This window comes from Armigeres subalbatus, chromosome 3, assembly GCF_024139115.2.
Source record: "Armigeres subalbatus isolate Guangzhou_Male chromosome 3, GZ_Asu_2, whole genome shotgun sequence".
NCBI classification, from domain to species: domain Eukaryota; kingdom Metazoa; phylum Arthropoda; class Insecta; order Diptera; family Culicidae; genus Armigeres; species Armigeres subalbatus.
The window spans coordinates 206,667,569-206,732,567 of NC_085141.1; the positions used below are offsets into that span (position 1 = coordinate 206,667,569).

At 41.2% G+C, this 64,999-nt stretch overlaps 5 protein-coding genes, 1 long non-coding RNA gene and 1 other non-coding gene across 7 annotated transcripts; 4 read left to right on the forward strand and 3 right to left on the reverse strand.

Moving 5' to 3' along the window:
* Positions 1-292: 292 nt before the first annotated feature.
* LOC134227563 (grpE protein homolog, mitochondrial) lies at positions 293-11,317 on the forward strand. The gene is made up of 5 exons (XM_062709150.1): positions 293-502; positions 618-798; positions 856-1,017; positions 1,079-1,234; positions 11,005-11,317. Exons 1-5 carry the CDS (start codon positions 429-431, stop codon positions 11,110-11,112), a joined length of 681 nt encoding a protein of 226 aa, XP_062565134.1. The 5' UTR covers positions 293-428; the 3' UTR covers positions 11,113-11,317.
* A 47-nt stretch (positions 11,318-11,364) lies between these two features.
* LOC134227562 (putative pre-mRNA-splicing factor ATP-dependent RNA helicase PRP1) lies at positions 11,365-15,131 on the reverse strand. The gene is made up of 8 exons (XM_062709149.1): positions 14,930-15,131; positions 14,400-14,840; positions 13,506-14,326; positions 12,882-13,145; positions 12,307-12,429; positions 12,040-12,230; positions 11,795-11,957; positions 11,365-11,731 (listed from the first exon to the last, which is right to left on the reverse strand). Exons 1-8 carry the CDS (start codon positions 14,977-14,979, stop codon positions 11,604-11,606), a joined length of 2,181 nt encoding a protein of 726 aa, XP_062565133.1. The 5' UTR covers positions 14,980-15,131; the 3' UTR covers positions 11,365-11,603.
* A 16,996-nt stretch (positions 15,132-32,127) lies between these two features.
* LOC134227575 (probable ATP-dependent RNA helicase DDX56) lies at positions 32,128-34,399 on the forward strand. Its single transcript, XM_062709161.1, has 6 exons — positions 32,128-32,322; positions 32,413-33,161; positions 33,372-33,471; positions 33,528-33,868; positions 33,927-34,068; positions 34,127-34,399. Exons 1-6 carry the CDS (start codon positions 32,254-32,256, stop codon positions 34,373-34,375), a joined length of 1,650 nt encoding a protein of 549 aa, XP_062565145.1. The 5' UTR covers positions 32,128-32,253; the 3' UTR covers positions 34,376-34,399.
* On the reverse strand, positions 34,386-35,111 carry LOC134227576 (large ribosomal subunit protein uL14m). Its single transcript, XM_062709162.1, has 2 exons — positions 34,955-35,111; positions 34,386-34,894 (listed from the first exon to the last, which is right to left on the reverse strand). The coding sequence occupies exon 2, from the start codon at positions 34,891-34,893 to the stop codon at positions 34,426-34,428; it is 468 nt and encodes a 155-aa protein (XP_062565146.1). The 5' UTR covers position 34,894; positions 34,955-35,111; the 3' UTR covers positions 34,386-34,425.
* A 4,869-nt stretch (positions 35,112-39,980) lies between these two features.
* Positions 39,981-40,833, forward strand: LOC134224533 (uncharacterized). Its single transcript, XR_009982971.1, has 3 exons — positions 39,981-40,391; positions 40,454-40,559; positions 40,634-40,833. It is a non-coding gene; the product is annotated as an uncharacterized LOC134224533 (long non-coding RNA).
* A 3,023-nt stretch (positions 40,834-43,856) lies between these two features.
* LOC134222256 (uncharacterized protein K02A2.6-like) lies at positions 43,857-44,861 on the reverse strand. Its single transcript, XM_062701398.1, has one exon. The coding sequence runs from the start codon at positions 44,859-44,861 to the stop codon at positions 43,857-43,859; it is 1,005 nt and encodes a 334-aa protein (XP_062557382.1).
* A 7,954-nt stretch (positions 44,862-52,815) lies between these two features.
* Trnad-auc (transfer RNA aspartic acid (anticodon AUC)) lies at positions 52,816-52,891 on the forward strand. The gene has a single exon. It is a non-coding gene; the product is annotated as a tRNA-Asp (tRNA).
* The last annotated feature ends 12,108 nt before the right edge of the window (positions 52,892-64,999 follow it).

Here is a 64,999-nt window from a genome sequence, read left to right on the forward strand (position 1 = left end):
TTAAATTTTTTTACGTGTAGAAAAAGGAATTTGAAGAGCGGGAAATGTTTGACAGCCAAGTAACTGCAAAATAATTTTGTTTATGGGAGTGATTTCAAAATATGTTTCTGCTCGCTTGAGCGCAGAAAAGCGGCTCTATCCGCAGCACCCAGGTCCATTATAAATGTCGAGGTTCCTTGCTAACCGACAAAATCCGTCACGTTGGCCTTTTCCCCATACGCTCGCATGACAGGTGTGCATGGGCCATTAATAAACTTGGTCATTGTCAAATGACAGTTTTATTTTATCATCGTCGATCAGTTTCTGTTCTGTCTTGTGCAGCTCGTGCTGGTGGTGCAGTTCGGCTGTTCGCGTTACATCTCACGACTTCTCGAGGTCTCTGCAAAAATAGTTAGTGATTGTTAATTATATCCAAATTAAAAGTTACCATGGCTTCGCTCAATTTAACATTATTGTCCAAAATTTCAAAACTAACGCCTGTCATGATGAGCAACTTGATGCGGTAAGTTGATTGCCATTGGATGAGCCTCAGTTGCTCCCAATAAGATGATGTAATTAACCTTAAAATGACTAAAATGTTGAGCCCTCAAATTGTTTATTGCTCGTTTATTTAATAGACCCGCGGTACATATCCGAGATATTCCCATCGCTGGACAGTGCGCATACCGTCGATATTCCAACGAAGAAGCCCCTAAGAAAGACGATGAACTATCCGAAAATGAGAAGAAACTTACCAGCGACATCGAAGGGCTCAAAAAGGAAACGGAATCGTTGACTGAAAAAGTCAAAGAATTTGATGTAAATTGATCAGTGTTAATTAAAAAATAAGTAAAAAATAATTGAAATTGCTTTTAGGATAAATATAAACGTGCTCTGGCCGATGGAGAGAATCTTCGGCGGCGATTGACAAAGCAGATCGAAGACGCAAAATTGTTTGGTATTCAAGGATTTTGCAAAGATCTTCTGGAAGTAGCTGATATTCTGGGCCACGCTACAGAAGCCGTTCCCAAAGAAGAGGTATTTTTTTTATTAATATTAGTTCTGTGGCTGTTTATTAATCTCATGCATTCTTTTGTAGATATCGGAAAAGAATCCTCATCTAAAGAACCTTTACGAAGGCCTTACGATGACCAAAGCACAATTGAATCAGGTTTTCAAGCGCCACGGCTTGGAAACAGTCAATCCGCTGAATGAGAAATTCAACCCAAATCTACATGAAGCACTATTTCAACAGGTAGGACAATAATAAGAATGCAATAAGCAAACTGCAATAAAGTACTATGTCTCACAATGATCGGATAAAGACGAAATTTGGCCAAAATTAGTTTTAACATTTATGCCTTTTTAGTATTTACTAAGGCTATTATACGTTCGCTACAAAAACGAACATTTTATAGGAAGCCCGGAGAACCATTGTATGCTATACCAGTAGGCTTAGCTCGATAAACTGAGTTGATATCTGTCTATGCGTGTTTGTTTATGTATGTGCGAAATAAAAAAAAACTAATTATTAGGCACTTATTCTCAACCGATTTGCTTGCAACAAAATACTTTGAAAATGGAAACCTGTTCCGTTGTTTCGTATTGAAAATTGGCCAGATCGTATTATGGGCACCGGTAGTAGGTGGATTAATCTTTTTTAGATTGTCTTATCTGGATCCCATATAGAGGAATTGAAATATTTCGAAGTAACATTTAGCCTATTTTAGGGGATGCTGGGGCTCTGCCTACCAGGAAGTGAAATTCAAGGATTTTTTTTAATTTATGAATTTTTTGGACATTTGAAGAAAACGATGTTTCGAAGTATATTCGTTCACCCATAAATCCCGTCTGGTACTGCTCCACGAACTTTCTTGCAATTGATGTTAGTCGGCGGCATAAAATTTGGTAGAGTACCTTGTAGGCGGCGTTCAGCAATGTGATTGCGCGGTAGTTGCTAAAATCCAGCTAGTCGCCCTTTTTGTAGATGGGACACACGACACGGGACACACTATCCACTCTTCTTCTTCTTATTGGCATTACATCCCCACACTGGGACAGAGCCGCCTCGCAGCTTAGTGTTCATTAAGCACTTCCACAGTTATTAACTGCGAGGTTTCTAAGCCAGGTTACCATTTTTACATTCGTATATCATGAGGCTAGCACGATGCTACTTTTTTTATGCCCAGGGAAGTCGAGACAATTTCCAATCCGAAAATTGCCTAGACCCGCACCGGGAATCGAACCCTCAGCATGGTATTGCTTTGTAGCCGCGCGTCTTACCGCACGGCTAAGGAGAGCCCAGGGCCTCACCACCGTGTTTAAACTGAGTTGGTCAACTCTAGGGGCTTTGTTGTTTTTCAGCCGGCCGATCTCCTACTGGATTTCCTGGAGATTCTGCGCCGGAAGTCGTATATCCTGCACGTGCTCCCAGGTTCATTAAAGCCTCTTACGGTGTCATTCAGAATGGCTACCTTGCGGCTCACCAATACAATCTTACAATTACCCACCTTCTCACTCCGATTAGCACCAAGCAGTTTATTTCCGTTACACCTGATTACACAGCTCAACAAGATTTTGTCTTTAACACCAAATAATGTGTCCCTAGTAGATTTTTGCTCGCTGAATCCGAATCTAACTTCAGTTTTGCTCTAACACGTCGAGATTTTGAGATATACCTCAATAAATGTCGTAAAATCAATGATTTTGAGCATTTTGGAACAGCCATCGTTAACCCTATAAAAAGAATTACTAGTCAATCCAACATGGATCACAAACATCTAATCTTTCGAAATGTGATGCATTTTAAACAAGTTAAACATAATAATTGTGATTTATCTACAATTTTAGTAAGTGAAAGGTCTTTAAAAATATGTTTTATGCAAGCCATCTTCGAAGACTTGTATACAAGCCTGGATATTTTCTGTGAACGGTTTTGAGAGGAAAGTAACAAGAATTCAATATAATAGTTCGTCCAAGCAAACAAATTAATATTTTTTCCTTGAAGTAAGTTCTATTGAATGTAAATATGATATTGTATTTCCTCTAGCGCGATACATTTTCAATAATTGCTCAAGTGATATGGTGTATTTACTGTCAAGTCAATTTAATCTCCTTGATTATGTTCATTCGAATAAAGCAAGTACGAGAACTGTACGCAGTTCTATATATTTTGATTATTCCTGCTATTTATGATCATTCCAATATTCCTATGATAGAAATTTGGGCGGAAAACTATCAATTAGCAAAATCAATCAACGAATCGATAAGTTGCATTCGATCGTTCTTGTGTATGATTGCATACAAGCTGAAGCGACGTTGACGACAACGCAACAGAAGGCAGAAAACGTCAACAACCTACTCGTGCGTGGGGGACTTTTTATTTGATTCGCGTTGAAAATGCTGCGTGGATGTTGCAATAATCCCAATGCAATTTATTTTATCTATGGTCAGTTTATAACAGTGAAACGGGAAAAAGTCCACTAGTTTTATCAAGCTTTGTTATGTGCTAAGACGCAAAGTTATGCGCCAGAAAAAAAACTTTGTCTCCGCTCCACTTGTGTGCTGTTCAACATGTTACAGTTACCCGAGCATATGGTCTGCCATTTCTGCACTCTGATATTTCTCTAATTTAACAAAATGGTTCGATGTACCATTTTCTTCATAACTTTCAAACGCAACTGTCGATCGTTATGAAATTCAATAGTGATCAACAAGGTGTGGTGTTTACATTTGGATTTATCGGAGAAGGTCTTTTCTTTTCAATGGGGTATCCAAACATGGCGAGCTCGGGAGCTATCGCCAGTAAGGACCGCAAGTAAAAGCATTGACGGTTCGATAATCAATCCTGCTTGTATTTCGATTGCTCTGGGTTTTATAGCTATGACAATATTTGGCTTATACTATTTTACATATGGGTGAGAATGAGACAACTGGAGTGCATGGCCGAAAACAATTTGTGCATCCTCGCAAGGTCGGCAATTTGAGTGCCTTGGTGGTCCTAACCGATATGCGCAATGTAAAGCCATTCGCATATGGGTGGAAAAGGAAATAAAGAATGACTCAATTGCTGTGACCGCGGTGCGTACGGCTTAAGCTGCATATGGTTGCAATTCCGTTCTATGTAACTTGAGCTATAGCGTTTGTTGTTGTTTGGAGTTAATGACTTTCAGTGATTTGTTTATGACTGGAGTTTTTTGGTTAATATTGATAGGGATGCACATGACATTGTCATTGTCCCCTATCGAATAAAACTTGTTGCGAGAAAATCGGTTAAATATTACTATATGAAAAGTTGTCCAATGTTTTTCTTAGCTTTTGTGCACACACATACACACATACATACACACGGACAGACAGACATGTGCTCAGTTCGTCGAGCTGAGTCGATTGATATATAACACTATGGGTCTCCGATGCTTCTATAAATAGTTTGTTTTGGGAGTGAAATGATAGCCTTTCGGTACAACTTTGTTGTACGAGAAAGGCAAAAATGATATTTTATTAAAAGTCGAATGAAACATATATTTACAAACTGACTAGTATCTCTATACTTCATTCAACATTCTCATATCCCTCCTCTATTGTTGATCGCTCTTGTCCGCTCGTTTTGTTGTGGGTTTTCTCGAGTACGCGTGAAGCCGACCAGAGGTAAGAGTAGCCCTGAGCTAGCCGCACGTACAGGCGATAGCCGATAAAACGGCGTTCCAGCCAACTTCATCTTTACACATCCTCCGAACTAGGTTGTCCGGGGTAGTGTCCAGACCACATGTGGCAAGCATGTGGTCACGCATTGCGCGAAAACGTTGGCACACGAACAACACGTGCTCCGCCGTTTCCTCTAAATCTGCGCACACCAAACACTCGGGCGAGGCCGAGCAAGCCAGCTGCGTTACCTGCACTGTGATTTTGCAGCACGCTTAAACGCCGGGCACTTCGAACCCCCTATTGGGTGCTTGCTGTTCACAGCTTTGCTGGAACAAATCAAACAATTGGGAGGGTTCGTGCAGCATTGTGCCTTATGTCCCTCCAATCCGCAGCGTCTTCTGTCAGGGCCTTTGCAGTCCCATTGCTTGTGCCCCGGTTCCAGGCACTTGAAGCAAACTTCAGGTTGCTCGTATATGCCCACAAGGCACACCGACCATCCCACCTTGACCTTGGAGGCGTCCGCTGCAGATAGCCGAACCAATGCTACCTGCGTCCCTGCCGGACCTTTCCGTAACCGAACGGCTCGGGTGGGCGTCTCCACTTCACACTGTCGCCGCAGTGCTGTGACGAGCTCTTCGACTTCGGTGATCTCGTCCAGGTCATTAACCTTTAAATTCACCTCCGTCGTGAGTGCCCTCACCTTGACCGTCTCGCCTAGAACTTCCTCCGCCAACTTCTTGTAGGCGGCGCTCTTTTGCGAGACGCCCCGCTTCAGCTCGAGGATCATCTCGCCCATCCGGGTACGTCTTATTCCCCCGGTTTTGGAGGTACCTGGCCGGGGTTCAGCATCCCAGCCCCATAACCCTTGTTCGGAGTAGTAACCCTCCGCGTTTTGGAGCGGCCGCCAGGGAGCTCATCCCGTAAAGACTGTCTTTCCCGTTTTTGTGTCTGCTCCGTTGAAGCAGTCACCCCCGACGTGCCCGCGAATACTTGAGCCTCAGTCTGGGTAGACTTTGGCACCACCGTCTTCACTGGCACGCCCTCGGTCGATTCGACCTTGCCCAAGTCCGCGAATCCTTGGGCCTCAGTCTGGGTAGACCTCGACCCCACGGATTTCACGGGTTTAGACTTGGCCGTCCCGACCGCCCTCTCCAGCTTGGCGTCCAACATCGACTTTCGAAGTTTCAGCAAGCTCCTCTTGAGGTCTTATGCTTCGATGACGCAAAGTCGATGATGGCGTCCAGCTATTTCGTCGCCACCTCGAAGGCCGAAAGCCCATCGCGTTTGCGGTTCATCGCTTTCACAAGCCATGGGCCGTCTATAACCTCTACCGGCGTTTTTTAGCCGAGGTGAAGGTTAAGTGACCCACGCTGGCGCTGCGCACTGAGCTGCCGACTATTGCCTCTGGCCTCCTAGGCGGAGACCTGAACAACCCACCTCTTGCGAAGGGGTTGTCGCCTACACTACTACCACTAATTGAAGAATTGACTTGGTTTTCCATTTTGGTCCCACGAGTTGCTCGGGAAAAGAGGTCCACCACGCCAGAGCCCAGCATGACGCGGTAAGGGACAATTACTGTGGAGGGTGCCCAGGTACCCCACAGGCTCCTTTAGGCCTAGCTAATTATTTCACCCCCCTGGCCATGCATCCCCTCGGCACGGGTCGCTTAACGCCTTGGGATTAGGGGTTAGGGACGATGGTCCTTTTAGTCGCACCCCCTCGCTCTAGCTGATGTCAGAAGGACAACAGTGCCCAGGCTGGCGGTCGATTGTCATCGGAATACCCGTGGAAGCGTGAGATTGGAACTTGTGAGGACCAGAGCTGTGTAGGTCGCTCCTACCCAGATGTCAAGTCACCATTTCGCAGTCCCGTGTGTGCGTGTGTATATGTGTGTGTGCGCAAAATAATCTCGCTTATTTTTCATGCACTTATCCTTAACCTTCTCGCAACAAGTTGCATTCGACGCGGAATCTTGTCCCATTGTTTCGTATTGAAAATTGGCGCAATCGGACTATGGGCTTCGAAATTATGGCCAAAATATTATTTTTTTTATAAGAAAAATTCTCACTCACTTTTTAGGCACTTACTCTTTTAAGGCTCCGTCAGACGTTGCAAGCAAATCACTCGTGCGAGCGAATGATTTCTGAGAGCACTCGCAATTGCAGTCACACGTAGCAGTTTTTTACTTAAAGCAAATGACAGATTTACTCTCATGCAAATATAAACAAAAACGAAAAACTTGTTTTTCGGCCATAAAATCTAATTTCATTCCTATTTTTGCAGTGCAACACTGCCACCTGAAAACGTTTTCACTTTTGCGAGCGAAAAAATTGCTAGTGCTGCACTAGCAAGCGCAATTTCGTTCCTGCGAGTTGAAATTTTTTAACGCTTAGCAGTCACACATTGCAAGCGAGCGTTTGCTTACGAGTTGTCATTTGTCTGCATGCAATCATTTTCAGTGTAGTCAGACAGATAAATTTTTGACTGTTGTCACTTTCTGCGAGCAAAATGCTCATTGCGAGTGATTTGCTTGCAACGTCTGAGGGAACCTTTAGCTGATTTACTCGCAACAAATTTTATTCGACGTGGAATCTTGTCTAATTGTTTCGTATTGAAAATTGGACAGATCGGACTATGGGCTTAGAAGTTATGGCCAAAATTATTTTTTTTACATGAGAAACATATCAAAATTCTCACTCATTTTTAAGGAACTTATCTTTAACGGATTTGCTCGCAACAAGTTGCATTCGACGCGGAATCTTGTCCCATTGTTCTGTATTGAAAATTGGCGAAATCGGATTATGGGATTCGGAGTTATGGCCAAAATACTTTTTTGCAAAAAAAAATCACAATCAGTTTTAGCCTCATCCGATTTGCTCACAACAAGTTGCATTCGATGCAGAATCCGGTCCCATTGTTTCCTGTTGAAAATTGACCGAATCGGACTATGGGCTCAGAAGTTATGGCCAAAATACTTTTTTTCACCAAGAGTGCGTAGAAATTACTCACTCGAAAAAAACGAGAAAGGCACCATCACCGCTAGGTGGATTAATCTGGGTTTTTTGTTTTATATTATTACCAACATCATTGGGGCTATCTTAAGCCTGTTGATGGATAAGAAGAATAAATAAACAGCCCAGCTCTTCCCCGGTAGATTGATACGGTCCTCTTGCAGCACTTTTTCAAAACAGAAAATATATATTTGATATATATGACTGCTTCCAGCAAATTGGAAACAGTGCGGAAATCTGCGAGAGGTTGATATTGTAGGGTGCTGTCAATACGATACACCGCGTGTGTATCGGCTGTTGTAATGTTTCCAAAAGCGCATTTGCACAAAATTTCACGCGGCGTTCCACATTCGAAAGGAACAACCGCACCTTAGGAAACGCCGCAATGTTATCTCCCAATAAGAATCGAGTATACGGGCAGCAAAAAGCGCGGTGCGTCGTTTCCTGTGAGGAGCGCCGCGTGTACTTTTGGGCAAATGCGTTAATATCTGTTTTGTGTTTGTCTTGGTTGCTTCCTTTCCGTCTTTGAGTATTTCGGCTAACGGTTTGTATGATTCCAGTATGCTATACTGTGGCCTGATGACAGCCCACTTGATGCAATGGTACAGGATATGGTCTAACGTTTCTTCTTCTTGGCATAGGTCACAGTTGGTGTCTGCAATCTATTCCCAGCTTCCTTTTCTGTCCTTTGTCATACAGTGGGTTGAACGAATTCCATTCAAGTTATCTTCTCGTCGGTTGTTAGTGCCATGTTTGAAATTGTAGTTTTCCTTTTGTTTCCGATATGAATGTATACTGTTCACTCCACTTCTTCCAAATAATGTGTTCTGCTAATCTTATCGTGTCTTCCATCGTCAGTTTTTCAAAGTTGTACACAAATCTGTTGCTTCGTATTTTCTGCCTAGACTATGTCGTTGCTGATCTCGCTGACTATGTGATTCGTTTCTGTGTACTTCTTTGCTTGCAGCATTTTGCATGCACTTCTGGAGTCTGTGACTATTACGGTGTTTTTGTAGTTATTCCTTCTGCACATTTTTACTGCTTCTCTTATTGCTATCAGTTCTGCGATGGTTATGCTTGTATTTGGGTTGATTTTCTCTGTCAGGTGTTCTGCTTTCTCTGTGTCTAGTACTGCTGTTCCTTCTCTATTCTTCGCTGCGTCTGTGTAGATCTTTTTAGAATTACAATATCTCGTGTTCATCAACTCTCTTACTGCCTGCTGACATTTGTGCTGGTTGACGTCCGTCTTCTTGTCATTTATTCTCGGAATTCAATCAAGTACTGTGTCCTTTTTGCGTTTCCAGGTTATCGTTTTTGTCGTGTTCTACTATTAGTTGTGTAATATATGTTCCGTTGCTTTTCTTTTCCTGTTCGGGTTTCTACTTTGTAGCGTTTTGATGATATCCTTCAGGGTTAGCCACTTCACGCTGTTTGCCATTGGGGACAGTCCGCTGTCCGCCAACATCACATTGACGGGTGTGCTCCTTATATACCTTATTGCTACTCTAACGTATGCGTTCAGTGTTGTCTCTAATTTCTTCCTGTGGGTCTGAGCCGCATTTCCGATGATTTGTGCTCCAAATTCTAGCTTTGATCTGACTACTGCATTCCCGATTTTTATGAGCGTTTCTGGGTCCGATGGACTTGTTTTGTTAGCAAGCATTTTCAACATATTTATACTTTTCGTCGCATTGGTTTTTATGGCTTCTATGTGTTATACTATGTTCGCACAAGGACCTTGTAACATGTTATTCGGCTATCTTGATGAGCTTTCTTTTGTCGATAATTTGACTAACATGTTATCCAGACCGTAGTGCGATCATAGTATTCAGCTTCTGTCTATGGTGTATTTTGTAGTTCGATATGTTCTCCCTTCACTGTTAGTTTGATTCAATCATCTGGGATCTTGCTGAAGTTGATTACCGCGCTTTTTATTGAGTTTATCATCAACCCTTTTTCTTCCATTTTAGTTGCTAGCTCCTGTAGAAATCGGTTTGCCTTGCCTATAACTTCAAGCCTTTCTCCTAATACTGCGATTGTGAAGTCGTCGGCGTATTGGTTAAGTACTGCCCCTTCCTCATCTGGTGCAAATCTGCCGTGTATAGGTTGAACAGTAGTGGTGATAAAGGGCAGTCCTGCGGCACATCTCTGTTAACGATTGCTTCTACTAACTTTTCTTCGGCCGTGATAACGATTCGAATATCCATTTTCTGCAATCCTCTGGTATCCTTGCTTGTTCTGTAACGTCTAGCAGCTTTTGCCCTTCTACTTGGTCGAATGCTTTGCTAATGTCCAAGAATATCACTATGCAATTCTGTTTCTTTTCTTCCGTTTCCTTTATCGTATTTATTAAGTAGTTGACATTACTAATCGCTGAGTGTCCTTTTCGGAAACCAAATGACCGCATGGGAAGCAGGTTGTTGTTTTCTATCCAACTGTATAACCGTTCTTTAAAAAACGTGTTAATTATTTTTAGGAACACGTTCATCAGGGCAATTCCTCGTATTGAGTCTATGTCGTCATAGTCTTTATTTAGTTTTTGGATTAATACCAAATTGCTTGTCCTCCATTTTTCGGGTGAACACTCTTTCAGACTTTCTATTAAAAAAATGGAAACAAACTGATCTAAGACGTATAAATAGTAGTATGTTTGACATGATCGAAAGAGCTAACGAACCGAAGCAGCGAATCTCGAAGAACCACATCCCAGTCAGCTTGAGCATAAGAGGCATCCATCCCGTTAAAATTGTTCCTATAAAAGTCGAACGAAATGCTTTCAGATGGCTCGTGGAAGTGATGGAGCGGTCTTATTTTGAATTGCATCTGAACAGGAGGATGATGTCTGACAATCTTGACGAGCGGTGATGGAGCCTGCATAACCGAACGTTGCTTACAAAAAGCAGATCAAGTATTCGGTTGTTTTCATTTTCTACATCTTTCATTTGTTTCAGTACCGTCTAGTCAGTCGGGAGCTTGTCCGTTTAGACTCCCATCTCCTCTCCCACACCAGGACTGGGGCTAGTTGCTTTGGTAGGACCTATTTGCGGATACATGCTGCTTTTTCTAGAGGTTTACCAGAGCTCACTGTCAAACCCCGCCATATCCCAGGAAAGCCCCACTACTAGCCCGTCTCAGAGGGTGGGTCTTGAACATAGTTTCTGTTGTTTTTGCCTATAGACTCCTAATGTTGGTGTCATGCACTCTTTTAATCTTTGATGAAATATAGTGAAAGATGTTACACTTTGAAACTTATTGATCGGTATTGTTCATTGTACTCAAGCGTGCTGCGGCAATGATTGACGGAGATGTACATCTAAAGTTGATGATTTAGGAACATTCTAATTCTTTCTCTCTTTTCATTCCACAGGAAGTACAAAACGTTGAGCCCAACACAGTGGTTGTAGTGAGCAAAATCGGATACAAACTGCACGAGCGTTGCATACGACCTGCATTGGTTGGAGTTTCGAAAGGATAATTGGCTGGCAACTGGCTTGGCTGTTTGGTGGACAATGTATGAATGTACTACTAGAATAATGCGAAAGGATTCCAGTGTAATTAGGATTGCGCGTCTCAAACGGCGTCAATTGTTGTATAGCTACTAAGTAGAGCTACGGTGTTGCAAAGGTTGACCCGTTCAAATGGACGAACAACAAATATAATAATAGATGAGACAAATATAATGGCAGTGGTATTATTAATACAATGAGAAAATCCATTTGAAACGAAATTTGGATCATATTGGGTGGTACGTTTATGTCTTGTGTAATAGTAATTCAGTGGTTTTGCAGCACACTTTTTCGTGCGAGAAAGTTAACCGGTTTACATCATTGTTTGTGTCAATTCATTACGTTTGATAGTAGGCATTATTTTCTAGAATCACAACTATTGGAAAGTAGGAGAACTAAACAAAACATCAGATAAAAAAAGTGCCAAGGTACATCAGATGCAATCTAGGATAGCTATTATTTAAAATCCTTGTTGATACTGTTTTGATTCAAGTTTCGTGTTTATGAACTCCAGCTGACGCTTGGCCTCGCACTCTGGGAAATTGTTCAAGTCATAATATTGTGGTGCAATCGTTAATAGCCATTCCGCTGTAAGAGAAGGGAAACAACGTTAATTTTACATACAGTGAAGATTGAAGATGGCCCACTTACGTTTCACATCGGTGACCGTTCGAATGTAATTTTTGGTAGTCAGTACAAATTCGTTATACATGACCCAATTTGGTCTGTGACCCAAACAAGTGGATGGATGCAGCTGCACGATCTGATTATCCTTGATCGTCACATAATGCTTCGTTTGCTCTAAGTAAGCCACCTAGAATGAGAGTCAAAATCATCGTCATTGAATGAATTAATTCACAACTATGCTCTCGGGCTTAACAATTAATCGAACTAACCTGCATGAAGAACCCTTCTACCAGCGCCTTCCGAATGTTAAAATAGTAGTTGGTAGTGTTGAAGTCTGTGCTTGAACGTTTCAGATTAAACCGGTCCATTATCCTTGCCAATTGCTGACGCACATTGTCGGCCGATTTGAGCGATCGGTAGTTAATAAAATTGTCATAACACCAGCTCGGATCTTCGTTGTCTGCGAGGTATGATTCAATGGAAGACGGGACATTTATTAGAATTGGGTTCGGAAGATGATATCAGACTGAACTTACTCTGTTTGAAGGCGTGATACACGTTCAAAAGTGTGAGATGGTCACCGTCGAGATGGGCAAAGCGCTTCTTGGCATCATCGGCGGCCTTTTTGAGCTCATTCGGGCGTACGAAACACTGCGGGACTAAACACAAGTAGGGTTTGGGAGGCACACCGCAAGAAATACCGCGCGCGTCCCATCAAATATAGTTGCATTGGGGCATACAGTTTCATTGGATTTAACCTAAGACTTTAATCATTTAGTTGGTTTCATATTCGACTTGAATCGCACCGAAGTTTGAACTGCACTAAGGTTTAGAAGAATAACGAGGATACAATTGATACCAAGCAGGGTTACTTTTTAAAGGCCAAAGGATTCAAGTCGCATACGAGAAACCGACATAACGTAATAATAATAATAATAATACAGCAATCCAGCACCATTCAACAATGGCTGCGAATCCCTTCTCCGATTGGCTCATATATAACAGACTCCTTTTTGGAGTCTATTCAGTGGTCAAGGGGGACAATTGTGACAGGAATTTAGGATTTGAAAGGGCAGGTTCTCAACTACTGAATTATGGCATAAAATCTCACCCGACAGCATAGCGGTAATTGAAAGGATCTCATTAGAGCAGTTGTGCTGACAGCTCGCAATCAACATTTTTGCCAGTTGCGGATCCAGTGGGAACTCGGCCATCACTGCTCCCAGGTCTGTCAGGTTACCGTCGTCATCCAGGGCGGCCAAGTAGTTGAGCAGCTCCAAGGCTCGCATCAGTGTCTCCGGTGCCGGAGGGTCCATAAAGTCAAAGTGTACCAAATCGTCAATACCGAGTTTCTTTAATTGTAACACAACAGTTCCTAAATAGGGAAAAACATAGCATTTATTAGTATCAGTTATATAAAGATTGGGAGATGGAAAGAAAATAACTCGAGAAGATTTTGCGATTTAGATTTCATAAATGTGGATTAGAGTGTTGATGAAAATTTTATTTTTAATTGAAAAAAAAACGACTTTGCTTACAAGTTACATTAGACCAAAATATGACTTTATGCAAAATTTGAGCTCAAATTTAGCAAAAAGCATAATATTTTGGACCAATGAAACTTGTGAGCAATGTCTTTTTTATAATACGTTGGATCAATTTTTCCCTCATTCCATTGGCACTCTGTTCAAATCAGTTTTACCTTTTTTAATATTGAACGATTGGCGGAACTTACCAAGATTTGACCTCAAAATTTCAGGATACGTGTTATCCTGCATTTCCGTTTTGTATGCCTTCTCGGTGTACAGCCGGAAGCATTTGCCTGGTCTAGTACGGCCAGCACGACCAGCCCGCTGTTGGGCTGAAGCTTTACTAATCGGTGAAACCAACAAACTCTCCACACGGATTCGTGGATTGTAGACCTTCTGTTTGGAGAAACCAGGATCGATCACAAACACCACTCCATCGATTGTAAGCGATGTTTCAGCAATGTTTGTTGAGATGACGACCTTTCGCCCAATGGCTCCGTTCGCTTTTTTTGGCGGAGCTGCTTCAAAAATCTTCTGCTGCATATTTGGCGGCAGTGAAGAGTACAGCGGAATGCACTTCAGTTCGCCTACTTCCGGTCCGAGATTGTCGATTTCGCGCTTTACTCGCTTGCAAGCTTCTTCAATTTCTTCCTGACCTGTAAGGAACATGAGAATGTCTCCTTCGACGTCTTCGCACATGTGGATCTGAATGACCGTTCGAATAGCTGCTTCCAGATAATCCCTCTCCGGTTCCGGTGTGTAGAAAATTTCGACTGGGTGGGTTCGACCCGGAACATTCATTAACGGGGCATTGTCGAAATACTGCTGGAACTTGCCTGCGTCAAGCGTGGCGGACATAATAACGAGTTTTAAATCCCTTCGCTGACGGATCACTTCCTTCAGAACTCCCATGAGCAAATCCGTTGCCAGTGTACGTTCGTGAGCCTCGTCCAGCAGGATCACCTGATACGTTTCCAACATAGGGTCACTCATTCCTTCACGCAACAACATACCGTCGGTCATATACCTGAAAAAGGAACAAAACCAGAATTAGTTATTGAAGAATTATTAACGATTGTTAAATGCGACGTTTCACTTACTTAAGAATGGTTCTCGGCGAGGAGCAATCTTCAAAACGGATACTGTAGCCCACTTCCTGCCCGAGAAGAACGTCCATTTCCTCGGAAACACGCTGGGCCACGGACATTGCCGCGACTCGCCGAGGTTGGGTACAGGCAACCGCTTTGTTTCCACTTGCTCTGGCGAAATCAACACACCATTGCGGAATTTGCGTTGTTTTTCCGGAACCGGTTTCACCGACAAGTACGATGCACTGATGTTCGGACAACAGTCGCATAAAGTCGGCCCGATATTCGAACACCGGAAGAGTAATCCGCTTCTTGTACAGATTAAAGTAGTTCTGCGTGTACGGAACTCCATTCAAAGGGTTAACTTTCCCGTTGGATGCAACGGTCCCAGCCGAGGCCGAGCTACTGCTGCCGCTGGTTGACGCTCCAGAATCTAGCATTCCCTTTTCCTCCCTACGAAAAAAAAACATAAGCAAACGTATCAAGTGCTGCCGCCATATTGCTTGAGCTTCTGCCACCGATTTGGTATTTGGAAAATTTACCTCCGCTTTTTGATGAACGGATCCATTACTTCGATGCGCCTTTTCGACATTTTTCACTACAGGTTCTGATCGCCGATGCGATGCAGCACAAATAACAGGAATTAGCGCAGATAAACTTACGAAAAATGCAGGATAATACAAAATCGCACGCGTCTTCCTGAGATTGTCTGCACAGCTCCAAAACGACCAGAAGAAAAAAAACGAGGAAACGAAGAAGGCGAAAACGATGAATGATGACAGATGAAATGTTGCAAAATTCAGCTGCGTAAACACTCTTCACGGATAAACATTAAATATCTCTCGCGTAACATTTGAAAAGGGCCTACAGCCAAAACGTAAACATTGAGAAAATGCCGGGGGACTGAAGAGAAGGCTAATACGCCTACTCACCATTCATTCAATATGACGTACAATGTTTTTGTTTTAATTTCGTTTGATTCATGATAACAAAACTTCGGAAGTATCGACGAGCTATTTTTCGTCATAAAGAAGCCAGCCTTATACTAAGGACACACCTGTAGTACTTGTACCATGGTACAAGAGAACAAGAAAATTATTCCAAGACTATCTTTAATAAAGACAATAATTGGTATTGTTGGAAACAATAGCGACGGACACTGCTCTTAAAGCAGAACAAATTGAAAACACGTAGATCTTTAATTTGTCACATGCTACAAAGCTGAAATATATTTCTTAATTTCACATAGTTTACAATGAACATTGAATAGCCTACTCACAATTTCAGTGTTTTATTCACACTAGAATAAATCTAATGCGCCCGTAATCTTAATGCTTCCACTCCGTGATCTAATGGTTCGTCCACGTAAAAACGTACAGCAACAGTAAGGAACGCTACGTAGAGTGACGGACAGTGGTGTACAAATAGAACTCTCACATAACACTCCCCTCCGTAACATATCGGATTTCCGCTCATCGATATTTTACCATTTCTTATCATAACTTATGTGAGAGTGAAAGGCTTATGAGAACACTGGTTACTAAGCTGATCTAGCATCTGTATATCACAATTTAACCTTTTCCGAAACTTAGGAACATGCATTACAGCTATATTTATTTCAGCCCTACGGTGCAAGTAAATTTGCTTGTAAAACGGCTTGTGGATGCTAGCTTCGCGATGTCCAATAGTTTTCATTGGATGTAGGTACTTCTTCGATTATCGCTAAGTATGCGCAATGAACTCGGTGAAGTTTTTACGATTTCCACAGCATTTGGCAAACGAATAGTCACATCAATCGAAATGGTGCTTTCATCAGTGAAACTTTGGAACGTGCTTAGCGCCAGTCCGCGATCGACCCTACGGTGCAAGTAAATTGGCTTGTAAAACGGTCAGATGTTCCTGGCTTCGCTTTGTCCAGTTTCGGATACACGCGTTATCCCGACTTGTATGCCATTCACGGTTTGCTGCTGCAATGTACCATCGATACTCTTTTGCTCCATCCCGCACAGCGATGAAATTCTTTGTAGTGTTGGAAACAATAGCGACGGGCACTGCTCTTAAAGCAGAACAAATTTAAAACACGTAGATCTTTAATTTGTCACATGCTACAAAGCTGAAATATATTTCTTAATTTCACATAGTTTACAATGAACATTGAATAGCCTACTCACAATTTCAGTGTTTTATTCACACTAGAATAAATCTAATGCGCCCGTAATCTTAATGCTTCCACTCCGTGATCTAATGGTTCGTCCACGTAAAAACGTACAGCAACAGTAAGGAACGCTACGTAGAGTGACGGACAGTTGTGTACAAATAGAACTCTCACATAACAGGTATGGTATTCATTTCAAGATTCTTGTACCATGGTACTTGTACCACCAGTCTGTCATTAGTATTACACCTCAGGAAAAATTTTCGCCGGATTTTGGTCCCCGTGCATTTTAAATGGGGCCGGGATTTTTATTTTCCGTGCTCAAATCCTGAAAACATCGCATATGCAAAAACACATGGGTAAAAAATCCGCGGATCAAATTCCTGAGGTGCAGAGTGTATGTAATTAAGAGTGGCGACATTTGCGCATTTGACAGGTCTCCTGCTCGTTTGGAACACGATTTTGTATGGGAATGACAGATGAATTTTGTTCCAATTCTGACAGTGTCGCCACCAAGGGGTGTCTCACCGCAATTGATCGTAGCGAATATCAATTGAGATTAATAGCCTATTCAGATTGGGCTATTTATGACTTTGTTAAGTGAGAGGGTATCCAATTATTACGAGGTGTTCAGACTGCAGCAAGATAATATATCTTGACGTTTCCATGTTTCCTCATTTGCACGCTAATACAGGGTTGAACTCAAGGAGAGTTTTAAAATTTAATTTGCGAAATCAAGCATTTGTGTGGCGACAATCGAACATTTTTTTCTGAACAAAGTTTCTACGAAAAAAAAATTTAAAAAAAAATATGAAAAGGGATTTTCGAAGAATATTTGAAGGATAATGAGCGAAGCAACATTCATTAGTTGGGTGCGTCGTTCTTCGGGCAATCAGACTATTCCTCAATTTATTTTTAAGTTTAAAAAGTATTTTGATTCTGTACTATGATCGAACGGAGATAGAAAAATTTAGATACTTTTGGGAATTCTCACAAATAAATAAAAAAAAGGACGATTGGACTAATTTTCAAGAAATATTATCGAACTAAAATGTATTTCCACCAGTATCTCCATGTATGAAGGGCAACTCAGCAATTTATTTTTTTTCAAAAATGGAAACTGAACCATTGCATTCTACTCGACAATCAATGATACAGCTTCTAACAAAATCGAATCGTGTGAATGTGATATAATTTAAACTGGATTTTGGATGAATTAATGCATTACCAATCCATGTTTTATTTAAGGTTATTCTACTTTATATATACATCCCATTCAAATCGTACAGTTGTCCCACGTGAAAAATGTTGAAATCCAAAGTATATTAAGCCATTCAAGGAGCAGAATTGAAACAATTTATGAAATCATGTTTATTCATCAAATATATTCGTTTTACAACCATTCCTACGTTTTAAATTGTCTTCCGCATTGGCCCTTGAACTTTGAAAATTTATTCGATTTGTTCTATTAAATCTAGGTTTAAGTTAAATACTTCATGTTAATTCTAGAGAGCATCTGTTTTTAAACAATTCATGTTGAATAAGTGGAGAATAAATAATTATCATCATTATTTTTCATCATATAAAATGCTTTCCACAAAGCCATCACAATCCGAGTTATTCTTCAGCGCTCAGAAGATTTCCATCTAAAGGTAGCCTCACACCTCGGGAATTTGGTCCGCGGATTTTTTCCCCATGCATTTTTGCATATGCGATGTTTTCGGGATTTGGGCACGGAAAATCAAAATCCCGGCCCCATTTAAAATGCACAGGGATCAAAATCCGGCGGAAAATTTTCCCGAGGTGTAAGGCAGCCTTAACATGCATTCGACCCTGCTGCGACAGAAAGAGCATGACTGTCAACTACGAAACGAAATGAAAACAGAGAGAATTTTCTCTCTGGCAAAGAGAGCGTGACGCTTGTCAGTTTTGTTTTGTTGAATTTCTCCCTGCATTCCAGTTAGAACGAAAGCTCTCTCGTAATAATTGTTCGTAATAAATTCTTTTTAGTGGGTTTCTTTTGACAGCGCAAAATGTATGGAATATTACGTAAATAATGACATCATAAAGCGTATTTACCCTGAAACGCCAATTATTATGTCATTAATGGCGTAATCTGAATAGGCTATAAGTCGATTCAAAGCGAATGGCATTGATTCCTGATATGATGCTGTTTGATCAATTTTGCAACGTACCTTTTTCGTTTTGGCAGAACTGTCTCTCTCCATTGAACTGTAATTTTTGACATAGCAATCGTGGATTTTTCACGTGTCAACGACACCATTCAATTTTTTTCATCAACAAAACAAAATTTTGCGAAATTTCTTGATCTTTGATACCAATCTTTTAATTTCGTTTATTAATATAGCGTTTTTATATTTTAGGCTATTTAGGATTGCATGATGCATCGTTTGTGCCTGTAGCTGTAGATATTTGAATGCTCTAATTAAATGGAATGTATGTACAAGGGCGAAACACGGATTTTGAAAGAAAGGATTTACGGTACAACGCATTTTTGAAGCAAGCAGCACTTAAATGTTTTGGGAATACTATTGGGTTAAAAAATAAACGCTTGAATTTGTATGTTTAGATTCTTCTACCAATTAAATCTAAAAACATCGATATACACACCCGCTGAATATCGTCTTCTGTATCTAGAATTTTAAAATATTTAATTGCTACTAAAAAAAATGTTTTACTAGAGCTTTTCTCAAATCAATTTTTGTAAGTAACCAGACGCTGTGTAAGACCAAGTAAACTGAACAATCGCTTTAAACTTATTAATCACTTTTTATTAGGCGTTCCTTCAACTTTATCGTTAATTCTAGGTTCCCATTGGAACTTGGCCCAATTTACAATTTAGTGTTTTATTATCATTTCTACGATTATCAATCAAAAGCTTTTCTATGCGTGCCATTGCATGAATTTGTAATTTGTATGACAAGCACAATGGAACGGAACTATTCCCAGAAAGTGGACAACGTCTCGTATTCAAAAACATCCTAGACCGAGGCGAGATATCACTATATCATCATCTCCGGATTGACAATCCTAAACTTTCGCTAGCAAGTAACTGGAAATAGAGAGTCAATCTATTCAAAATTATAGCGATTATTTTTCGGATTCATTCATTTATTTAGTTAACATCTAAACAGATAACACTGAATCAACAATTTGACGCCACAATGCACGGTTCGAGGCCGCATCTCTCCATCCTCGGATACGCCCCACGCTCGCCAAGTCGTTCTGCACCTGGTCTGCCCATCTCGCTCGCTGCGCTCCACGCCGTCTCGTACCTGCCGGATCGGAAGCGAACACTATCTTTGCAGGGTTGCTGTCCGGCATTCTTGCAACATGTCCTGCCCATCGTACCCTTCCGGCTTTAGCTACCTTCTGGATACTGGGTTCGCCGTAGAGTTGGGCGAGCTCATGGTTCATTCTTCGCCGCCACACACCGTCTTCTTGCACACCGCCAAAGATGGTCCTAAGCACCCGTCTCTCGAATACTCCGAGTGCTTGCAAGTCCTCCTCGAGCATTGTCCATGTTTCATGTCCGTAGAGGACAACCGGTCTTATTAACGTCTTGTACATGACACATTTGGTGCGGTGGCGAATCTTTTTCGACCGCAGTTTCTTCTGGAGCCCGTAGTAGGCCCGACTTCCACAGATGATGCGCCTTCGTATTTCACGACTAACGTTGTTGTCAGCCGTTAGCAAGGATCCGAGGTAGACGAATTCCTCGACCACCTCGAAGGTATCCCCGTCTATCGTAACACTGCTTCCCAGGCGGGCCCTGTCGCGCTCGGTTCCGCCCACAAGCATGTACTTTGTCTTTGACGCATTCACCACCAGTCCAACTTTTGTTGCTTCACGTTTCAGGCGGGTGTACAGTTCTGCCACCTTTGCAAATGTTCGGCCGACAATGTCCATGTCATCCGCGAAGCAAATAAATTGGCTGGATCTGTTGAAAATCGTACCCCGCCTGTTACACCCGGCTCTCCGCATGACACCTTCTAGCGCAATGTTGAACAACAGGCACGAAAGTCCATCACCTTGTCTTAGTCCCCGGCGCGATTCGAACGAACTGGAGTGTTCGCCCGAAATCTTCACACAGTTTTGCACACCATCCACCGTTGCTTTGATCAGTCTGGTAAGCTTCCCAGGGAAGCTGTTCTCGTCCATAATTTTCCATAGCTCTACGCGGTCTATACTGTCGTATGCCGCCTTGAAATCAACGAACAGATGGTGCGTTGGGACCTGGTATTCACGGCATTTTTGAAGGATTTGCCGTACAGTAAAGATCTGGTCCGTTGTCGAGCGGCCGTCAACGAAGCCGGCTTGATAACTTCCCACGAACTCGTTCACTAATGGTGACAGACGACGGAAGATGATCTGGGATATCACTTTGTAGGCGGCATTAAGGATGGTGATCGCTCGAAAGCTCTCACACTCCAGTTTGTCGCCTTTCTTGTAGATGGGGCATATAACCCTTTCCTTCCATTCCTCCGGTAGCTGTTCGGTTTCCCAGATTCTGACTATCAGTTTGTGCTGGCAAGTGGCCAGCTTTTCCGGGCCCATCTTGATGAGCTCAGCTCCGATACCATCCTTACCAGCTGCTTTATTGGTCTTTAGCTGTTGAATGGCATCCTTAACTTCCCTCAAGGTGGGGGCTGGTTGGCTTCCATCGTCCGCTGAACTGACGTAGTCATCTCCTCCGCTGCCTTGACTTTCACTGCCTGTACTCTCAGCGCCATTCAAATGTTCTTCGTAGTGCTGCTTCCACCTTTCGATCACCACACGTTCGTCCGTCAAGATGCTCCCATTCTTATCCCTTCACATTTCGGCTCGCGGCACGAAGCCTTAGCGGGATGCGTTGAGCTTCTGATAGAACTTTTGTGTTTCTTGAGAACGGCACATCTCCATCTCCATCTCCTCGCACTCCGCTTCTTCCAGGCGGCGTTTCTTCTCCTGAAAAAAGCGGGTCTGCTGTCTCCGCTTCCGTCTATAACGTTCCACGTTCTGCCGGGTACCTTGCTGCAGCGCGACCGCCCGCGCTGCGTCCTTCTCCTCCAGAATCTGTCTGCACTCTTCGTCGAACCAATCGTTCCGTCGACTTCGACCCATATACCCGACGTTGTTCTCCGCTGCGTCGTTAATGGCTGCTTCAACTGTACTCCAGCAGTCCTCAAGAGGGGCCCCATCGAGCTCACCCTCTTCCGGCAACGCTGCCTCGAGATGCTGCGCGTATGCAGTGGCGACATCAGGTTGCTTCAGTCGCTCTAGGTCGTACCGCGGCGGTCGTCGGTACCGAACATTGTTGATGACGGATAGTTTTGGGCGCAGTTTAACCATCACCAGATAGTGGTCCGAGTCGATGTTAGCGCCACGATATGTCCTGACGTCGATAATGTCGGAGAAGTGCCGTCCATCAATCAGAACGTGGTCGATTTGTGCTTCTGTCTGCAGTGGTGATCTCCAGGTGTACCGATACGGGAGGCTGTGTTGGAAGTAGGTGCTACGAATGGCCATATTCTTGGAGGCGGCGAAATCAATTAGTCGTAGGCCGTTTTCGTTCGTCAGCCGGTGAGCGCTGAACTTTCCAATAGTCGGTCTAAACTCCTCCTCTTGGCCAACCTGAGCGCTCAAATCTCCTATGATGATTTTGACGTCGTGGCTTGGGCAGCTGTCGTACTCACGTTCCAGCTGCGCGTAGAATGCGTCCTTATCATCATCAGTGCTTCCGGAGTGTGGGCTATGCACGTTGATTATGCTGAAGTTGAAGAACCGGCCTTTGATCCTCAACCTGCACATTCTTTCATTGATCGGCCACCACCCGATCACGCGCCTTTGCATATCGCCCATCACTATGAAAGCTGTTCCCAGCTCGTGTGTGTTGCCGCAGCTCTGGTAGATGGTATGATTACCTCTAAACGTTCGCACCATTGATCCCTTCCAACAAACCTCCTGCAGCGCTACGATGCCGAATCCACGGTCTTTGAGCACATCGGCGAGTATGCGTGTGCTCCCGATGAAGTTGAGAGATTTGCAGTTCCACGAACCGAGTTTCCAATCGCTAGTCCCTTTTCGTCGCAGTGGTCTTCGCCGATGGTTCCGGTCCGTACTCTCTTGTTGATTGTTCGTTGCTTATGATTTTTTAAAGGCTGGCTTGCAGGGCCTGACACCAAACCCCCTAAATTTCCGGAGTACCATTCCTCCTTATTTCCGGTGGACCGTGGTGCACAGCTTCACTTAGAGTATTTTTCGGATATTATTCACTAAAAAAGATTAGTATTAGATGATGGTGTATGAGGGGTTTATGATCTATCCAACAACAGGCGAAGTATGTCGGATTGAAGAAGGGTCAAAGGCTGATTGCCGAAGGGAAATGTTCCAAGCAGCACGAAGTGTTTTCGTGGTTTCAACAAATGTAATCAATAAATGTTCCTTTGAATGGAAGGGATGAACACAAGCTGTTGAGTACTGCTTAAAATATTTGCGATTCCAAGCGGAGCATTCTGGTCGAGATTCTGGTATTCGAAACAATTAATTTTCTAACTCCTGATCTACGTTGTACACCGTGCAACGAAATGCAACTTGTTTATTTACAATCACTCACTATTCGATTTGCAAAAATATGTCAAATGATTCGTTGTGTTGCAAAAATCAACATTTGGGCTTTCAATAAGTTTCCATTCAAATCGAATTAAAGTCGATTCGGTTGCTTGGTTAATTTTCGGCAGATAAATTCAATTTATTCTATGTGAGACACCCCTTGGTCGCCACTCTTAATTACATACACTCTGCCGAGGTGTAAGGTGGGCTTAAAGGTAGCCTCACACCTCGGGAATTTGGATCGCGGATTTTTTCCCATGTATTTTTGCATATGCGATTGTAACGGTTATACGATATACTTTATTGTAAGGTTTCAGTAACGGGTCAGCCTAGAACCTCACTCACATGTCGTATTTCAACGGCGGGTATCATTACCAACAGAATGACAGTCGATGGATACGTGTATTGAATGTGGCGTGATGAAGCATGTGGTGGTATCTGTGATAGCTGGGTAAACCTAAAGGCCAGTCGTATGAGTCGAGTCAGTTGGAGATAAGCAGCACATCAGGACGGATGTACAACGGTGCGGATACTTGATCACGAGAGGTATCAATTCGGCTGATGGTATTGTCCATTCGGCTGGTACAATGGCGACGAGGATTTTAATTGGTAGGTTGATTCTAGACGAATTTGTGAAACAAAAAAAAGGAAGATCCAGTGGAAAGAGTTCTTCCACGATGGCAGAACTCAGCAGCAAACATCTTCTCAATGCTTGTAACAAAAAAACAAGATGGCGACTGAAAATCTAGCTGAACAATATGGCGAATTACAAGAACTCAATTGGAAATGTGGGTTGATCAGGATTGGCTTCGTGCTCTTACTTCGTGGAACGTATAAGAATATTGGCTTCGTGCCGAGAATTATTTTATGTAGATAGAAAAGTTGGCTAATTGCAACGACATTGATACATGAATGTGTAATGATTGCTTAAAATACTTCGTGTAGAGAATTCCCTTCGTGTTCATAGAAGACTTCGTGTTGTTCTAAAATGGAAGAAAAAGCTTCGTGCTGGTTCAGGGGTTTTGATAATATTGGCTTCGTGCTGGGATTAACACTTCGTGAAATAGAGAGTAACAGGAAAAAACTTCGTGCTTTTTCTGTGAGTAAGATACGTAGTTTGCTTCGTGCTGGAAATAGCACTTCGGGTTTACATTGTATGAGTGCTAGGTAACGCCGCTGTTCCAGTTAGAATGCATTTTTGGTTCACGCGATGAATTTCATTCGGTATTAGAGGATAGCTTCGTGTTTGTTTCTGGAATTTTGTGACTGCTAATGAATTATATATGGTACTAGTAGATGCTGGTGATTAAACGACTGATATGGATGAGCTTACAACTCGTTTTTAAAAAAATGCGTGAATAAGTAGGAGCGTATACCTGGTAAAAAATAGAAATGAATCTTGTTTACGATCCGAATAAAAATGAAATGATTTACTGAGTCAGAGAAAATTAAATAATCATACGTTGATTAGAGAATAGGTTTCAAGAAATGTGTTTTTTTTTGTTTTGGTTGTAGATGCAGCAGCAATGCCACCGTTCAAAGTCGGTACAGATCCAAGGAACGACTGGATCCGGTGGAAGAGAGCTCTAGATCGATTTTTACAAGCGAATAAAGTACAGGAGGATGAAGAAAAGTTTAACTTATTGTTAGTTCTGGGAGGCATCGATCTTCAGTCATATTTTGACAAAGTTGTGAAGTGGGAGGTACAGAAAACGATCGACGAAAATGACGAAATCTTGGAGGAGGTCATAGTGCTAAAATATGAGTCTGCTATACTATCATTGGATGAATATTTCGCACCTCTTCTGAGGAAGAGATTCGAGCGGCACGTTTTGAGATCGATGCGACAGAATAACCAAGAAACGTTTGAGGAATTTGTATTTCGATTGCGTGATCAGGCAAACCGGTGCAGTTTCTCCGATGTAGATGATATGATTGTCGACCAAGTTATTGAAGGATGCACATCAACTGAACTCCGGAAGAAGCTTTTGACAACCGAAATATCGCTATCTGAAGTGGTATCTTTGGGAAAGACTTTGGAGGAGGTTCAAACACGTAAAAAAATAACCTTATATGTTATGGCAAAAAACCATTCGAAAATACTTATACTCTTCATTATGCCACCTAATGAATGGTCCCATATCAAAAAGCTAATAACATTCATAAGTTAATGAAAAGTATAAGTTTCCGAATGTATGTGGCTAATGCGGTGTATAAGTTTTTTCTTATACATATCATTAAGCGCCTGCTTTGGCAAAAATGTATTAGAAATATTAATAATAAACAACATTAAATTTTTTTACGTGAAGACAAACGCGAACATACGAAAAGCCCACTACAAGCCACAGAGAAAGCGATTTGATACAAAAAGTTGTCGGGAAATCCTCATTCAGCCACAGATACCCAGCGAACTCTAGAAAGTGTTACAATTGTAACAAACCGGGTCACTTGGCTAGAGAAGTCGAGAAATGTCCAGCGAAAAATGTGGAATGTTACGGTTGCCGAACAAAGGGTCACTTCAAGGTCTGCTGCCGAAAACGAAAACATGAAGAGTCGATTAACAAACGTCTAGTGGGAGATAAGAGAATTCACGCCATCACCTCCGAAGGATCTGGTTCGGAAAAAGGAGTATTTTTTGTAAAGGCGTCTCAGCAGATGAGCGAAATTCTCGAAATGGACTTCGGAGGAGTGACGACAAGTGTAATAATTGACTCGGGATCTCCGGCGAATATAATTGATTCAACGACGTACAATCACTTAAAACGACAGGGAGCACGGATTCTGGATGAGAGGAAGCCACAGAATGGGGAGATCAGCTTCAAGTCATTCGCATCGAACAAAGATATCCTTTTCAGTGCCGTATTCGAAACGGAGATCAAAATTCCAGGTGAAGATACCGGAATTTGGTCACACGTTTTAGTCGCTCCAGAGGGGCAGGTCAGTTTGCTGAGTAAGGGAACTGCTTTTGCCTTAGGAATCTTAAAAATTGGCTATCATGTTAACCAATTATCTGCGGACCATGCAGCTGTCGAAGTTGACGATCACGAAGAATTCCCGAAGATACCAGATGTCCGGCTGACCATACAGATTGACGACACGATTAAGCCGGTGGTTCAAGCGGCTCGACGTTTTCCGATGTCAATGGAAGCAGATGTGGAACGCACAATTCAAGATCTTCTGGAGAAAAACATCATCGAACGAGCAGAAACCCCAATAACTTGGGTATCACCCTTGGTCCCAGTGAGAAAATCTGATGGAAGAATCAGATTATGTGTTGACATGAGGGCCGCTAATAAGGCAATAAGGCGTGAAAACTACCCGATACCAAATATTGACGATGCAATGTCTGGAATGAAGAAGTTACGAGTTTTATTATTGTTTCGATTAGGTTGCGAAATTGTCCAAGATCGATCTTGAGGCGGCATATTACCACTTTGAACTTGATGAAGTCAGTAGGAATATTACTACCTTTGTGGCTAGGAGTGGAGTATACAGATTCTGTAGGTTGATGTTTGGGATAAAATCAGCTCCCGAATTGTTCCAAAGAGAAATGGAGAATTTATTCAGGGGGATCAAAGGCCTGGTGGTCTACATGGATGATTTCCTGATCTATGGAGAAACAGTTGAAGAACACGATGTAGCTCTGCAAGAAGTTCTTCGTAGAATTGAAATGTTTAATTTGAAGATCAATAAGGAGAAATCAGTCTTCGGGGTATTCGAAGTGGAGTTCTTGGGGTACATCGTGTCCAGTGAAGGCATTCGTCCAACAGATGGAAAAGTGAGAGCTATATTGAACCTGCAACCCCCGTCATCGATTACCGAGCTAAGATCTTTGCTGGGATTAGTCAATTTTCTCGGAAAGTTTATCCCGAATTTATCAGCCTTGACATTTCACATGCGAACGCTACTGCAGAAGCATTGTCCCTTCGTTTGGACAGAAACGCACACACAAGAATTGAACACTGTGAAAAATACTATTGCGAGTGCGGGTTCCCTTGGTTTTTTCGACCCAGCTGATGAAACAATCCTTGTGACGGATGCTAGTCCGTATGGACTTGGAGGGATTTTAATACAAATCAAGGAAGGCGTATCACGTACAATATCCTGTATTTCTAAAAGTTTGGCAGACTTCGAGAAGAAGTACTGTCAAACTGAAAAAGAGTGTTACGCAATAATATGGGCAATGGAGAAATTGTATGTGTATCTGTACGGCAAGCATTTCACGCTAGTTACAGACTGCAAGCCTCTGGAATATTTATTCAACAGGGTAAAATCAAAACCATCCGCGCGCATAGAAAGATGGATTTTACGTTTGCAGAGCTTCGACTTCACGGTGAAGTACGAACCAGGAGAAGAAAACTTGGCTGACCCCCTCTCTCGGTTGACCCAAGGATTAACGGATTGCAGCACTGGCACAGACGTGATAAACTGGTTGGCCGATGAAATCAAACCATCCGTTCTGTCTATCGCTGAACTTGAAAAGGCAACGATAGACGACGAGGACTTACAGAAAGTCAAAGAAGCGATATATTCGGGGATTTGGGATGACGTTCCAATAGAATTCAGGACATCAACAGTAAAAAATGATTTAACACTGTATGGAGAACTGATACTACGAGGAGACAGGATTATCATTCCTAAGCAATTGAGGGAAAAAGTAGTGAATTTGGCGCACTTGGGACATCAAGGAGGAATATCTATGAAAGCGTTATTGCGATCCAAGGTATGGTTCCCACTCATGGATAAACTCGTGGACACGACCATACAGAACTGTAAGCCGTGTAAAATGACGACTCTACCTGATAAACCAAATCCTATGAACCGTCGGTTGCCGACTATGCCATGGCAAGATCTAGCCATAGATTTCAAAGAAGGCCTTCCTGGAGAGTTATCCCTGTTGGTTGTTGTGTGTTATACATCCAGGTTTATTCAGATTGAGCCAATGAAGCCAGCGACAACACAGAAGGTTATTGGAACGCTTTTGAAGTTGTTCAGTTCTTTTGGGATCCCGCGATCTATCACATCGGATAATGGACCGCAGTTCAGAGCAGTAGAGTTCAAAAATTTTTGTTTGAGCTACGGTATACACCTTAATCTACGCCATATTGGCCTGAACAAAACGGGGCGGTAGAAAGACAGATGCGAAACATCGGTAAACGTATTAAAATCAGCATTATTCAGGGAACAGATTGGAAGACTGATCTTTATGAATATTTGACGCTATATCACTCGACACCCCAAGAGACAACAGGTGTATCTCCGGGAAAAATGATGTTCGGGAGAGATATTAAGAACAGTATTCCATCAATCCACGATCCACTAAGCCTGAAGTGGGAAGCTGCCAGAGATAGAGACATGATTAAGAAAGAGCAGAATAAATTACGAGCCGACGATTCCCGACAAGCAAAGCCACATAATTTGGAGAGAGGAGACATAGTATTGATGAAAAATTACAAATCTGGGTCATATCAGCCTAATTTCGGGCAGGAGGAATTTGAAGTGACAGGAATTAAAAGATCCGAGGTTACAGTGCGGTCACAGGAAACCGGTAATACATATAAACGTAACAGTTCACACCTGAAGAAGCTGGTAGATAAGGAATCTGTGGTGACAAACCGAGACATTAACAGAGATGTGGCTACCTTACACCTCGGGAAAATTTTCCGCCGGATTTTGGTCCCCGTGCATTTTAAATGGGCCGGGATTTTGATTTTCCGTGCCCAAATCCCGAAAACATCGCATATGCAAAAATACATGGGGAAAAAATCCGCGGACCAAATTCCCGAGGTGTGAGGCTACCTTAAAGTTGCAACAAGAAACTCACGTGTTTGCACTCTGTAGGTGACTTTGGTTATCGAATTAAAAAGCTTAAGATCACTCCCGTGAAGTCACTTGAAGGGTTGAACAAAAATTAAAGTTTTCAACATAATAACAAGAGCATCATTCAGAATAAGAGTATTAAGGCTGCCTCACACCTCGGGAAAATTTTCCAGCGGATTTTGAGCCCCGTGTATTTTAAATGGGGCCGGGATTTTGATTTTCCGTGTCCAAATTCCGAAAACATCGCATATGCAAAAATGCATGGGGAAAAATCCGCGAACCAAATTCCCGAGGTGTGAGGCTACCTTTACACATTGCAAGAAATTTGGTACAGGATAATTCAAAGCGCCTCCAATGAATATTTCCCAGGCAAATGATCAAAGGCACCTATTGTGAAATTTGCAAAGTTTTGTTTATATTTATACTTGTGACATTTCGTCCTAAATCGTTCGACCCGTAATGAAAAATTTCAAAATAAAAATATTTTACTGTACAAAAAACGATGCCTTGCAGAATAGAAAAGGGAAACTCAGTTATATTTAAAATTGAGAGTGTTCGGGGCTGCAGTGCCTGACAAACCGTCTTCTGGTCACTGCAAGTTGTGGGTATTGTTTAGGATGGGATTGGGTGTGAAAATGAGCTCTGCTCAAATCCTTAATAACATACATTGTATCCACACGTAGGCTCTACTAAAAAGACCGTGTGCCACTTAAAGTACGCTAGCCCAAGTCTTGGTGTTGGGTGGGACCTGACTCGATAGCCCGGACCTGACTCGGCGATAGGTTGCAGGCACAATGAGCCACCTGTAAAACCAATCGATACGACCTGGGGTATACCACGCGTAAAAACCGACTTCAGCGTACATCGGCACCTCATAAGAAAAGTATACAGTCGGGATTCGCTGGTTGGGATCCTAATACTTGGGTCACTTTTTAGTTGGGCCTCCGCTGGTTGGGCCATGGCCCAACTAAAAAGCAACCGTACGTCAAATTCAATGTAAACACGGAAAACGGGATTGGGCGTCACTGGACATCATTTGTGATGTTCAAGTCGAAATACACGTGTTCAAATGGCTGTCAGTTGACCCAACTAAAAAACCGAATTCGTTAGTTGGACCGAGGTCGTGGCCTAACCAGCGAATCGCGACTGTAATGCGTTTCGGGTTAGTTGACTCCTCGGCCAGGTACTGATTATTATTAAATCTTTTTATATCTGTGTACATCAAATCATTGGACTTCACGGCAGCAGATTTAAGCCCCAAACGCAATACAACGGAACGGCGACGGAAACGGAAAATTTGACAGTTAGCCCATATATTTTCTGTCAAATTTGCCGTTTCCGTCGCCGTTCCGTTATATTGCGTTTGGGGCTTTATTGTTATGTCCATTCAACGCACACTATGTGTGATTTGTTCTATGCGGGGATTTCCCTCTGCGCGTTATTTCCGCGAAGCTATCCAAATTTTTCTTTTTCTCCGTAATAAGAAGATCCTCTTTGCGCAACTCTATATAACTAGTTTATTTGTGGACGCAGTAGCGCCCGTGGCAAGTGTTTTTTTTTTTAATATAAACGTCTGTTGTCTGTGATTTTTTCATTAAATGCTGTGTCTGGTTGTCTAAGGTTGTCACTGCACGGTTAGATGACTTTACCCATTAATGGGTACTATGTTATTGTTGATATTATTCCCACCGTGAAAAATTCACCCATTTTCTTGAAAAAGTGCCACTACCCATTTTAATGAGTAGTGGCGCTTTTTAAAGAAAATGGGTGAATTTTTCACGGTGGGAATAATATCAACAATAACATAGTACCCATTAATGGGTAAAGTCATCTAACAGTGTGGGTTTGTTTCCTGCATCTGATAAATAGTAAAAAAGAACACTAAAGTGTCATATATTTATTTTTTTGTGAGAATTTCCCAGCGTGCTGCGTCTGGTTGTCTGGTCACCGGACCAGATTAATATTAATTAATATTAATTAATATCTCGAGCAACATATGATTAGGGCCGAAAAACCAACAATGCTGAACCGAGAAAAATGAGGTTCAAATTTTCTATGAGTAATTTAATTCGTTTATTGAAGTAGAAGCTCATTTCATTGCAAAAACCATGTGAATGCCATACGTAAATGGTTATATTATAACAGCAGATACAGATTAATTGAAAAACTATTCGAAATCTTCAAAATTTCAACTAAAACAAAAGTCGCGCCTTTTACTCACATTACCGGCAACATGTCTGGTTTTTAAGCCGTTTGCTCAAAGCTAGTAACACCATCGGATTTGTTAGCCAGAGTAGTTCTGCTATGCGATATATCAAAAACCTAGTAAGAATATACATTTTGAAATAACGTGAAGCTAGTTTTTCTAAATAAACAATATAAAGTGCACGGCTTAAAAACCAAAGCAAACATTTCGCATGGTAGTTAAGGGCACCAACAAAGGACTTAAAAACCACTATGGTGCAAATTGTTCATGAGACGTTCACTGAAAATAGCAATAAATGTGTTTCTTAAGAGATATTAAGTACGGAGTTTTAATTACGATAAATAATCATTTACAAAGCAATCATTTATGCTAAAAAATGAAAAATCATGGTTTTGGTTTATAAGCCGTAATCATATGTTACGCGAGATATTAAATAAATAATATATTTATGATGATAGACCAATGCAAGATCTTGATCTAACCTCACTTATTTGACAGTTTACAGAGCTTGTTTACAAGGTGTTAGAAGATAAATCGATGAGGAGAAAATTAAAATTCATATTTCTAGTCTAAAATTGCTGCGATCCGAATATTTCAATGATATTCTTTGCATTCAACATGAAATCAATCGCAAAGGACATCTACATGCGAATAAAATGACGAAACAATTTTATCGGAAGCTTCGCCAGAGGCTAAGTCCCGGTGAAAAAGCTCTGTGAACTGTCAACCTACGTCATCATGCACTGGTCTATAGATAGACTCTGGATTTTCCATGTTAAAATCCCGAAAACATCGCATATGTAAAATGGACGATGGAAACCATGCGATGATTTTGAAATATTTCAAAAATTTGTCTAAATGCGTAAAATCATTAATGATTAAATACTGTCTTGACGTCTTTTGATTACTGGATGTGTTTCACACTGTTTTGCTGTCTGTTTTGTTTTGTGTTTTTCACTGTCCTTCCTATCTCTCCTATCCTATCTCGTGCTCACCAAGAGACTATCGAAAAGTAACATTAGCATGTGAAATAATTGCCTAGTTCGGTTAAAAACAGCATTAAATCATTAAAAATGGGTGATTCGGATGAGAAGAAGTCACTAAACTTCCATCAAATGGAGCTAGACGATCGAATTTTGAAGGTAGGTAGAAAAGCGATTCAAATTGCGACGCATTTGTGCTCGATACATAACCTCAATTTATTGTTTACTGGTTGTATCGATTTGTTTCAGGGAATCGCAAAACTCGGCTGGCTTTGCCCCACATTGATCCAGGAGAAGGCTATTCCGCTACTGCTGGAAGGGAAAGACGTGCTGGTACGTGCCCGTACCGGATCAGGCAAAACGGCGGCATTCTCAATTCCGATCATTCAGAAGATCCTTAATCATAAACGGGAAGCCAAGGAGCAGCAAACCACTGTGGTGGTCCTGGCCCCAAGCAAAGATCTCTGCCACCAAATATCAAAGGTTATTGAGGACCTGACGATCAAGTGCGGTCGATTAGTTCGCTGTGTGGATTTGTCCACTAAAGTGGATAAGGTGGCGTTGAAGCATATGCTGGCAGAGCGTCCGGATATCGTGGTATCCACTCCGGCAAAGCTCGTGGCACAGCTGCAAGAAGGGAACCTTTCCGTTAAAGATAGCCTCCAGACTCTAGTGGTTGATGAGGCGGATTTGATGTTCACTTTTGGCTTCGAGAATGACTTGAAATCAGTTTTGGATTATTTTCCAAGTGTGCACCAATCCATTCTGGCTTCGGCTACGTTGGAAAAAGATGTGCTGGAGCTGAAGAAAATTATTCTGCACAATCCGGTCATTTTGAAGCTGGAAGAACCGGAAATGGCACCGGCATCGCAACTGACTCATTATCATATAATGGCGGAAGAACTGGAAAAAGCGGCTGTTCTCTACACCTTGTTTAAGCTGCAGTTGGTTAAAGGCAAGAGCATCATATTCGTCAATTCTATCGACCGTTGTTACAGGTTCGTCAAATGTGATCGCAAATTTATAGTTTTAATAATTATTTAAAGGATGAAAATTTTGATTCATTGATACGGCATGGAAAGTTTTAGAACAATCCTTGGTCGGAACAAGATAACAGACTAATCTTCTCTCTGATGCTTAACACCCATTTTATTAAGATTTCGTAGAATCCAATATTTTTAAAACAATAATGTTTTTCTTTCTTTAAGATTGAAGTTGTTCTTGGAGCAGTTCGGAATAAGATCCTGTATTTTGAACTCTGAGCTACCGGCGAAAATAAGATGTCACACTGTCAATCAATTTAATCAGGTTTGTAGACAAATTATTTAGGTAGCCTCTTTGTTTACGACTATTTGATTCAACAGGGTCTCTACGACATAATTATTGCCTCTGATGAGCTTCATGTTCTGGATCCTGCGGTTACAGAAAAGAAAGGCCAGAAGAAGAAATTGATGAAACAGATCGCCAAACAGGTGGAATCGGAAGCTGGAGTTTCTCGTGGAATCGATTTCCAGTTTGTCTCGAATGTTATCAACTTTGACTTTCCTAAAGATATCAACGCGTATATCCATCGGGCTGGAAGAACCGCCAGGGGGAACAACACCGGAAGTGTATTGTCTTTTGTTTCCATCGAAGAAAAAGAAGCTATGGATGCAGTCGAGGATCATCTAAGGCCGAGTTACGAAGAGGGAGATAAGGTGCTTAAGTATGTAGTAAATCAGCTCATGCGAGCAAAGTCTAAATAATTCACATTCATTTTCCAGAAACTATCAATTTAAAATGGAAGAAGTTGAGCCGTTCCTTTATAGAGCTAGAGATGCTTGGAGAGCAGTGACTAAGTTTTCCATCCGCGAAGCCAGGATCAAAGAAATTAAAACAGAAATGTTCAATTCAGAGAAACTCAAGGTTGACTGAAACGAGCTGATCATCTGAATTACTTTTACATCTCACATTTTCGTTTCAGAGCTTCTTTGAGGAAAATCCTCGCGATTTGCAAGCCCTCCGTCACGATCGTACTTTGCACACAGTGAAGGTACAGGAACATCTTGGTGATGTTCCGGAATATATCGTTCCAGATTCCTTGAAACACGTAGCGGGCATCACCACTAAGCGGAAGAAAAGTTTTGTACCGAAAAAGCGAAAAACGGACGACAAGGCTAACAATCCTCTTATGGTAGAGGGAATCGATTATGGAAAGCAACGACGAGTATAATAAACAGCAATTTATGTTATTCTACATAGTTTATTTGTATATTTTTATTTCTAAACAAACCTACTAGCAATCCCGAGCAATTTCGTATAGTCCGCCCCTTTTGCTTGCGTTTTCTCCTTCAAGATGGTTCGCAAAATAGTTGGAATTGGAACGTGGATTCTTGTCCCTAATGGAGTGCCGTTGTCATCGATCAATACAATGTTGTTGCTGTCGAATTTGGGAATCTTCGGTTGCTGCTTCTGTCGACACCCGACGAGAATGGCTTTTTTCTTCTGGCCTTTGATGGCTACCATCACTTTATCGCCCACTTTGGCCACCATCTGTTTATTATATACATGGATACATTTGGGAGGCTTCCCTTCAGCCATGGCTCGTTTACCGATCTCGCTGTTATCCACCACGCGAAGCCGAGCCAACTTCCGAATTTCGAAACAAGCGGCACTTGTTTGGATCTGGTTTTTGATTACATAATTAGGCACCGGCGTTCGAACGAACTGTAACACATTCTTTAGCAGCATTCTGGACAGAAGAATAAACATGAAGTTACTCGAATTTTTTATCAAATATGGCAATAATTACCTAATAAAAGCTTAAGAATAAAAAATCAATCAAATTCCTAATCGAGAAAGTGCTGTCGCAGTCACGTTTCAACAACTCTCTTCGAAAATTGAGATTTTGATTTGGTTTGCTTTTGTTGTGATTAATATTCGTATCAAGTAAAAGTGTCAGAAAATCCATCAAGCACAAAATTTGTAGATAATAGTGTACCCGAAGCTGATCATTGAAAGAAGTCGCAATTCGGTTCGTTCGTATATTACGTAACCCTAAAGAGCTGAGCAGAATGGATACACTCAGAATCTGGGTGCTGCGGATAGAGCCGTTTTTCTGCGCTCAAGCGAGTATAGAGGGATATTTTGAAATCACTACCATAAACAAAATTATATTGCAAATTCTTGGCTGTCAAACATTTCCCGCTCTTCGAATTTCTCTTTCCATGCTGCATGAGGGCGCACAAATGCTCTAGACTCTGCATGACTTTACGATTGTTTACATACATTTCTGCTCCAATCAGCTGCTGAATCTCGTGAAATTTCGTAACGAGTGCTTTTTATCTGCATTCCTACTAATTTTCCACTCGAAATATAATGTGAAAATATTTGTTACTAAAAATACAAAACTCAAACAAAGTTTATTTTAACTTTTTTCCCAAATAATAACAATACTTCTCAATAAAAGATCAGAAACGAACATAACCACAATCTTCAATGTTTGGCTCCGGCACAATAGAAAAGTTTGGCTTCAGTTTGACAACCAAATCGATTCTATTCGCACCACCCAGCTCAGAATAATTTGCACGTAATTAGGCTTTCTGCGAGCGTGTACGCACACGCACATTTCACTCACACTTTTACTCAGTTTGTTTGCAACTACTAGCAGCTGTCACGGCAAAATCAAACGGGATTGTTTGCAACCACGAACCGTGCGTTCGTGTTGGTGAGAAATGTTGGCGAGACCCTAATGCATATTGTCTTATCCGGAATAATGTTAGAACGTTTTTTATACCGATGTCGGGTTTTTCTCCAGACACATGCAACTTTCCCAACTTTGGAAGTAGTGCGCTAGATTCGCCATCCTAGGATTCGCCTAAAGATCCCGGATAAAAAATATCATTAAAATATCATAAATTTTATTGTTACAACACCATTTAAAACATAATTTTCACCATTGAATATAATGGAATTTTTACAATAAAATCTCGCTTAACTTTTCAAAAGGACCTAAGTAACATTTTTTTCGTGAATTAATTTGGATAGCGCAATCAACAGAACAACATGAAAGCTTTTGATTGCAGTACTCAAATTAATTCATGAAAAAAATGTTACTTAGGACCTTTTGAAAAGTTAAGTGAGAAATCATATGAAAAATAATGGTTTTCCACGATAAAATGAATGGTAAATGGGACTTTTACAATTAAAAAGGGGGGTTGTTATGTATCTTTACAATAAAAAAAATCGAAAATTTTCCATACAAAATTCGGAGCAAAACAATTGATTTTACGGTTCTTCAATGGGATGATTTCGAGCCACAAAACAATAGAAACCATTGTGTTTTAAATGTTTTCAATTACTGTTTCTATTGTTTTACAATAGAAATACAACAGGATTTAGAATACATTATACTCCAATATTACAATAAAAACACAATACAATTAATTGTTTTACAAATTATTTTATTTTCCTTCCGTTGTTTAGCATATCTTTAGACGAATCCAGCGCACTACTTCCAAAGTTGAGTGGGTTGCCTGTATCTGGAGAAAAATCCAACATCGGTTTAAAAAGCGCACTAACTTTGTTCCGAATAGACAATATACAATAAATCTGTGAAAAATGTAAATTATAAAAGAATGTCAGTTTTATTAGAAAAAATACGTCGCGAAGAAAAGAAAAAAATACTTGCATCAGTTCTTATTATATCCCGTTGGTGAGATTGGCCAATGGTAGCCACTGAACGATCTTGAATCAGCAAGCAGCAGTATTTTATTTATCATAAGCTTTATTTCTGTAAAGGATACATGTTACCAGGCATGTCATCAGGTAGTATGATGATGAAATTTTCATTTATTTTTTGTTCGGAATGAACCACTGCGTTCATTATGTACATTGAACTTTTGTAGTACAGTAGACGTTCGGTAACTGCAAGTCATTCAACTGCAATTCGATAGTTGCAACAGTTTTGCAGTTATCGGATCGCTAAACTTCAAACTGGTGTCAAACTCAATGACAGCTGCATTGCGCTGCACATTTAGATGCACTTTTATTGCATCTGACGTCGATTGACAACCGTTTGACGTCTAGAATGCGTTGCCGTTATCGAACTGCATTCGTTAACTAAAAGTAAACATTTTGCAGTTATCAAACGGCTACTGTATAAGATTACGATTACCGATGGTGAGTATAAACCGTTTGTCAGCGCAGTATCATTACTTGACACTTTACCGGTCGTTACCGAGGTCGCTACTAAACGCTCTGCTAAAACAGTAGCGCAGCTGACAGGTGACCAAATTGACCAAATAACAGCGCTACTATTTGATGAACTATCAAACGTCGAACGTCACCGATACGGAATGCAGCCACCAAAATGATAACCGAAAATAGTGACCGATGCGAAAAAGAGTGACTAATCTAAAATGACAGTACAGTATGCTCTAACGCACTTCAACACTTCAGATATTGTCGCGCTTATCTTTTTCTAGACTTTCGCGGCGGTCTTACTCTCGCAGGCTCGACTGCCAAGGTAGACGTCAAGATAGCCGCCGGGTTAAAAGATAGGGAAAATTTTCCCTCTCAAAACAAAACCACGTGCTTTTCGCCAAATGACAGCAGTACTCGATTGTATTAGTGAAAGGCAACCGGAGTCACTGAGTACATGGAGAGTGTTTATCATGACAAGTGCATACGGTGGGTAAGATTTTTATTAACTCTGTCGTGTTTAGTGACTGTTGCGATTACCTGAGAAGCAGCCAGCAGGACACCGCAGTATTCTATATTTTCTGGAGATGCATAATACTTGCCACGGTACAGAAGCCATAGTGATCTACCGCTTGCCTATCCAGTATTTTGCGCTCGATAATGGCGGCCGAGTGAGTGCCGTTTTGACATTCAGGAGGTAGAAAATATTTACACTTTTTAATCGATGTAGGCCTTGAATCATTGAAAAACATTGGCACTCATCCGGTATCCATAAACAAACAAATCGGCATCAACATTTCAAAAGGGCGAAACTGATTTGGTAAACAAACGCTTCTCACGTCGCTGGTGGGCTAATTTGAGCCCACCCACGCAATCCAACGCCACTGATGGAAGCAGCGAATCCTCTTCTTTCAATCAATGGTGCTGGATGTTGTGGGTTGGCCAAAATTAGGCCACCAGTGACGTGAGAAGCTTTTGTTTTTCCCTTTTGAAATGTTGGTGCCGAAATGTCGAAATATTTTCCTTTGTGTGTTGCAAAAGTTTGGAAGTTTTCTTAAGCATTTTTTATATTGTTGTATCTTATTTTATTTTCTAGTATATGAAAGCCACAAAATAAGGACAAAAAAGAAATCTGCAACAAGGCACCTGGGTGAGACGATACCCAGATAGTGTACGGCTGGATTCATTACGCCCGACTCATCCCTCTAAACTAACTTTCTTCGCATTAGTCAATTCTCTCCGATAATACTTCAAGAGTGACTGTTACAGCATTGCGCTCGCTGCTTTGCGTGCACATCGACGCCACTTGTTTTTCCCATACTAAACCACATGTGTACAAAAGCATTCCGACACCAACTCCTCTACCAGGGCAGCGGAAGTGTCCGCAGCTGACGAGCAGGTTAACTTACAGGACTTAAGGCATCTTACTACCAATATGCCGACACCTTTTAAGACCACTTATAATGTGTGAAACTTACTGACCCTTAAGCCCCAAACGCAATACAACGGAACGGCGACGGAAACGGCAAATTTGACAGAAAATATATGGGCTAACTGTCAAATTTTCCGTTTCCGTCGCCGTTCCGTTGTATTGCGTTTGGGGCTTTAGCGACATTGTTAATAGGTATACTGTGGACTAACAATAAGCGTATTAACACAAAGTATTAAGTAACTGCAAGTTTGTGAACATTCTGTGAACATAGTGATTCCATGTTGGCCAAGAGTGGACAATTACATAGAATATAGTTTATACGTGAGAAAGAACTGGTTAGTGTAAAGGGAGTTAGTTTTACTGAGTTTAGCGTAGTGCGTTCAACCTTTTACTGTATTTAAGTATCAAGTATCACTTGCAGATGTCTGGTTGCAGGTTTTCTTCCTCTCATAAAACATCGATCATAATAATTGTACCTGCTAGGTACCCGCATATCTTGAAGCTTCCACATTCCTAGAAATTAAAATAAAATTATGTATCACAAAATGTGCATGAAAAAACTACAAGATCTTCGAACAGCATAAAAGAGAATGTTTGACATTTGTTTATTTGTAGATACCGGTGAGTGCCAATGTTTTTCAATGAATCAAGGCCTACATTGATTAAAATTTGTAAATATTTTCTACCTCTCGAATGTCAAAAAGGCACTCACTAGGCCGCCATTACCGAGCGCAAAATACTGGATAATGAAAAAGACACTTTCTGCACCATACAGTTTCATTATTTTCATCTCTTCACTAATTATAAACAAAACTGTACACGCTCAAATGAATCCAGCCATTCTCCTAGTAAAATGATAAGCAAAAGTTTTTGTTCCCTTTCATTTTTTTTAAATCAAATTTGTATTGCATAGAGATGAGTGACGTTTAGCGCTCGCACACTAATGTGCAATTCGTCATGTGTAAAAACATGTTTGTTTTCCTTCTGCTCATAACCTCAAAAATGATCGGGCCATCATAATGATATCAAAAGAGTCAAAAAGTATATGGAAATATACTCATTTTTACCCAATCTTTGCTGAGTTGCACCATCTAGGAGTGTTTGTTTTCCTTTTATCGCCACTCACACATTCGGACGTGAGAATCTCAATACTATTTCTACACGGACAGATAAATCAACCCAAACTTTGAGTTCAATATACACAGAAAAAAATAAAACTGTTTTAATGAATACTTTGTACTTTCATTTTGAAAAGCGTTCAGTTCTCTTTGAAATGAAAGTGAAATTGATCTTCAAGAAAGTATTTTGTTTAAATTAAAAGTATGCTTCACCTTAATGTATTCTCTCATTTAAAAGTTCTCTTTTTCAAAAATATTGTTTTGCAAGTTTCAAATCACCGACGCTGGCTGTCAAGATCGAGGTCAAGATCATGACGACGCTAACCAGAGTTACTGTTCTGACAAAAACAAAACAGTCAGCGTCGCGAAGAAACGCACATAAAAGGCAAAGTTTCTTTTATTTAATATTTCGCGATCGGACATCTGCCGCGGCCTTCGAGGAGTCTTTAAGAAAACGCCTGCATAAAGGACAATTGGAAACTCAAAACATCTACAAGGTATTTATGTCGGACTCTTTGTGGCGAACAAGGAAGACTGATGCAAGTTTTTTTTTCGACAGGGTTATTACCAGTTCTGATGAGAATGGCTGGTGGTCAAATTCTAATATGCTCAGCGAGACAGCCCCAATTAGACGACCAATGTATTCGCAGAAAAATACCAAGAAGGTAAGTTAGACAGTTTTTGAAACATTTTGCTAACGAATGAGCATAATATTCTTTCTATTGGATTTTCTTTTCAGATATGTACCGAAAAACGGCGGAAGATCTTTTCGGAAAAAGTCGAGACTGGAGATCGTTACAGTTTCTTACGAAACCTACGAGCGCTGTTCGTCACTCCCAGCTACATGAATCTTGACCCGTTTTAAATTATCGGCGTTTACAAAAACAACGATTTCTTATAAAAAATATGTTTTGGAATGAACAATAAATAAATTGAATATTTGAGAACAAAATTTAAATTATTAATAATAATAGTCCAAACTTTTGATTTCGAAAACGATACCTACTTTTATTTTCCATAGTGTTTACATTTTGGTTTGACAGATCAACAATTGTTTTAAATGTCCTAACTTTCAATTTTAGAGCGGTTCGGATTTTTTTAATCATGAGCATAACAAAAGTTTACGTACTTTTATTTTGAACATGAGCAACTCTCTACGAAAAAGAACCAACGCAACTTTTTAGTTTTACCAATGGTTTTTTTAATTTCAATAATGATTTTTCTTTCTGTGTACGCACTATTGAGAACATCGCAGAAAAAATTTACCCAAATTTGGGTAGTTTTCCCTTTCTTTCCCATGATTGCTATCAAAACTAGAGCAAGATGCAAACACCTCACCGAGGTTGCTCAGCCCAATAACCCAAATTTGAGTAAATTCAATATTCTCTATTTTGGGTTGATCAAGGTCCGCTTTGGATAAATTAAACTCAGCTTTGGGTAAATTGTTTACATGGGATTAAAGGCAAACTAGCTAGTGTCAGAAAAGTCATTTTACTCAAATTTGAGTTATTGGCCCAAACCACGGTTTTGAGTGCAAACAACCCACTTTTGGGTAGTTTTGGTTTTCAGTGTAGACCTGCAACAAGACCTGCAATATGAAAATATATACTTGAGAATCGGTATAACATTTTTATTTATTTAACAAACACAGCTATTGTATTTTTATTGTTTTCAATTGTTATTTCATCAATATAATAAATCCATGAAATATTCCAAAATATATTAATACAATAACATTAGACGGATTTCCAGATCATCCAAACCGAATACTTTTAAAATTTGTTTAGTTTCTGGATGAGCAATACTAAACATAAGCGAACAATAAAAATATAATAGAATATATCGGAAACATATAAATATATTGTTATTTTAATGTACGTACAATAAAGATCTTTTACAACCGTGAACATTTTACAATAAGCATACAATAGTTTGAATTGTTTTCCACACAATCTATTGTATTTCAATGGGTTATGTCATACAGGTTACTGTAAATTTTTATCCGGGGCACCTTCTGGTGTAACGTTAGAGTGCGAAAAGCGTGAAGCCACATTTGTTGGGAGAACTTCCCCACCATCGCATTCCAATTCAACGTCGTCATCAATCGTATTGAGTTTGCGAAGGTGATACCAAGAATTTTGACGACATTTGCCGTTTGCAGCCATGGAATATCGATGATATTACCTTCGCCATAGCCAACATTAATCGACATCGTTTTGCGCAAATTAAGTTTCACGCCGGCACCTGCACAGAAACGGTTAAATATTTCACGGATCATTCCTATCCGTGCCTCTGTTGTGACGTCGTCCACATATGCCACAAGCAAATCATCCCCACACGCTTGCTCTAGTCTGCATACCAATGGATGGAGATACAGTACAAAGAGATGGGTCCCCTTGCCGCACCGATCGAGCGATCTCGAACGATCGAGAGAGGTGCCCATTGGCCCTGACGAAAGCGAGAAAACAAAATGGGGGCCGAATGATGCTTTTCTATTTCACCCGGCAAGGGATATAGAACGTCAATTTTAAAATGATTGTTAAAACGTTAAAACACATTTTAGCCAAAAATAGTTTGATTATTCGGGTTAGAAATTTAATTTACTTTTAGATTGGCAACACAAAAGTCTAATTATTTCGATTAAAAAAACATGTTTAGATTTGTAGTCTAACATGTAGTTTTTGAAAATTCTAACCCTATGCATTTAAAAGTTTTCAATATATCACTGTTAATATCATTTTAGAAGCATTTTAAAATATACTTCCTATACTTCACCATGTTGAAATACCGTGATTTCACGCACACGTCTGTCTCCGCGAGATGGCAGCAGCTCAACTTCGTCAAAGCGAATTGATAAGCAGCCTGGATGTGGACCGACAATAGGGAGTTCCCCATGAAATAAGGAATCTGTACAAACGTTTACATGCTGAAAAGGGACATTATCACGACCGTACGAGGCATTTTTGTGCCTGTGTAACTGTTGCTCATTTAGGTGATGTTCTGCACTAGGTCTGTTTTGTGTGAAGCAAACACATCTCTGTGTTATTGATTTTTAGCGAGGAGGCTGGCGATCCGGTCTTTGAGAGCAAGAGTAGCTTGAAAGATATTGTGTTCTGAGTTCGAACATTTCTGTCCGTCGCTCAGCACACGATGGGCTCGCATGACGCACTCTAGCCGGATTTTGAGGATACGAGAAAGCAACTTGTAATCACTGTTGAGCAGCGATATAGGTCGGTATGCTCTGGCCGTGTTATCACCTCCCTTTTTTTACCAGCACGATGCTTTCCACGAAGGCATTGGGGAGATTGCCAGTGAGTGCTTCAGAAGCAAGTTTAACTCGCGGTGAATTACGTCGAACATGCGGAGATAAAATTCTCTTGGGATCCCGTCTGCACCGGGGGATCGTTTGGGTGCACTTGCCCTGATAGCAGAGAGCATCTCTGCTGTTGTTATCTCCTCCATGCACGCTTCGTTAGACGGGTCGCCCGGAGGGATAACGCGCTCGCATGCAAAATCGTTTTCGTCGTTGTTATTGTCGCCGTTTTCTGCTGCTTCTTCTGCGCAGAGGCTCGAGAAGAAATCAAACAGCTTCATTTCTATCGCCTGAGGCTCGGCGACAAATTCGTCGTCTCCCGTCTGCAGCTGTGTAATTACGGTTTTCTTTCGTCGCCTGCCCCCAGTTGGAAAATCGATATTGGTTCGCCGGCCAGATGCGTCTCGTTGATGCGCATAAACATGTGCGAGAAATTACGCTGCAGTGCCAACATTTCTCCTTTCAGCCGGTTGATGGTGGTTATTGAAGTATCGGAGCACTAAATAAAAGCCAACCTGTCGGTAGTACAGTAATCCACAGAAGGCCATTTATTCTCTCGCCTACTTAGATATCTAAATTCAAATTCAAATTCATCTGAAGTAACCCTGTAACGCATACCTGTTATAGGATACTACAACTCCTCCTTTTCTTAAATGTCCTGAACTGCATCTAAACGGAAGTCATTTAAATATCCCGGTTGTCGAATACTTCGTTGAGGCCTTCGCTGCGGCGGAACCGCCAAGTCCGCTGTGGGTTGCGACCCCAATGGTTGGTTATTACTTGAAAGTAACTGTGGAGATGATGACTGAGATTCGCTGTTGATTCCTGAAGTCCTTGTATGTGGTAACGATATATTTTGATCGGCTAGATTTGCTTCAGTTGCCATGTGTTTCAAGTGAGCTACGTTTCGATGAAATTTCCTTCCGGTGTCCTTACATCTTAAAGTTGCGTCGGGTCCGTTTCGTTGGATGACCTCCAGTTCTTCAGGGCTGAAATTGCTGGAAAGCTTGGTTTCTTTGTTAATGCGTTTAGCAACCACAGTATCTCCCACTTTTATCAAGCTCGGCCTAGCTTGACGACGGTTGTCGCTATATTCGGCTCCTCTCACTTTTTTCTCACGATCTCTATCCATTACTTCCTCGGTCAAGATATTTCCTGCCGAAGGCATTGTGGGCAGCTTGTCACGGAGTACTCTCCCGAACATCAACGCTGAAGGAGCAACGCCGGTAGTTGAATGAGGGGTCGAATTGTACATCAAAAGATACATCCTCAAATCCCACTTCCAGTCGGAATTAGGTGTTTCCTGACTAATCTGTAAGCGTTTCTTCAGAGCCCTATTGGCCCTTTCTACTTCTCCGTTTGCTTGTGGCCAATATGGAGAGGTTGTAATAAACTCTATGCCGAATTCAGTACCAAATTTACTCAATGCTTCGCTTACAAACTGCGGCCCATTATCAGTCTTCATTGATTCCGGAATACCATATCGACAAAAAGTTTCATGAAGCGCCTGAATTGTCAATTTAGCCGTAATTTCACGCATAACAACTACCTCTACAAATCGACTGAAATAATCAACGAGTACTAACAGGTTGTGCCCCGATGGTAATGGACCCATAAAATCAGCTGCAATGTGGGTCCATGGTTTCTCAGGCATTCTTGTTCGCACAAGAGGTTCAGGAGGTGATAGAGCAGAGACCAGGGTGCACTCCCTACAACTTTTTACATATTTGTCGGCTTGCTTGTCCATGTTTGGCCACCATACCTTTTGCCTTAATCGTTTTTTCATCGCCACGATTCCAGGGTGCCCCTCATGAGCCAATTGTAAAATATGATGCTGCAATATCTCTGGGATGACAATTCTTTCTCCACGGAGTAAAACATCCTCCAGCACACAAAGTTCAGAGGCATAAGGTTTGAAAACTAATGCTTGTTTCGACCAATCTTTTCCTTCGAGTGCCCTAATTACCCCGCTGATAGTATCATCTTCCCTAGACTTTTCTCGAATATCTTCAAGTTGTGTGGCAATTGGTGTGGAAGTGTTCGCTATAAAATGCATATAATTGTCATTTTCGATGTCGAAAGGTTGCGGTTCGGACAGTGAGAGTCGCGAGAGAGCATCAGCTAAATTAGTGACCCCTGGTTCGTGGACTATATCGTAGCTATAGGACTGTAACCGTAACACCCAACGTTCCAAACGAGCACAGGGCTTTGATCGTGGACTGAACAGAAACATAAGTGGCTTACAGTCAGTGATTAATTTGAAACGGGTTCCTTGGAGGTATAAACTGAAACGGTCAACTGCCCAAACTATGCCCAAGGCCTCTTTTTCCGTTTGGAAGTAGGGGAGCTGCTCCTTGAATTAATACCATGTACCCAAATCAATACCATTCGAAAACAAAGAATTGGTGCGCTAGTTATTTTATTTCTCATTTTTGTGATTTATTTCAGCAGTGAGCACGTCGGAAAACAACAAAACACGACACAAATTGAGCCTAAATTTCCTGTTTTGCGAATGTTATTGGTATAGGAGCATGTTATTAATAATGGAACAGATACCCTATTTGCGTTCCAAATCAGTCAATGACTTACTTGCGTATGCAATCACTCTGCATTCTCCATGTTTGTTTTCCTGTAGCAGCACAGCCCCAAGACCAGAAGGACTGGCATCGGTTATCAAAATAGTTTGATCTCTGACATCGAAAAAACCCAGATGACTGATTTTGCAGAGGGTTCGTTTTATCTCCTCAAAAGCATTTTTCTGCTTGGACGTCCACTCGAATTTAATGCCTGTTCTCAACAGAGCTCGAAGTGGATCTGTTTTGGACGCCAAGTGGGGAATGAATCTTCCCACAGGCCGAGAAAACTTCTTAGCTCCGCTGTGTTAGCTGGTTCACGACACTGTTGAAGAGCCAGAATTCTGCTTTTTATTGGTCTGATTCCTTCAGCTGAAAGTTCATGGCCCAAAAATTCTAACTTGTCCATGTTGAATAAGCATTTTGCCATATTTAATAGAACCCCATATTGCTCTAAACGCTCCATCAAAGCTTTGAGTCGTCGATCATGTTCTTCTTGAGAACGACCAAATATCAAAATGTCATCCAAATATACCACTACTCCTTCTAAACCTGCCAGAATAGTTTCCATTACTTTCTGAAAAAGTTCTGGAGCACAGCAAATTCCAAACATTAGTCGTTTGTATCTGAGGGTGTTATAAAAAGATATATTTATTTCATTTATTAGATATTTTTATAGATTATGTTTAGCACAGTTTAGCACAATTTACCTGAACAGGCCATATTTCGTTATAAAGGTAGTGATTTCGCGGGATTTTTCGGACAACTCTAGTTGGTGGTAAGCTTCTTTAACATCCAATTTGGAAAATTTAACCGCCCCACCAAGGCTTCCCAGCAACTCCTCAATAAGTGGCAATGGGTGAGATTCTCGTAGAACAGCCTGATTCGCTCGCCTCATGTCGACACAAATTCTTACTTCTCCAGATCCTTTCAAGATAGGTACCATTGGTGATACCCAAGCAGAAGGGCCGTCCACCTTCTCGATGATGTCTTTATCCAGCAATGCCTTTAATTTATCAAGAATTCTTCCCTCTAGAGCAATTGGTGCACGCCTGTAACCTTGCTGTATTGGTTGGATCGCACCATTGATGGGGATTTCAACAATAACCCCTTTAATTTTCGGAAAACTGGTTGGGCTAAGCTCGGTTGATGCAATATCGAAACCAACTTTGAGAACTTCCAGTTCCTTGGCGGTCTTATCGCCAAGCAGATTACGTTGACCTTGATCCACAATATAGAACGTTGCTTTAACTTCTTTAGATCCTGCCTTAATCGTTGTACGGAACATTCCTGCCATTTTCATTGGCTTATTAGTAGCATAAGCCGTCAAATTACGGTCGACCTCTTCAGCATACGCAGTAAACTTCATACCCTCATTGTTCACCTTCCGCCATGTTTCTGCAGTAATAACGTTAGCGTCAGCACCGGAATCTATAATCATCGGAATCTTAACGCCTCCCACGATGAACTCGAATGTATTCTTTCCCATGGCGTAGAAAATCTCATCATTCCATTTATCGCTCCGGTCGTCTTCCACTAAGCGTACACGTTTCGGTTTAAACCCATCGTAGCTGGAGCTAGCTCGTTTCATACAACGGTTGGCATAATGACCTTTCTCACCGCATTTCATACACTTTGAGTTTCGTGCACGACAAACTGAATCTCCTTTGAAATGCCCTCTTTGGCCACATGCGAAACAGGCCTTGGCCGCTGTACGGTTATCTTTGTAAAGATTTCGTTCATTTGTGCTGGGCGCGCGGTATGCCTTACCAGGAACTTTGTAAGCACTACTAGAGCTTTGATGAGGATGATTGGTGGTAGAAGGGAAGTTCACGTTAAGAGGACGCTTGAATATCTTATTCATACCTAAGATGAAACGAATAAATCGAAACGAAACGAACAAAAAACTTAATAATTCCCAACCCATAGGGCTAAACAATCAGTAATGTGCCTAGCATTTTTTTTTTCTTAAATGGCATACCTCCTCCATATTCAACCGGAGTTCGATCCATTTCCTTAACCTGTTGATGAACGTCCGCTATAGTGGTCCCAAGAGTTACAATTTCCTCCAGTGACATATCTTTCGCCAAAATTTGTCGGCGAAGATCCGATGATCTGCAAGCTTCCACAATTTGTTCGACGATTCTATCATCACTTTCGCGGGAATCGTACCTGTCGAATTCGCAGCGTTTGCCTTGGATACGCAACCGCAATACGAAATCTGCAAATCTTTCATCCGCCTTCTGGATTATTTGGCGAAACAAATGACGTTCGTAATTTCTGTTACGCATTGGCTCAAAATGTTCATCAAGCCGCTGAATTGCCACATCATAGTAAGGGGGATCAGCAAGAACACGAGAAAATTCATCTACCCCAGGAAGATGGTCAAAAATCTCTTGTATTTCGGAACCAGCTAGATAGAGCATCTGAGAACGTTTTTCTAGTTGCGAGATGATTCCACACGCGTCGAAGTATGTTTGAAGTTCTCGCTTCCATTTTTGCCACGCGGTAGGCAGTTGGGATCGATCCGCTCCAAGCACAAATGGCTTCACACGATGCATTGACGATTCCATCCTATTTAAATATTACAATTGTATCCATACACAAAACGAAACCATCAAGCTTGATAGGAAGGATGAATGGAAAAGTGAAAAGTTGCTGGTTCTTCCAAAGTTTTTAACAATTCGTTTCCATTGCCAGATACCACGAAATATATATATTATCAATGATACACCTTAATTACTGCTTGGTTACCTAGAAAATATTTAATTCTTTCGTGTTCAAATCAGTTATCAAATATAAACCACAATTATTGTATATCTTTGTTTTTATTATCACATGCTTTTCAAGATGCCTTTTCCTGCATGCCATCCCATAGCACACAGTTGCTCTCCCAATGTATTTTTTTTTAATAGCACACAGTTGCTCTCCCAATGTATTCTTTTTTTTTTCTTTTTTTTTTTTAATAGCGCACAGTTGCTCTCCAATTATGTATTTAATTGTCTATTAGCACACAGTTGCTCTCCAAATGTTTTTTTTCAGTAGCACACAGTTGCTCTCCAAGGCAAAACTGCCACCCCTTCATAGCACACAGTAGCTCTCGAATGTACATCAATCCATAGCACACAGTTCTAGATTGCTTTGAGAATAGGTCGTATGTGCAAAAGAGAGGCTCTCTTCGTTCACGCTCTCTTTCGCTTGTACATAAGCTAGTTTTGCATATTTTGCCACATTTTCACTTCAGAACGCTAGACAAAGCTAAAATCTTTAGATATCTGCCAAGAAATCTGAAGTAAACTTTATTATAGATCTGTAATAATCGAAAGAGAATGGAGGCAAAGAGAGACTCTCTTTTGCACATACGACCTATTCTCAAAGCACTCTAGAGTTGTTCTCCATATCTGCCAAATATTGACAATTTATCACCGTAGCACACAGTTGCTCTCCAAGACTGGATTGTCACATCTTCATAGCACATAGTCGCTATCCAAGTACACAAACATTTCGTTTGTCTTTCCACCCCACTCATTTCATTCAATTACTTTTCTCCGACACGTTATGATTCAACAGTCAATTAATCTTCTTATTCCGGTCGACCTATACTATTATACACATTCGATTATTGAACTGCACTCGTTATCCTGCCATGTAACGGCACTTTATTTTCATAATTTATTTTACCGTTCTATCCCAGCAGTGACTTGAAAACAAATAACTGTTTCAGACACTTACATGTGTGAGTATTGGTTCAAGTTAGTTAAACATTTCGTCTTAGTAGATAGGGGAACTTGATCACTGCTTATTTTTGCTACAGACGGTTGCATAAGTGAAATAAACTTACCTTCGAGTGTATATATTTCTCTCATGTAGAATGCCCATTCATGCCGCTGCCCATTCAGCGGTATAAAAAAACTGTAAAATTTCCCTGAAAAAAAAACTGATATTCCTCTGGGAGGTACCGTTATGATATCTATCACAGAGAATAAGCAAACATTAACAACATTAACAACACATGCAACACAATTACAACCGCTACAAAGTCACTATGATCAATTAAATAAAATATTAAGCACAATTAGGAGTTTTTCTCCTCGTCGCCAATGAAGTATCGGAGCACTAAATAAAAGCCAACCTGTCGGTAGTACAGTAATCCACAGAAGACCATTTATTCTCTCGCCTACTTAGATATCTAAATTCAAATTCAAATTCATCTGAAGTAACCCTGTAACGCATACCTGTTCTAGGATACTACAGTTATTAATTGTGGCTGCTGGTAGTAGCCGTCGTACGCTTGCCGTAATTGCGCATAGAGATGCTGGCACGCATCGTGAAATTCGTCAAAAGCAGATCGAGATTTTCACTAAAAAAAACGACTTGATTTTAGGCTTAGCGTACGACAGCCACCAATCCATACATATCCCATAGTTTCTGCGTTGTCGAGTCCAGTATTGCCACTGGAACTGGAACTCGGCAACGTTTTCATCGGTAAGCAGATGCGGTCGAAGGACCCAGAAACCGCGCCCCGGCTCATGTCCCAGCGGAGGGAGACATATTCTGACCGTAAGCGCTTTATGGTCTGTGAAGCAGCAGACGTGTGTAAAGGTAAACTGCAGTTTTTCGCGTAGTTCCCGGCTTACGTAAATACGGTCAAGTCGAGACCGCGCGTTTCGATTGATGTACGTAAATCCGTCATCGCATGGGCACAACATTTCCCACGCATCGTGCAGCTGCAGCTGCTGTACGGAGGTTTTAAGGGATAGTATTCGGGCTGGACGAATCCCACGCACGGAGCACGCAATTGAAATCTCCAGCAAGGATGACGCTTTCAGTATGGTGGCGGAGATAGTATGCCAGCGTGCCATTGAAAAATCCTTCTCTGGCCGCTCGCTGCGCAGAGCCGGAGGGAGGGTATACGTTGCAGATGGTCGTGTCGTGTATTCTGAGCGTTATCAGTCGGCTGTCCAGACTCTTCTCATCCTGAGTGACTTGGCTGTGCTCCTTCACCGCAATAGCTGTGCCTCTCCTCGTGTGGTTTACATTTTCGTTTTCGACTTCCTGCAGGCACACGATATCAAGACATTGGCTGTTAATAAAATTTCGGAGCGCGTTCAGCTTCGTGGGGTTGGTGATGATTCCTATGTTTATTGATGCGAGGTTACAGGACGTGAGAGCCATTTAAAGATATTAGTTCTCGTCCCGCTCATCGTTACCGTCGTCGTATCGTTGCTTCTTGCCGGGCGGGCGACCTCGGCTTCGGCTACTTCTCGTAGATGTTGACGAGTCATCCGTTTCGTTGCCGGCTGTTCGGTTTTGCGATCGAATTGCGCTAATAGGTTTTCTTAAAACATCCACCAAGGCCACTTCGGCGCTCTGTGGGTTCTTCCGCATCGACGATGACAATGAGCAGCGCTCTTGTGGTGCTTGTAACAACGGGCTGAGGGACACCGTTCACGCGGTGCTCGCAGCTAGCTGGCTTGCTGGTTGGTTGTTTGAGCCAAACGGTTCGTTCTGACTCGCCGGCTTCGGTAGCTCGGGAAAGGCCTCCAGCGAAGCTGGTGGTGGAGCGACGAACATTGTTCGATAGGTTTGACGATCGGAGGTTTCGCACCGTTCGTCTTCTTCGGCGTTTGGCGTAGCCCAGTTTGATTCGTCACATTCGCGTAGCTCTTTTGAACCAGCAGTTTCTTGTTCTGCACACAAGATATGCCAGTATGAGACTGCTCTTTGCAGTGTTTGCAAGAGGCAACCTAGCCCTTGTAGTGGATGTATGCTAGCTGTCCATCGATCGTGACCCACGAGTCAATGTTTCGCTGAATCAGCATACGAGCCGACCAAATACCGAGCGGGATGCAACTGAACTCAAAACCATCACCCCACGTTAATTCCCGCAACGAAATCACTTCCCCGAACGCACTGAGAAATTTCACAATCTTCTCTTCGGAAACGTTTTCCGGCAGATCGTGCACTTTCACTTCGACACTTCCATCTTCCATAGTTATACGGAGCTTGTGCCTCTTCCCCGCAATATCCACCTCATGCTTTTCGTCGTGTTCGTCCACGATTTTTGTGCGAGCGTCAGGTCTTTCACCTTGACGAATGCACATTGTTCACCGCGGTGGCACTGAAATCTGATTACATCGTCTTTCTGCAGTCCTAGAACTGTGCAGCAAAACCCATGCACCTTCTCGAAAGACGGCTTCACTGGAAGCGCGAATAGTCTTTTCGGAAAGTGTTTTCTCACTTCATCGCGAAACACTAAAGCGCGCGACGCGGCACGGACAGATGAAAGATGAACCACCGGAATAAATCGCTTAACTTTTGGAGAGCGTAATCGAAATCACGTTTGCTTGTCTCAGAAGTTGAGCGGAAACTATAGGGATTAAACCACCCGACTTGGACATTAATTTACAATGTTGTGAAAACTCATATGTGAATATGTACATTATGTGGAAGATATCGATTTGGAAAATGTATTGGAGGTAACCACTTTTCCTTCGATGGGGCTGAAACCCATGACCCTACAGTACGCTAGACTGGTGCTTTAACCAACTAAGCTACGAAGGACCTCCGTCGGCCTTCGCAACCTAGCGGCTACTGAACAAGTTCAAGATTCCCAAATTGGACGCATAGTCAAATCACTTGAAATCCATTTTTTAAGCCAACACTTCCACATGTGTGTAGTACACTTTCACATTAGAGGAGCGTGAGTATTTAGAATCCCCGGAAATAGGCATTTTACTTTGATTGAACTGAACCTGAGTTGCGTGCTCTTGCCTACGCAATGCGGTCGGGTCTGAGCTCGACGACCGACTGGCATATAGCTTACACAACCTCACTTGATCAGTACAGTTGCTGATGAAGAATGTGTATAGCCGCCAGACATTCTAAATACTCACGCTCCTATAATGTGAAAGTGTACTACACACATGTGGAAGTGTTGGCTTGAGAAATGGATTGCGAATAATTTGACTATGCGTCCAATTTGGGAATCTCTAGCTCGTTCAGTACCCGCTAGGTTGCGAAGGTCGACGGAGGTCCTTCGTAGCTTAGTTGGTTAAAGTACCAGTCTATCGTACTGTAGGGTCATGGGTTCGAGTCCCATCGAAGGGAAAGTGGTTACCTCCAATACATTTTCTAAATCGATATCTTCCACATAATGTACATATGTATTCACATGGAGTAGAGTGGGGCAAGAGTACGCACTTAGTTTTCAATAGATCATATGGCCCTTATGAAGCAAGCTTCTGCATATCAAATCAATGTCGATGATTCATATAGTATTCCCCAAGTAACACCGAAAACATCATTAATAACGAAGATCTAATAATGATGTTGAATAAAGGTCGGGAAAATGAAATACAAAACATGTCATGTTCAAGGAAAGCTATGATAAGGTTTTTGCAAAACATACAGCAATTTGATTAGAGAAGAAGTTTCATACTACATTCTCACAACTTACTGATAACATGTCGATTTTTGACATTTGTTTGGTTTTTTTAGATGTTTCGTTTTACATTCTCACAACATAAAACATGTCTATAGGAAGATTTTACGAACAAGGTCATAACATGTTAATTTTTTGACATTTGTTTCGTCAGAATATATACCCCAATGATAGAAGTTTAACGTAATTTCAACATCTTTCAAGATCAATGTTATGAATGTTCTTCATCGACCCTGCTGTTTATCGACAACTCGCCATATTGTTTTTCTTTTGCAGATTCGAGAATTAGTTTACATATCTATTTCAAAATTATGCTTTGGCATAGTTATATTTTGCTTCAATCAATGGCGCATGAATTTAGGAGAAATATAATGAAAAGTTAGCCAATGAAACATGAGCCGCATATAATGTTTCGACCGAGACCGAGACGAAATAAATTTTATTTATTTATTCAGTTTGTATATGTTTAATAATATTATTAAAATGGTGTTCATCATTTCATGCATGCTTGTTTTCATTCGTTTTTTGTACAAAATTTATTTTCTTGAACGTCAACATTTTTCTTTTGGTATTCAATTTGACAGAACCATGTTGAAAGTCGGTTATTGAAAACATCCTTAGTACTTAAATTTAGTCTTGTGAATGTGCAATCAAAAAGAAGGTTGCGACTGAAAGATGTTGAAAATATCGATAATTTTTGCGCTGTTTGGGTCGTGTGAAAGTAATCAAAGCAGTTTTTCATACCAAAACGTAGCATACTATATGTTCGAAAGATGTATTTTTTACACTCATACAGCAAACCGTGTTACTTGGGTCCTTTATGTTACCCAGCGGAAAAAATATTGAAATTATTGATATTCGTTTTTGTAGAATCATTATTGTAAGACAAGTAAAAAACGCACTCTTACCCCACCGGTGTGGTAAGAGTGCGCATCGGGTGTAGTAAGAGTACGCATTTATCCAATCATGTGCTTTAAGTAGGTTGTCCGGTAGTGCTGGCAGAAAAATTGATATAAAATATATATATATTAGTGGCACAAAAACACTTTTTCAAATTTTGATGGGCCGCCCTCTTATTTGTTCTATTTGATGCCCTTATGCTCTGGACAAAATTCAGCCAAATCGGTCAACGTTTGGGCGGTGCTAAACTCGTTGGAAGTTTATATGGAAAAATGTATGCAGAAACATCCAAAAACTGTTATTTGCAGTTGGAAGGCACAATTTAGGATCAAGAACCATGATTCAGTTCTTGTAGAATTAAATATAAAATGTTATGCTGAAAACCGCGAGAAGATTAGAGTTTATTACGCAAAGATATTAGCATTTTACTGGAGTGTTGTAGGGGTGAATTTATTTCTTTTCAAAGGTAAAAGAAACGAAATTTGCTCAAACCCCACTTCAGAGAAATGGTAATAACTTAGCCGGGCAAACTCTAATCTTCTCGCGGCTTTCTGCATAACATTCTGTATTAAATTCTCCAAGATCTGAATGAGTATCATAGTTCTTCATCGTAAGTTGTGTAGTCCAGCTGCAATTTACTGTTTTTGGGTGTTTCTGCATACATTTTTGCATATAAACTTCCAACGAGTTTAGCACCGCCCAAACGTTGACCGATTTGGCTGAAATTTTGTCCAGAGCATAAGGGCATCAAATAGAACCGAATAAGAGGGCGGCCCATCAAAAAAATTGAAAAAAGTTTTTTCCATACTAATTTGAGCCACCCTAATATATATATATGAAAACACATATATATATATATATATGATTGTAAAAATAAACCAGGGGAGCCCTCCTTAGCCGTGCGATAAGATGCGCGCCTACAAAGAGCAAGACCATGCTGAGGGTGGCTGGGTTCGATTCCCGGTGCCGGTCTAGACAATTTTCGGATTGGAAATTGTTTTCAATAGCAATTGAATTTGCAGGTGCTCCATTCTCGATTGCCAAATTTGTAATTATGAAGGATCATTATGTGCCTGCAGCAGCTCCGGGAAATACAATTATACATTGTAAAGGGGAAGCATACATTTACTTATTTCCAGTGTCATAGAACTATTTGTAATCCGGAAACAAATTCTAAATTCAATACCTAACGTCACCGTAGAGGAACCATGTTTCAATACGATTTAGGCACATATTTTCAGGCGAACCATAAGCGATATCAATAAAATAATGCTATATCAGTAATTAGCCTTTTAATTTCAATTTATGATGAATGCTATTAGAAGATTGAAAGTGAAACAAATATTTTCGAAAAGGGCACGATGAATAGATGTGGAAAACGCATTAAATTGCCGTAGATTTCCACAAACGAACCATTGCAATTCAACGTGTTTTACAAGTGTATCCATAATGCAAACCAAATCTATTGAGCGTTACATTTTTTGACATTTGAGACTGGTTTTACACGTTACTTTGACATGTATGTCAATTAGTGAGAATTCATGTGTGAAACTATTAATACGAACTTGTAGAATATTTTCAATGTTCAAATGATGTTCAAAACACGTTATATTGACAGTTTTATCTAGAGGTAGTTATCCAACAAAGTTTCCTATTATTCCAACGTGGATTGCTAGTGAAATCAGTAGATAAGAAAACACGTTCGGTTCACGTGAACAAGAACATTAAATAGACGTTCAGATTATTTTCAGTGCAACTTACTCCGCGGTTAGCTCTGCAAATTGAATATCTTTCGGATGCTTGATTTTCCCAATCGTCACATGTGCTTTATATGAATTTACTGTTTAATTCTCAATTCAATCGTTAATTATTATAGACGTGCACTAATAACAGATGATGATATTTCCAATGTGGTCATTTAGTATGAAATCAAACATAAGATCAAACATTTAATTTATTTTTGTTTTAATTTTCACAGAAGATGCTAAATAAAAAACATTCCTTGAATGCACATTGCACATGGTCGCAGTTGTTAGAAGTCATAACTCATGTGCACACCAATTAAATCGCGCAACATCGTTAAAATACCACAAAATTACTTCCCATGGGAGGAGTTTGGGAAAGCTTTTAATCAAAAGCACAAACCGTATCCCTTCCGTTAGAAGCCATTTCACCATAAGCGGATTACAACCCCATAAACGCAATGTACGCTGCATCATTCCTGATGTTTTACCTTTAATTGTCTCTGTAATCATTTTAAAAATTCTAGATCCGGCTTTCCACTTCTGCAACGGTGGATCGTAATCATATGCCTCTAGCCGGCAGCACACGATCGTCGTTTCCTAGTTGCAATTTTCCTGTAATCGCTCGTTGCTCCATCAACCATGATGAGAGGTGGGCGGTGAAAAGTTTTGCACTACAAAGGGAAATTACGCCATTAATTTTTACACGAGCCGGGAGCGGATCTTAATTTTTGTTAGAGTACATTTACCACTTGGGCATAATTATTTTATGCATATTCATAATTTTTAACGATGCCTCCATCTGCTGGACCAGTTGCAGCACGAAAAAAAAACTGATGCAAAGCAAAGTGAGGATTTAATTACAGCAAAACGAGAGGGATGAAATGCTCACCTGAAGTGTGTGATATGGCCCCTAAGACCAGAAGTATAGGATTACCACCTTTCTTCGTCACATTTTGTGCCTTTGGATGAAAACGTAGCGCTGTAGGAATTGGAATGAGCACATTTGTGGAAAGGAGGAAGAATACATTTATGGTATGGCAGGTACCGGGTCACAACACTGGTTCGCAAACTCTTTTTGTTCGTTACGCTGCATTCAATCGTCATTGGACTCAAAATAATTTTACTGCACTTACTCGAGAATTCACGATGCAGCTATGTTAAAACTGAAGAGAATGTTAAATTCGACATATAAGTATCCAAGTGTCGACTCAAATTTGAAAATAAAGATCCCTGACTTTTCAGACCATTTCTAGAAAAAATCCAGTTTTGAAAAATGATTTTTTTTTTTAATTCCTAAAGCATATGCAAATTCCTGCAATTTAGAATCCTTGATGTCCATACGAGTTTCTGAGTTACTGAAAGCCTAATCGCTCCTAGAAAGATTACGGATTTGTAGAAAATCGTAGATAATTGTTATCGTTCACAAAGATTCAAGAAAGTTTTGAAAAGTCGTGAGTAATGCTGAATTTTGATAACCTTTCCGTAATTCTGTGCACATTGTGCACATTGTGGTAAATGTATACATCAGCCTCCTTTAACGTCCATGTTTCGTGGCTGTATAAAGCCACCAGAAGAATCAGAGTAGTATACAGCGCGAATTTTGTCTTTGTTTTTCAGACGAAGTCCGTAATGAGCCCTATTTGCAGGTGCCTTCCGTAATTCTCACGGACTCCTTGGAGTCGCAATAGACCTCCAAGACTACTGACGGACTACTTCAAATTGTTGACATTTCCATGGTTTTTATGGATATTTGTGTGAAATCTTGCATAATTTGACACGACACGAATGAGCTTCTAGATATCCCTTGATTTTCCATTAAAATTGTTAAGGAATTGCAGGTATTATCGTGGACGTTGAAAAACCTGCATTGGCTCTCAAGTATACTTACGGAGTAAGAATTCTTATTCACTCTCTGTGAAGTTTATGGGCTTCTAAAAATAATCAGGGACTGCTAGCAATCCTTCAGAAATTCAAACATTTAATCCCTACAAGGTCCCATAAATCCATTCATTCCACATACGTAGAGATTGTGTCGCATGATCTAGCAACATGATTCCGACACAAAACCACACAAATTAAATGTACTTTAAATTATTAAATTGGACTTTTTATAAGGACTATTCGGATAGGGCCTCAACATTGACCATTTGAGCAACGTGACTTAGTTACGTCTGTTATCGAACTAAAATAGGGACTATTGAATAGCAAATTTGATTACCGTGGGGAACATGGAATGGGTCCGGAGTAGAGTTTTAGTCTACAGACTGCCAATGGATCATACAAAAAAATAAGCTTTATTGCTTGAATTAAAAAAATCACTAGAAATTTTCAATATTAGGTTTCGCGATTTACTTCCCTGACCTCAATCAAAATATCCTAACTTTCCCTGAAATGCCAGATTCAAATTGAATTTCCCTAAGGGTCACCGAAATTTCAACAGTAGAACTGTTCTGAATTTCTGGGATTTTTTTTATTCAACTGTCGAGACTCCCATAAATCTGTACAATTATTAACCGAAAGGTTGCTGCTGTTCAGATTACGGTTAAATTTCACAGAAACCTGCGATTAATTTCAAGTGTGGCATGAACTCATTTGTATTAATTGTATTCTGTAAATCGGATGAGAATAATTACCAAAGAAAAGTCTAAAACAGTACTGACAAGTGGATATGTTTTATTACTGATATTTAGTTATACTCATTTTAAGAATCCCCGTGTTCCATAATTCCAGCTTATCCCAACACACGAATTAACATTCGATAATTCAATGTATAAATAAATTTGACAGAATTTTACTATTTTACCGTTTAAGTTTATTTCGATTTAACAGAACACCCAAGTAACCAAAAGTTCCTTTAAGAGTACGTTTTTCGCCTAAGCAGCTCAGTGAAGCTGGTTAAGCGAAAAAATACTCTTAAAGGAACCTTTTGCTATTTGGGCAGTAAGATCGATTGAATATTGCATTTATTGGCACGCTCCAAATATGTGCATTAAAATAGATTTAAAATCACATCATATTTTTATCTGTGTACATATTAACACATATACCCACAAATATACAAGTGGCTCAAAAAACACTTAATTTAATTTTTTGATGGGCCGCTTTCTTATTCCATTCTATCTGACGATGCTATGGACAAAATTTCAGCCAAATCGGTCAACGCTTGGGCAGTGCTAAACTCAATGAAAGTTTATATGATATATATGGGGAAACATCGAAAAAATGAACACTATCTATCTATCTATATATCTTCTAATATTATTATTCCCAGTAAACCAGGCATCGTATATGAGAAGACAAATTTTATCGCATATATTGCTATACTTTATCAGAGTTGTATATGTCTATTTGTAAAGATGGCGAAAATATGATTACTATCGTTTATAATACCTGCATGTGCAATATTTACGATTGCTTCCATAAAAGTCATAAAACGATATAAACAATATCAGTTTTATCGGATAAAATCGCAAATATCGTTTATGCATACGCATATGTCCATGCAAATCGTATACCGTGCATTGGACGTATATAACTTCTTGATTCATCGCGTTGATCACTGAATCTTATCATTATAATCCTTTCATTTCATCCGATTTTTTTCAAAGCTGATTATCACTGCAATTATATTCCCAATTAATATCGCTCCAATCACGCCCGACAATGAATAAATCAACTGAAACATAAATAAAATACCAAATAATAAAGGCTCGAGGGTAAACACCGTGAAACGGAAGATAACTGATTTTGACATTTCATCATCCTTTATATGTGGACGGAATCGTTAGGAACGTTGCGCAATCGTATTTAGGTATAAACGTTATCGGGTTGATCATAAGTTGTTTCCATAAGCGATTCAAGCCACATATTTACGCTCACCAACCACGGTACTAGAATCGTATAAATGTAATATGAATCGCATTGTAGCTTGTTATTAATAAATTTTCATCTACATTGTGATTGTCAAATTTCTGCTGCTTTTCAAGAGTTGTTGAGTAGCACAGTGATAGAGCATATGCCTTTAGATCCAGAGGCCTAATGTTCGATCCAGGGTCGGTTTTTGTATTTATTTTTTTATGCTTACCGGATCGTATTAATGAATACGAAAACTCGGGGAAGTCGTTGCTTAGCACGTATATGGCCTCCACTTTAGTAGGTATATGGCGATTGTGTGCATTATATACCACATGTCTTGTTTTTATTTGATGACGTATATCAATTGTTATACGTATCAAATTGTTGACTGGGTTATTATAGAGTTTTGGCACTTCCTCAACAAGCGTGCTGGGAATTTTCACCTACCCCGGGCAATCTGAATGCCAAAGGGGATTAGGCTCTGTGGATCTCATTCGCCGGTTGACTTAAAATCCTATAATAAACGTTTGCACCGGATATATCAGTTATGGTGGTTCAGGAATCTTCTTACGATGCTGCAAGTTCCAAGAACCACTGTCTTTTGGATGCTATGGAGGCTATGAGATGGTTCCAGCTCTCCTAAGGATCTCAGAAGAGATTTCGGGACGATTCCGGTTGCTGAGATAACAACCGGAATTATACGCACGTCCTCCAGGTGCCACATCTGCTTCAACTCCTCCTCCAAGTCGTGGTACTTCGTTATCTTGTTGGAGAATGTTGTTTGGACATTATGGTCTTTTTTTTTACAAGGGAGAATGCATTTACACACTAACCCAGTACACGTGCATTGTAGTTGCCAAACTACCACACGGAAGTGTACTGGAGTGTCGGACTCGACCATACCGGTAATACCGACTAAACTCCCTTGGGCTCCACCATCGTTTCCCCCAGGAACTACCTCCCAGTACTACTGCTGGGGGACGGCAGTACTAAGCGTACTCGCTCATTATCGCTCACACAGGCACTCGTCCCACGCGAGACTGACTTGGGTGCTCGCACACCATTCACTCCATTTGAGTCTTACTTGGATGCTCTCCCGGACGCTCCGCTGCCATGCCTCGAGGTGTCAATAGCGGTAACTGCCTGGGCCTACAGATATTGCGCTACGACACTCCTGCCTCAGCACGAGCAGATCAATCACACCACTGCCGAAGCAGACCACACGCTACCCTGCCGAAGCAGGGACACTCCCCATGCACCACATGTGCACAACTGTAGGTGTGTGGGTACAACCCACTGCTACCCTGCCGCCGAAGCAGCTTCTCCAAAGACCATTCGCTCCATGTGACCCTTTTTCTGGTGCTCACTCTAACACTCCACTGCCATGCCTCGAGGTGTCGATAGGTCCCTCGACTCCTACCTCAGCATGTGCAGTCCATACTCAGACTTCTGCTGCGCTTCGAGGTGACAATAGCGGTGACGCGCTATGACACTCCTGCCTCAGCACAACCAGATCACTCACTCCCTGCCGAAGCAGCTCACGCGCTACCCTACCGAAGTAGGTACACTCCACAACTTATTCTAACACTCCACTGCCATGCCTCGAGGTGTCGATAGCGGTAGCAACGCTACGACACTCTTACCTTAGCATGTGCAGTCCATACTCAGACTTCTGCTGCGCTTCGAGGCTGCCATAGCGGCGGCGACTCGCTATGACACTCCTGCCTCAGCACAAACAGATCACTCACTCCCTGCCGAAGCAGCTCACGCACTACCCTACCGAAGTAGGGACACTCCACATGCCAGTTGGCACTCCCTCCCTGGGCTTGTGCTTTTGAAGCGGCACACAGTCGCTTTGATAGAGTCCGCTTACGGGCACTTGTGGTTTTTTTTGGGAGGGATTTTAGCAGAGCCCACTGCTAAATCCCACCACGCCCTAGGCAGTTCTCCCTGACTCGCAGACAGCTGGGGAGGGGTCGTCAAGCCCTTGGACATCATGCTGTCCCTGCTGTCCCTGCTGCCCCCTGCACATTATGGTCTAGCGGTACAGCAATGTCGATGAGGGTTACCCGCTTCATCCTTTTGTCGTAGACCACAATATCGGGCCAATTGGCACGAATGAGGACATCCGTTATGATCTCGCGATCCCAGTACAGCTTCACGAAACTATTTTCCAGAACCGGGACAGGCACATATTTGTAGTAGGCGACAAACTGGTTAACCAAGTTGTGCTTTAAAGCAAGCTGTTGGTGCACAATCTTAGCTACTTCGTTATGACGACCGAGATAGGCTGAATCAGCTAAGGCTGAACACCCGGACACGATATGTTCGATCGTCTCTCCTACTGAATTGCACTTCCTGCAGCGGTCCTCCACGTTTTCGTGCAATATATAGTGCCGATAGTTCTTCGTCGCAATTACCCGGTCCTGGATGGCTACCATGAATCCTTCTGTTTCCGAGAAGAGTTCACCCCGCACCAGCCACGTATTCGACGCCGCTTTGTCGATATATTCCAGCTCCAGTTGATGGGGGTGCGTCCCATGTAACTCCTTCTGCTTCCACGATGCGATCATCTTGTCGACAGATTTGATGTCGCAATTCAGCTGATACTCCTCCTGCGCCAGATGCAGGGCACTGAATCCGTGGTCAGCTTCACACACAGCGCGATATATTTCGTGGCGGTTCTGGCTTTCCACGAAGTATCTTCGCAACTGCTGGATCTGGGAAACACATAGTGTTTGTATATCGGTGACACCTCTTCCTCCTACTGTACGTGGCAGGGTGACTCTCTCAATTGACGATTTTGGATGGCGCATGCGATGCTTAGTGAACGCCACTCGTACTGCTCGTTCTAACGCCTCCAAGTCAGTCTTGGTCCACTTCACCACCCCGAAACTGTATGTCAATAAGGGCACAGCAAACGTGTTTATCGCCTTCACCTTGTTGCCGGCCGACAAGAGGCTCTTCAAGATACCGTTGACACGATGCAAGAACTTTTTCTGCAGCTCTTTCTTGATCATCGTATGGCGAATTCCTTTCAGTTGCAGGTAGATGTATGGATCGACATTTATCGATACCAAACTCCATCCGGATGTCGTTGCTGAATACCGTTACAAGCCGCAGAAATTGGTGCATCTTCTCCACAGATTCCACAAACAGCTTATTATTAATATATATATATATATATATATATATATATATATATATATATATATATATATAACTCAATGTTTGTATGTTTGTATGTATATTTTTATGTATGTTTGTATGTATTTTCCAGCATAACTTCTGAACCCATTGACCGATTTCAACCAAATTTGGAACACACATTCTTTATCTTAAGGAGACGAGGGTTAGGGATGCTTTTTGGAAAAAGGGGGAGGGTGTGGGTGGAGGTGTATTGTTTAGTTATTGATCAACTCAGTGTACCTTTTAAACCCCTTGGCCGATTTCAACCAAACTTGGAACAAACATTCTTTATCTTAGGGAGACGACGATAGGGGGGTTAGGGATGCTCTTTGGAAAAAGGAGAGGGTGTGGGGGGAGGTGTATTGCTTAGTTGTTGATCAACTCAGTGTACCTTTTGAACCCCTTGGCCGATTTCAACCAAATTTGGAGCACACATTCTTTATTTTAAGGAGACGATGATTGGAGGGTTCGGGATGCTTTTTGGAAAAAGGGGGAGGGGTATTGCTTAGTTATTGAGCAACTCAGTGTACCTTTTGAACCCCTTGGCCGATATCAACCAAATTTGGAAACCACATTCTTTATCTTAAGGAGACGACGATAGGGGAGTTAGGGATGCTCTTTGGAAAAGGGGGAGGATGTGGGGAGAGGTGTATTGCTTAGATATCGAACAACTCAATGTAACTTCTGAACCCATTTGCCGTTTTCAACTAAATTTGGAACGCACATTCTTCATATTAAGGAGACAACGATAGTGTGGTTAGGGATGCTCTTTGAAAAAAAGGAGGGTATGGGAGGAGGAGGAGTTCAGCAATCGATCAACTCAATGTAAGTCTTGAAGCCAATGACCGATTTGAACCAAATTTGTGTCAAATATTGTATGTCCTAAGGAAACAATTTTAGTGGTGTGAGTTATTTTGAAAAGGGAAGAGTATGACAGAGGGGTATTGTTTAGTTATCGATTAATTCAGCATAACTTTAGAACCCATTTACCGATGTCTACCAAATTTTAACTCATATTCTCTGTGTAAGGAAGACTAAATCAGACTGGATAGGAGTGTCATAGTTGAATGAGAGAGAGGGTGTATTTATTAAACGAACAGTTTAGTATACCTTTTTACCGCATGGGTCAATTCAAATCAAACACGTGAATACGTAATCTCTACCCAAAGGAAACTATTATAGAAAGGCTGGGAGGGACTTTTGGAATGCGGGAGATTATTGGGGTTGGGTATTGTTTAGAAAACGACTTAATTTAAAATCTCTCTTATTTAGTTCATTCGAGGTTCTTTGACATTGTACAGTGCTCCGAAAACAAATTTCTCGAATTCCTCAAAAATAGCAAATCCTCGACAATAAAATTTTCCCGGTAATAACATTTCCCCAACGAAAATTATATTTCCTCAAAAATGATTCTTACCGATACACTATCCCAGAATATGACATTTCCCTGAAAATGACATATCCCTGAATGAAGCAGGCCATTAACATAACATTACACTATTTGGCCTAAAGTCATTCGACATGAAGGACATTTGGGATAATTATGAACAGCATCAGAAAAATCTTCCATAGAAAGCATGCATTTGCTGGGTATAGAGCAATGATAATTGTTACCCTTCATCGGAATCATGGTTTGCCCAGTGAAAAGCAATGATTAATGTGTTTCCTTCTGGATGGAGGATGTGATTGCTTCTTTAAAAGTAGGCATTTGCCCGGAATAAGGCAATGGTGTGTGGTCCTTTCCTTATAATAAAATTTATGCCGGAGAATCTCTCGGGACAAATGGAAATCGAACACTTGCGAAACTCGATTGAATATCCACTGCAAACCGCCTAAAGCTCCTCCCTGACCTTAATTCATTCGATGGTGCCTTGGCCTCAACACTACATAGTCACGAAGAGCTCTCGGACAAGCGTTCAGGTTGATAAGCTCGAGAAGAACCTTTGAATCAACCCTGCCTTGTACTACGTCAGCAATGGTCAATGCTCTGGTGACGTTCCTTCTAACTTGCAAAGTGTCAAGGTTGATCAGGTGACAGCGGCTCTCGTAGCTTGGTAACCGGAAAGGGTCACTCCAGGGCAGCCTC

Bases quoted from the DNA above. Each gene is read 5' to 3' on its own strand.
- LOC134227563 (XM_062709150.1), top strand. From the start codon at position 429: ATGGCTTCGCTCAATTTAACATTATTGTCCAAAATTTCAAAACTAACG. The intron at 799-855 runs GTAAATTGATCA...AATTGCTTTTAG, and splicing joins AAAAAGTCAAAGAATTTGAT to GATAAATATAAACGTGCTCT. The intron at 1,235-11,004 runs GTAGGACAATAA...TTCATTCCACAG, and splicing joins ATGAAGCACTATTTCAACAG to GAAGTACAAAACGTTGAGCC.
- LOC134227562 (XM_062709149.1), bottom strand. From the start codon at position 14,979: ATGTCGAAAAGGCGCATCGAAGTAATGGATCCGTTCATCAAAAAGCGG. The intron at 13,146-13,505 runs GTAAGTTCCGCC...TTCCCTATTTAG, and splicing joins AATTTTGAGGTCAAATCTTG to GAACTGTTGTGTTACAATTA. The intron at 12,231-12,306 runs GTAAGTTCAGTC...CATACCTCGCAG, and splicing joins GTATCACGCCTTCAAACAGA to ACAACGAAGATCCGAGCTGG.
- LOC134227575 (XM_062709161.1), top strand. From the start codon at position 32,254: ATGGGTGATTCGGATGAGAAGAAGTCACTAAACTTCCATCAAATGGAG. The intron at 33,869-33,926 runs GTATGTAGTAAA...TTCATTTTCCAG, and splicing joins GAGGGAGATAAGGTGCTTAA to AAACTATCAATTTAAAATGG. The intron at 34,069-34,126 runs GTTGACTGAAAC...TTTTCGTTTCAG, and splicing joins TCAATTCAGAGAAACTCAAG to AGCTTCTTTGAGGAAAATCC.
- LOC134227576 (XM_062709162.1), bottom strand. From the start codon at position 34,893: ATGCTGCTAAAGAATGTGTTACAGTTCGTTCGAACGCCGGTGCCTAAT.
- LOC134222256 (XM_062701398.1), bottom strand. From the start codon at position 44,861: ATGCCTGAGAAACCATGGACCCACATTGCAGCTGATTTTATGGGTCCA.